Raw genomic sequence first — 72,089 nt, forward strand, 5'->3', positions numbered from 1 at the left:
TGCAGGATATAATATTCTGGGCTGGCAGTTTTTCTCTCTTAGTACCTGGACTATGTCTCCCCATTCCCTTCTAGCCTGTAGGGTTTCTGATGAGAAGTCTGCTGTGAGTCTAATTGGAGATCCTCAGAGATTAATCTGACGTTTCTCTCTTGCACCTTTTAGAATCTTTTCTTTGTGTTTCACTGTGGTGAGTTTGATTACAATGTGTCGGGTTAGGATCTCTTTTGGTCATGTTTACCAGGGGTTCTGTGAGCTTCCTGTACTAGGATGTCTCTGCCCTATTCGAAACCCAGGAAGTTCTCTGCAAGTATCTCACTAAAAAGGCCTTCTAATCCTTCTCTCTCTCCATGCCTTCAGGGACTCCTAGAACCCGAATGTCGGGTTTTTTAGTAGTATCCTGTAGATTCCCAACAATATTTTTTAGATTTCTAATTTCCTCTTCTTTTCTTTGGTTTCACTATGTACTTTCCTGTGCTCTCTCTTCTAAGTTTGATATTCTCTCTTCTGCTTCACTGACTCTGTTTTTAAGGCTCTCTAATGTGTTTGTCATTTGATCTATTGAGTTCTTCATTTCATTTTGATTTCTCTTCACTATCACACTTTCCTTTTCTACTAGTTTCTGCGTTTCATTTTGAATCCTCCTTAGGATTTCATTTTCTCAAAGGAGATTTTCTATCCTGTCCAGTAAGGAATTCCGTAGCTCAAGCATTTGTTTTTGAACACTTCTAATTGTTCTTATCATAAATTTTTTGAAATCCATATCTTGCATTTCTTCCATCTCATCATCTTCATAATCTTGGCTTGGGGTGTCTTGTTCATTTGGGGGTGTCATAATGTCTTCCTTGTTCTTGTTACCTTGTTTTCTGCGTTTGTGGCTTGGCATTGTAGAGATATTCTTTGGATTCTCCTTCCCTCGCTGTGGTGTTTTTTTCTTGTTATAATATGACTGTATTAAGTGGACTCTCTGCTTTTGATGGAGCCTTAGAGGCTTGAGATGGGTGTGACCTGAGAGCACTGTTTGTTCCTCAGGGTTAAGGGTGTATCAAAGGTGACACACCCAGGTGAGGCATGGTAAATATCTCTCTCTCTCTCTCTCTCTCTCTCTGTTTTTCATTCAGAAGGGAAGTAATTCCGCACAGCTGAGCTGAATTGAAGGTAGTTAGCAGGCAAATGATATACCCACAGGAGCGCCATCTTCCACTGCTTTCCCAGATGCATTAACAGGGAGCTGGGGCAGAAATGGAGGAACTCAAATTGGAGACCATATGGGATGCCAGTACTGAAGGTGGAGGCCTAATCTTCTAAGCTACAACACCAGCCCTTTAATATTATATTTTACATCATCATCAGTAAATATAAAATTTATAATTTTTCCAAGCTATATTTTTCTAATTTAGAATCCTTACAACAGAGCTACCAGATCTTAAAAAGTAAGTTAGAGCACAGAATCAGAAACAAAATAGATGAGCTGGAAGAGATACTTGATGGCAAAAACAAGGGAGGGGGTACAAATTTAGATAGAGTCAGGCATAGGATTGGCTCTGGTTCTACTAAAAGTATGTGAGTATTCATGCACCACTGGTACCACCATAAACAGATTCACATTCTACCTCTAACCTGCATGACTTTTTCAGTTTCTAGTTCACATGTCATGGATCTGTGACTGTGAGACATCTAAAAGCAGATGTCAAAAGAAAAACTCAGGCATTTGAATCACACACAAACCCTTCTGATTTCTCTACCTAATACTATTTTCAGTGTCTCCTGATTACTGACTATTCCAGGCATTTATCATCTTCCTTTCCCTCCACATCACATGCACACACCTGAACTCTGGTCATGCTTAATAACACAAGGGTAAGTCCACCCTCCCCAGAAGCTCACATTAAGAACTGCTAGCTTCCTTAACCATTTCACCTCCACGGATTCTTACACAAATTCCCATCTAAAGCTCTCCCAAAGTTTCAATATAGGTCTTCATCATGTAGAGACCCAAGGGAAGGTCCTATATTCCCTTCTAAATAGAGACATTGCTCTTAGAATCTGTCATTCCACAAATGTATAAAAAGGGGGGAGTAGAAATGAACACCAGGCCCTAGAACAGGAAGCACAGAATGAGAAACACAAAGAGAGGAGGCTGAAGGCCCTCACCTGGTTGCAAACAGGTTTATACTTGAGCCCTGGCTTGTTCAGGATCATCTCCAGCTGCCTGCGGTTGAAGTTAGACACCCCAATGGACTTAGCCAGCCCTGCATCCTTACATTTCTCCATGGCCTGTAAAAGTGAAGAAGGATTGAAGAGGTTTTACAAATGCGAAGTGTTGTTAATAAGAACATTGTTAAATGTTGACAAGATAACTAAATTGAACATCCTGAAGAGAAAACTAATAAAAAAAAAAAAGGGAGAGGGAGGAACAAGATGAGCAGTGTAAGAAAAATATTAGTATGTCCTCCTTATAAAACTGAGAGAAGTTGTGGCCGCTGCTGTGGTGCAGTGAGTTAACGCCCTGGCCTGAAGCGCCAGCATCCCATATGAGCACTGGGTTGACATCCGGCTGCTCCACTTCTCATCCAGCTCTCTGCTATGGCCTGGGATAGCAGTAGAAAATGGCCCAAGTCCTTGAGCAGCTGCAGCCACATGGAAGACCCGGAAGAAGCTCCTGGCTTCTGGCTTTGGATCAGCTCAGCACCGGCTGTTGCGGCCACTGGGGAGTGAACCATCGGATGGAAGACCTCTCTTGCTCTCTGCCTCACCTCTCTCTGTGTAACTCTGACTTTCAAATAAATAAATAAATCTTTAAAAAAAACTGAGAGAAGTGCAGATGGAGGAAAACATATGCTTAATCCTGATTTCCATTTCTTACTATTATATCACAGTAGTGTATTCCTTGCCAACACACAGCAAATCATCCACTTTCAAAATCAGGAATTTCATTTGACAGGCAGAGTGGATAGTGAGAGAGAGAGAGATAGAGAGAAAAGTCTTCCTTTTTGCCGTTGGTTCACCCTCCAATGGCCGCTGCGGCCAGCGCATAGTGCTGATCCGAAGCTAGGAGCCAGGTGCTTCTCCTGGTCTCCCATGCGGGTGCAGGGCTCAAGGACTTTGGCCATCTTCCACTACCTTCCCGTGCCACAGCAGAGAGCTGGCCTGGAAGAGGGGCAACTGGGATAGAATCTGGCGCCCCAACCGGGACTAGAACCCGGTGTGCCGGCGCCGCAAGGCGGAGGATTAGCCTGTTAAGCCATGGCGCCGGCCATCAAAATCAGGAATTTCTTTTCCAGAATTGTGGATATCATTCAAAAGGTGGAAGATGACCTGACTCTCCTTCCCCAGCATTCTCTTCTGTGTATCTCCTCAAACTCACCTCCCATGTGGCACAGAGATCCACAGTGTCATACATTACTTTTCCATTTTCATCTTTTGGAATTCGCTCTTTACTTGGCTGGAATAGAAGCAGTCGTTAAAGTGATGGTTAAAAACACAAGTTTCCACCCACAAAATGTTCCTAGGTATGCCTAGGATGAGACACTAAACCTTGTAAAGTAGATGCAACAACATCCCCTACAGACACATTGAAAATATTTTAATGTCTTTTGATGACAGATTTCCTCTATTCTCTCAGAAGTGTGTGTGTGTGTGTGTGTGTATACAGTTTCCTAGAGCCTAATAATGTCTCCTGGCTGACTTGTTACTTTGCTTATTTCTATAGTTCATCTCAGGAACTGTGTCTCTCTCACTAGGAAATAAGTTACATAGCCTTGATCTTCATTTATTCCAAGGACAAGTACATGACAAAACCACGGTCAATGAAGGTGCCATAAAAGATTAATTTTGATGCCGTAAGATTTAGAGAAGCTACCAAGAACCAATGTCCATGAGCCTTGAATGTCTCAATGCCAAATTTTCCATCAATTTAAAAGACTTTGTCACTCTTGTAGTAATGCAGAAGCAAGGAATTGATATAAACAAAGTCATTTCTGAAGACTACTTCAAACCATGGTTTGGACTCAATATTTACAAAAATCCAGTAAGCTCTTTTAATGGGATGTCTTGAGTAGTTTCTGTAAATTACATGAATTAAGCTCTCACACATTTATATCATTTTAATTTAATCATCGCTAAAAATGAGGGCTCATTACTGATAACTATCCATGCCAATAGCTGAAGTGCAATAGATTTATTTATTCAAATTGCCTACCTTCAAAGCCATTGGGAAATGAATAATGTAGAGGTCCACATAGTCCAGTTGAACTTTTCTCAATGTTTCTTCCAAGCTTTGCTGAACTAGCTCTGGTCGATGGAAAGTACACCAAAGCTGCAAAGGTTAATGTTTGAAAGCCGTGCTGGATTAATACATTAATTAAATTTATTTTTCACTTCACCTGATATTGGGACATGAATCTATTAGTTAGAGACTGACCAGCACAGTGAAAAATACTCTCTTCTGTATTGAATATCCTTTTATCTGACCTATTCAAGTGACATTACAGTGCATACATTTGATTATTAATGATCAACGGAATAATTACTGAACAGATAAAATATTTCACGAGGTAATACAATGTCCATTTTCAAAAAATGTTGGATAGAATTTACAAAGTTATTAAATAGTTTTGCTCTTCCTTCTTTTTTACTATTTGGCAAAGAATTATTGTCAATATTAGTTACACGACTGAGGGGGAAAATGGTTTGAAGATTTAAACATGTGTTAAACACAATTACAAAGCACTTAGCAAAATCATGTTTAAATCTCAAAGAATTCTCTGATAGTGCTTGCTTTTATTGATACAGATGAAAATTTGCGTTCAGAATAATGAATTGAGGAAAGAAGATAAGGAGAGTCATAATCTGATGTTAGCTCTCTTATTCTGTGGACCTTTGTTAAATCATACTGCTATGAAGTAAGGCTCAGAAAAATAAGGGGACATCACTTTAAAGATTCAAAACTGCGCACATCTCTTATCAAACTGGATGTTATGTTATTATGTATGAATGAATTTATGTGAGATTTAATTAAAACATTAATTACTACACACTTGAACAGCATATACAAAATATACCTTTGAAGTGTAGAATATGTCTTTTCTTTCCACAATGCCCTCTGCAATCTTGCTCCTGATGGCCTGTCCTATCTCTTCTTCATTATGGTACACAGAAGCAGAATCAAAATGGCGGTACCCAGCATCAATAGCTAATCTGGTGGCCTCTAGACCCTCACTTTTAGGAACCTAGGGAGAAACAAAAAATAGTATGTGGCTATCCAGGCATGAGAAGTGCCTCAATCAGACAGTGGTGAGGACTTCTCTAAGAAGCAGTTTTTCTCAAACTTTGAATTATTTCTACAATTGGGGTCAGTAATCCACTTCAGTTTGTCTGGATCTTTTGTCCTTTTTTTAAAAAAAATATTTATTTATTTATTTGAAACGCAGAGTTACAGAGAGGCAGAGGCAGAGAGAAAGAGATCTTCCATCCACTAGTTCACTCCCCAGTTGACTACAATGGCCCAGAGCTGCACTGATTCAAAGCCAGGAGCCAGGAGCTTCTTCTGGGTCTCCCACACTGGTGCAGGGGCCCAAGGACTTGGGCCATCTTCCACTGCTTTCCCAGGCCATAGCAGAGAGCTGGATTGGAAGTGGAGCTTGAACCAGCACACATATGGGATGCTAGCACAGCAGGCGTTGGCTGTATCCACTATGCCACAGCACTGGCCCATCTTTTGTCCTAATAGAAAGAGCTGGTCAACCCAGGAAACTTATCAGATTCAGGCAATACCTGACTGATAACTTATATCTCAGGTTTGCAGATTTGCTGGAAGAACTCAGAGAATTTTCATGTCGTTACTATTTACATGGTGAGATTACAAAGTAAAATTAGCACAGCAAAAATGCATATGGAAGGAAGTACAGAAGAACCATGGTACAAGCTTCTATGAGCTCCCTTACAGTGTAGTCGTACAAAACACCACATTCCTCCACCACGAAATTATGACAACACATAAGGATTGCTGCTTCAATGAGGTCTTGAGATTTAACTTAATTATTCACTGGAGACAGGTTATGTAGGCCTCTGAACCAACCAAAATACCACTCTCCCACGGGAAAGCACAGCAACCAAAGTACCACTCTCCCACGGGAAAGCAGTTACACTTAAAACTCATTTCTCAAAGGAGTTCTGGTGCAACAACAACCTTATCAGTTAAGGAATGGGGTAAACTATGTCCACTAATCCTACCCAGGAACCACTATGATAATAATCAATTCAAGAGACAACAGTCATTTACGTTAAATATTTTCTACACAGACACTCCGTTTGCATGAAAACACTAAACATTAAGCATTATGCATAATCCTATCCTATACATTTATGTGTAAGAACTTAGCCATATCACACAAGAGTTGTTTAAACTAGGTGTCAGTCTTCAAATAAAAGGCACTTGTTTTAGGGTAGCTATAATTAGGACAAAATCAAAAAAATTTGGTTACATCTACAAAATTTCAATAAGGATTTGACAGTGTATTGGTTAAAGATCAGAAATGAAATCAGGCTTCATACCATTTGCTGTAAGAATTTGAGAAATTAATTACTTTTAATGAAATCCTAATGAACTAGATACTGGATGCCACTGTTCTCTCCTGACACCAATCCGGTGCTGACCTGGGGTTAGGGCAAAGAAATGAACTAAGGCTAAAGGTCTACTGGTGTCCTTCCTTATCCGCGCCCTTCATGACACATTGCCCTGAAAATAACCAAGTCTTGTCACATGTCTCCAAAATGGCCCCTTTAAGATTTCCTTTTATCAAAGACATGAGAAAATGGGGACTTCAATTCTGAAGTAATTGGTCCTTTGTTACACAATTTCAGGACCTAGGGATAATATTAGTGCTAAAAAATTCTCCTCAGTCTAATAAATTATCTGCTATACTGACTTTCATTTAGGAGAGCCCCAGATACCATTTTCTTAAAAAGAGCATACATTAATCAGGACCAGTAATTTAGACATACTCTTATTATGTTCCAATTATCCTCTAACACATTATCTTTTTCCTTTCTAGTATCTTCCCAGGTAAGACAGTAGTACTACATGAGAAAATCTGCTTAACCCCTGTCCGCTATTTACAGCGTGATTCTCAGGGTTGCCCCAGAGCAGTTGAGCCGGACTCTATCAGTGTTCATGCCCTCTATCCCAGTAGTTTATCCACAGAAATGTCCATCTATGTAGTCTACTTGGAAGGAGAAAAAAATTCTTCAGCCATGAAATGGAAAAGAAACCACTCCCATGGCTGTCAACCTTTAAAAAGACAGCTTCTTGACTTGACTTTCATCTTTTCTGCCAAACTGGGAAAGATTAAAAAGGGGGGAATCCAGTACTGGTGAGAAAAATCAATAGGTGATCAAGAGATCAGAACCCGATGCAGAACTATGTCTAAGTACTCTCTGTCTTGTGCTCCAGGCTGGTGAAACTTAGAACAAACCATCCCCCACCCCTGCTCAGAGACACTGGAAAACAGGTCTTTAAATGCAGAACTAAGTAACTCCAATACTGACGTTGGTTTCCACTAATATACATTCTATTTCATTTTTACATTCAATCCTAAGAACACTATGTTTACCTCTATAGGTGCAGCAGTGCCAAATCCCAGTAGAGGTATGATGTTACCATCATTTAATTCCATAACGTAACGTCTGGGATCCATTGTCTCCTCTCGGTGACTGCACAGTTCCTTCTGTCTTCTCAGTGTAGCCAGTCACGCGTCTTGACTTCTTAGGCCTTCAGAAGATGGTACCAGTAAGTGAATGACCTAATACTTGTGCAATCATTAACCAATGGCATGTGGACGGAATGGAGCTAAAACAAATTCAACACTGTGGACAGTATTTCAATGAGTTAGTGTTTTTTTTTTTTTAAATAGAAGAAGGTTTTTTCTTAAATGAACTACATGGAAATAAGGGAAACACACATTTTCAATGAAATTTCTGTTTATAATATCATACCTAGTATTGAAAATAATTAATAGTTTTAATAATTGCAGGCTATTGATTATACTAGAAAATTCTGGATATGTGTTCTCCTTTTTATTTATTAAACTTTTATTTAATGAATATAAATTTCCAAAGTATAGCTTATGGGTTACAATGGCTTCCCCCCTCCCATAACTTCCCTCCCGCCCACAACCCTCCCCTTTCCTGCTCCCTTTCCCCTTCCATTCATGTAAAGATTCATTTTCAATTCTCTTTGTATACAGAAGATCAGTTTAGTATATATTAGGTAAAGATTTCAACATTTTGCCCATATAGCAACATAAAGTGAAAAAACTACCATTGGATTACTAATTATAGCATTAAATAGCAATGTACAGCACATTAAAGACAGAGATCCTACATAATTTTTTTTCAAATTAATTAATTTTCTATGCCATTTCCATTTTAACACCAGGTTGTTTTTTTTTTCATTTCCAATTCTCTTTATATACAGAAGATCACTTCAGTATATAATTAGTAAAGACCTCATCAGTTTGTGCCCACACAGAAATGCAAAGTATAAAAATACTGTTTCAGTACTAGTTATAGCATTTTTTTAAAAAAAGATTTAATTTATTTACTTGAGAGGCAGAGTTACAAACAAAAGAAGGGAGAGGAAGAGAAAGGTCTTCCATCATCTGGTTCACTCCCCAAATGGCCTCAATGACCAGAGCTGGCAATCTAAAGCCAGGAGCCAGGTGCTTCTTCAGGGTCTGCCATGTGGTTGCAGAGGCCCAAGTCCTCAGGTCATCTTCTGCTTTCCTAGGTCATAAGCAGGAAGCTGGGTCAGAAGAGGAGCAGAAGGGACACAAGCTGGCATCCATGTGTGATGCCTGAGCTGCCAAGTGGAGCCTTGTCCTACTATACCATAGTGCCGGCCCCTCTCCTTTTGTTTTGATACTCTTAATTTTTCCATAAATATCATATTACCTAAAACATTCAGTTGGATATCTAACACCACGTACACACACACATGCACAGAAACAAACACATAAACACAATTAGAATTAGGAAAATGACTAAAGAGATCATTTTCAAATTTTCATCCTCAACTTTAAAATTTCCTGTGTTTTGAAGTCTTGTAGAATTATGTTTATTGTTGTTGCGTATTACGAAGATGTTTCCTTATAAAATAACAGAGAAAAGCTCTCCCTTGACAATCTGCATAGATTGGAATTTTCAAGCATGCACTCAATAAGCTAAACCCTGTTTCAGTACTAGGCTTTTGACTCAACAGCTAAGACATTCCTAGGGTACTCACCTCTCATATTGAGGACCTTATTCTAGTCCTGGCTCATCCATTTCTAACCCTATGAACTAGCACGTAGACGATATCTCTATCTCTAGATCTCTGTGTATATGTCACATTTTTTCTGTGTTTCTTTTAATAAAATGAAAACAAATTAAATAAATATTAAACATGTCTTCAGTCACAGCCAAATTCCTCACTTAGAATCTCTCATCATGCAGTTTAGAGAATGATAATATAATCTATAATGTGCATAATTTTCCCGGTATTTCTTGCATTTCAATTTGCTGTTGCCTAAATTATGATACTTTTATGTCTTTGGTGGGATTCTAATAATTTTCATGACTTCACCTTTTAATTAGGTGTCTTGCACAGATCGGGCAATGGAACGCTAATCTTTTGTACTTGAAAATGACAGCCTTAACTGCTCCTGTTCGTCACAAATCTAGGATGTGCTGTCTTGTTGTATGTGAACTTTTCACAGATTTTTAAAAATATGAGCATCGGGGCCAGCCCTGTGAAGCAGTGGGTTAATGCCCTGGCCTGAAGCACCAGCATCCCATATGGGTGCTGGTTCAAGACCTGGCTGCACCGCTTCTGATCCAGCTCTATGTTATGGCCTAGGAAAGCAGTAGAAGATGGCCCAAGTCCTTGGCCCCTGCACCCATGTGGGAGATCCAGAGTAAGCTCCTGGCTCCTGACTTCTGTTGCAGCCAGTTGGGAAGTGAGCCACAGGATGGAAGACCTCTCTCTCTCTTCTCTGCCTCTCCTCTTTCTGTGTAATGCTGACTTTCAAATAGATGAATAAATCTTAAAAAAAAATATAAGCATCATCTTCCCTTGAAGAGTGGATTGTACTGGATAACCAGTCTGGAACTTTCTCCATGAACTGCTCATTAGATATATTTTTTCTCCCATGCGGTGGTGGTTCCCATTAATTATTATGACCTTAAAGTGCTCAAATGGAATATTACATGGAACTTTCCCATTTAAATTGATCTGATGTTTTAAATAGAATTGAAATAAATGTATACATTAGTCAATCAACGTATTAGCTAAGTTTTCCAACACATGGTGAAGATAGCAAAGTATTATATATTTCCAACTTGCCTTTGGAGATTTGATGTGATTTTTTTTTCAATTTCACATATCTGAAACTCTTCATAAATACACAACCGATCAAAAAGACAGGGTATGTGTCAAAGAGATTTCACAAATAAGACCAGTGTAAGCAAATAATGAAGGAGAGAATTAAGAAGGAGAGAATGATCCTGTGGGGAAAGCAGGGCACACAGCAGACTCATAGAATGGCAAACGCCCAAAACAGCACTCCTGCCTCAGAATCAACCCTTGGGACATTCGGATCTGGCTAAAAGGTCCATGAGAGTCTCACAGGCATGGAAAGTCATGACACGGTGGCAAAAAACAATCTAAATGAAAGATCCTGGTGAACAAGACCCCAGCAGAAGGAACAGGCCAACAAGCATTAATTGATGCCACCTTTGATTCTTGGCTGGGCCTCTGTTTCCTCATCTTTAAAAGTGGGAGGAACAACATGATTTCCAGTGTTTCCCATTTATCAACTCTTAGGGTTTTCTTCCTTCTTATTCACTATAATCATTATTGGACATTAGCCTTTTGGTTTCACATTCTTTTTTTTTTAACTTTTATTTAATGAATATAAATTTCCAGTGTACAGCTTATGGATTACAATGGCTTCCCCTTCCCATAACTTCCCTCCCACCCGCAACCCTCCCCTCTCCCGCGCCATCTCCCCTTCTATTCATATCAAGATTCATTTTCAATTCTCTTTATATACAGAAGATCAATTTAGTATAAAGATTTCAACAGTTTGCACCCACATAGAAACACAAAGTGAAACATACTGTTTGAGTACTAGTTACAGCATTAAATCAAAATGTACAGCACATTAAGGACAGAGATCCCACATGAGGAGCAAGTGCACAGTGGCTCCTGTTGTTGACCCAACAAATTGACACTCTAGTTTATGGCGCCAGAAACCATCCTAGGCTGTCGTCATGAGTTGCCAAGGCTATGGAAGCCTTCCAAGTTTACCAACTCTGATCATATTTAGACAAGGTCATAAAAGACAGAGTGAAGATAGTAACCAATGATCCTAAGAGTGGCATTTACAAGGTTTGAACAATTATACAGCATTAAGTGGGGAAGATGACTATCAGTATAAACAGGTTGGGAGTAGAGCCATTGGTGGTAGAGTAGAGGTTATGATTACAAAGGAATGAGGCCCAAGTGGACTAGACAGGGTCTAGAACAAAGGACAGAGTCATTATTAGAGGAGCTAAGAAAGGTGCTGTCTAAGCTACAATTAAGTTTTCTGATTGAGAGGCAAATAGAACCTGATAGAAGGGGCTTGATAATAATCTGGTGGGCTTTAGGCCTTGTAAATTCAGAGGCCCAGACCTATCTATCTCTTCACATGAGGTATATCCTAAGGGAGGTGTGAACCTCCTAGGGGAAGGCATTCTGTTGACTTTCATTACTTGGCTGGCCTTGGAGGAGAGCTGGCCAGGTAAAGGCAGGGGGCATCTCTAACAAGAAATTTACAGTTCTGCCTGCAATGTTGCTGACCCTACTTGACCATCCCCTCAGCTGCAGTGGTCACTTTGGAAGTTGGGCTGAGTGAAGGGCTTTTCAGCTTAGAGCCAATAAGATCTGTGGCTCTGACCTGGGCATCCTTCGACTCCAGGGCAGGTCCATTTCCAGTGATCCAACTCTTGGCAGAGCTGCCAGGGCTCTTCACAAGCTGACTTCTGCTGAAGCCCAGGCTTACCACATTGAAAGCCACTGCAGTGGACTGGCCTGTTGGGTCTCCTTGAGGCAGATCACTGTACAGATCAGCCATTAATAGGCCTGCCACCCATTGCTTCTGATGCCGAGCTTTCTTTTCCTCCTGGTTTGTGTTAAAGCAGACCAGAGGATGCAAGTCAAGGGAGTGCCCAAGTCCCATCTCTAATCTTCGGTGGCCTGAACTACAAGTCTATAGTCACAGGCATGTTCTGTAGTAGTTTTTCTAAGGTAGACAATGCCCATGAGGAAAATTATATTCTCACTTTAAAACTTTCTTTCCCTTTGGTCTGAAAGGGAGGTTTTTTCTACTTACTGTATACTTCGCTGATGGCGAAGTGAATCTAGCTATGAGATTATTATTTAAGTTCTTATTTTGGCTATGCTATTACAGAAAAATGTTAGCCATCGCTTTTATAAGGTCTAAAGATTAAATTGTGCATCCTCAGATTCCTTCATAATAGAATTAGTTTCCTACCTTGAAGAGAATAGAGAAATGAAAGAACAAGTTGGGCTTAGAATAGAGAAATGAGGGAGCAAGTCCTAGATCGCTTGCTGACAATAGCAATATCACATGAATACTTAGCAAACCGTTTCAACCATTAGATAACAACTTAAGAAAACATTTACCAGAAGGTCCAATGCCTTCTATAAATTTTAAGAATCATGTATTTGAAAACACCTCTTAAATATCTAACATGGTGTAGTTTGTTTAACCAGTAAACTTAAGCACATACATATAAAATGTTTTTAGTTTCTTTCTGCCAACACGTTTAAAACATATGATACACAGATTCAGGTCACTCAAATTAAAATGTATCTGATTGATTTTAGCAGCTTAAATTTATGGACAATCTTATCTATAAGCCATTTAAAATAAAATTCTCAATAAAATTTTCCCATGTGGACATACAATATGTACACACATATAATATAGCATAATAGACCAATATAGCAATTTTAATAATAGCTTTTAAAATCTTTAACTCTTTTTGTAGATTGCCAATTGATTTGAATTGCTTTTTCTTTTTAGTAACTTCAGTTAACCATACTTTATCTCTGTTGGTACTGTTAATACATTATTGGCTTCATCTGTTTACAGAGCCATCCCAAAGTACTGAATACAATAAAAGTGGCTGGAAAAAGTCCATAGGAACCTATAGGAGGACAGCTAAACACAGAACCAACAACGCTTTAGTTTTATGAGCAGCACATCATATATAACTGTGGATGACAAAAGACGTTAAGTCGCCATGTTTAAAATTATAAACTCATCAACCAACAAGAGGCACTTGCTTACTTCACAGTATTTTTGAAAGCACCTGTAGGATTTTACAAGTATTTAACCCTTTAGGCCTCTGGGGTTTTCTCATTAAGATAAGTATCATGTCTAGTAACACAAGATCATTAGACTTTTTAATTCTCAAACATTTGTATTAATAGCATTTTCCATTATAGAAACTTAAAGTCTGGTACCACATCACATCTTGACAGTCCTTCTAATATAATCCAAATAGACTGATTAGTTGGTGTCTCTATAAGATGAGAGACATAGTTCCTTCGATTTTTTCAGTTGGGCCCAAACTGGAAAAACCAAAGTCCAGGATTTACTGGAAATATTAGAGACCAGATTGTTTGAAACTTTGATTTTTTGAATGCCTGTCATGAATGCCAAGAAGGCTCAAAATCCAAAATATCTGGTTGAAATACGATTCCTTAAAATCATGACATAACATAGACCAAATTTGATCATTGTTACAAGGTGATTATTCAAATTTTAAAAAAGCACATATTTAAATAACCCATAGCTCTTAATAAAAATTCAGCTGTTTTTGAACAATTAGAATTTAACAGACATCAAGAGAACATAATAGATTACTTTAACACATTGCTTTAACAGAGCATCAGAGTTTAATTCTATGTCAAAGAGAAATTGAGCTTCCTGTGATCTTTTGCTGTGAGGTTTCCTTCCTTTACCTTCTTTCATATTGGTGACCATGTTTCTGTGTTTCTGTGTGTAACACATCTTTAAGCATCTTTTGCAGGGCAGGATGAGTGGCAACAAATTCTTTCAGTTTCTGTTTGCTATGAAAAGTCTTAATTTCACCTTCATTCACAAATGAGAGCTTTGCAGGATATAGTATTCTGGGCTGGCCGTTTTTCTCTCTTAGTACCTGGGCTATGTCTCGCCATTCCCTTCTAGCTTGTAGGGTTTCTGATGAGAAGTCTGCTGTGAGTCTAATTGGAGATCCTCTGAGAGTAATTTGACGTTTCTCTCTTGCACATTTTAGGATCTTTTCTTTATGTTTCACTGTGGTGAGTTTGATTACAACATGTCGTGGTGAGGATCTCTTTTGGTCATGTTTATTAGGGGTTCTATAAGCTTCCTGTACTAAGATGCCTCTGTCCTTCTCCAAACCTGGGAAATTTTCTGCTAGTATCTCACTGAAAATGCCTTCTAATCCTTTCTCCCTCTTCATGCCTTCAGGAACTCCTAGAACCCGAATATTAGGTTTTTTAATAGTATCCTGTAGATTCCTGACAATATTTTTTAGATTTCTAATTTCTTCTTCTTTTCTTTGGTTTGCCTGTTTCCTTTCCTGTTCTCTGTCTTCTAAGTCTGATATTCTCTCTTCTGCTTCACCCATTCTGTTTTTAAGGCTCTCTAATGTGTTTGTCATTTGATCTATTGAATTCTTCATTTCATTATGATTTCTCATCACTATCACAGTTTCTTGTTCCACTAGTTGTTTCATTTCATTTTGATTCCTCCTTAATATTTCACTTTCACGAGAGAGATTTTCTATCTTGTCCATTAAGGATTTCTGTAGTTCAAGAATTTGTTTTTGAGAACTTCTTAATGTTCTTATCAATTTTTTGAGATCCGCTTCTTGCATTTCTTCGATCTCATCATCTTCGTAATCTTGAATTGGGGTGTGTTTTTTATTTGGGGGCGTCATAGTGTCTTCCTTGTTCTTGTTACCTCGGTTTTTGCGTTTGTTGTTTGGCATGTTGGAGATATTTGGTTTCTTCACTGTGGTGTTTTTTCTTGTTGCACTATGGCTCTATATTAAGTGGACTGTCGGCTTTCAGTGGAGCCTTGGAGGCTTGAGATGAGTGTGGACTGAGAGCTGTGTTTGGTTCCTCAGGGTTGAGGGTGTGTCAAGGATGACACTCCCAGGTTAGGTGTGGTAAATCTCTCTTTCTTTTTTTGATTCAAAAGGGAAGTAATTCCGCACAGCTGAACGTAATTGGAGGTAGTTAGCAGGCAAATGATATACCCACAGGAGCCAGAGATCAGAAGCTCTTTCCCAAGGACCACACAGGGAATCTCTGCTGCCCTCAGTGTGGGCTCCAATTCTCCTGCAGTCTCCCACTGGGTTGCCAAGTTAGATGCTAATCTCCTGTTATTTCACCCCTCCCCCCAGAGTCAGGTTTTTCTGCTAGGCTGAGGGCTGGTGCAGACCTGAGGTCGCCCTGCTTATGACGTATGTCCAAAATGGCGCCTGCTCTGTCTTGCTCGCCTTTGAGAGGTGAGCGGAGAGAGAGAAACTTGTGTCTGTATCAGTCACTGTTTTTATTTTTTTCCTCTCTCTCTTCTAGTTAGCCTGGTGAACTTTTCCCCACGGAGTTTCAAGCCTGGTTCCCTCTAGTCTCCTCTTTCCGCTTGCCCACTGGTGTCTCGGGCTATTGAGGTTCGGCTCACCTCACGTTCCAGCGCTGGTGTGTTGAGTCTGCCGCTGGTGTCCCGAACTTGGGCTCCCACGCTCTCCACGCAGGTCCACTGTGAATCACTAGTTCCAGAAGAGTTTCCTCTGCTGTTTCATCCCCTACTCTTCCTTGACCCTGCAGTATCTCCACTTATATTAAACTTTCTCTCCCCCCGGACTAATAGTGTGCTCCCTGCCTATTCCGCCATCTTGCCGCTCCAGTTTCACATTCTTGAGTTGGTAAAAATCATATATTTTATCATCAGGACCCGAAAATATTTGTATCATCTGAACCTGAGGTGCCTTAGGTACTTTATTGATCATGATGGGCTCTCAAGTTTCCCAACAATTATTAAAAGCATTTTAATTGCTTTGGTTCTTTGTTACTGCTGTTTTTGTAAAATCCTTCTGGCCACATAACTAAAAACCAAGGATTTGTTTTCTTTAGAAGCAGGTTGAACAGAAATTGCTTTATTTTCAGAAGCATGTCTTCATTAAAAACTTAGATTTCAAGAGAAACTCAAACGATCCACTGACACGATTATTTCAAACTAGTGAACCTAGGAAATAAAATACTTCAAAAATACTTTATTGATTTAATTTTGCTAGGGAACACAAACACATTGCATCAAATAAGGTCATTCATGAATTAACTAAAAATGTGTTTAAGTTGTGTTGCATTAGAATTTTATAATTTTTAAAAATTTTTCTGGGATCTGTGAAATCTTACAGAATTAATTGCTCCCTTATACTCTTATTCTATTCCTACGGCTTCATTGTAGGTTAGTGCATATTGAATTATCATGTGTCCAATAAGCACAGGTTGAATTAATTCTCTTTGTTAATAATCATCTTAGTTAATTTACCGCAAATCGCTTTCATTTGACTTTTTAAGTATTACTTTTCAATATCAAATTAAATACTGTTTTTGGTTGTTACTTTTAAGTAATTGTTACTTTACTATGTCCCTTCTTAACACATGGTTACAAATAAAATAATATGCATAGCTCAAAAATGCATCAATCTTCTTTTTTTATTTCCGCATCCACAATGAAACTCTACCAATTTGATATTATGAGACAGATATTTAAGTCCTTGTGTACCTTGGCTTAACCTGGTTTGTGTTTCCAGGGCATTATATCCTTCTCTCAACTCTCCTGAGCTCATGATTTTTGGTTAATCCTTGTATTATGGATTAAATCCTTGTATTATGGTCTTCTACGTTGTCTACCTTCATATGGTATAGTATGTCTAAATATCTATTGAAATGCCATGCACACAGATTAGAAGGCTTTTGCTACACACACAAGCCTCATAGGTCAGTGTTTTACCACAACAACCTTTCCTATTGAACTCTGATTTCCTACTCTCCTCTTTATTATTTAACTCAAGTTTTCTATAGATACAAGAAAAGAAAAGACCTGGAATGATTCTCCAGATAGAATGATCGTTAGTTCCAAGTGACTGCAACTGCAGAGCCATGATCACTTCATCCACTGTCTGTAGCTATCACTCTCCTTCTATGTTTCATAAATACTAACCCTGTTATCTTTACATATAGAAGATACAAAGCCTTACAGAAAGACATTTTTTCCTATTTTGATATTATTACAGCATCAGGGTTTGAGGTGCATTGGCAGTGTGATCTCACTGTAAAGTGTTAATCAGCTGCCTGGAACAAAGAAGGCCTGGGACTGTGAACAATCCAACTGGCTCCAACATCACCTTCCTGCAATGACTCTAGCCATAAACATTCTATCACAACCATCCGGGGTGTCACTCTGGACTCTGGACTCCCAGTGGCACATTAACAGGGATCAAGTTTTCAATCCAAAACAAAGAGCAGTAAGAGATGGGAAAACATTCTCAGGGGACTTAGTAACAAGAGACTCCAGATGCGCAAAACTGAAACACAGGAATATGAACAAAGAAGGCAATGTGACTCTCAAAAAGAACACAATGATACATTAATACTGCACCATGAATAGGGGACATTAGCAATGTGTCTAATAAGGAATTCAAAACAGTGATTGTAAGGTACTCAGTAACAGTTAAAAGATATAAGGCAATCCAAACAAGGATGTCTGCAAAGAGAGATATTGAAAAAGGAGAAACAGGCGAAAGTCTTAGAAATGAAGTTTTCAATAAGTCAAACAACAACAACAACAAAGCACTACAGTGGAGAGCATTAACAATACACTTGGTGAGGCAGGAGAAAAAAATATATGATCTAGAAGATAAGTCTTTTGACATAACTTGAGCAAAAAATAAGAAAGAAAGAAAGAAAGGAAGGAAGAAAGAAAGAAAGAAAGAAAGAAAGAAAGAAAGAAAGAAAGAAAGAAAGAAAGAAAGAAAGAGAAAGAAAGAAAATTGGAAAGACTGAAAACACTGCTTGGGATCCACGGGATAAAATCAAATGAACACATATATCAATCTTAGGCCTTTTGAAAACTAAAACATAGAAAGAATATCCTAAATTTGGAACTCCTCACCTTTAAAACACCAATTAGATTTATAGCAGATTTCCCATTAGAAACCCTACATTCAGGAGAGAATGGATTGATATAGTGCAAACCCTAAAAGAAAAAGTGACAACCCAGAATACCTTATCTAGGGACACTCAGTCGTAGCTGAAGGGGGAAAAAAAGACCTTCTAAGACAAGCAAAAATTGAATTTATCACCACCTAGTAAAACTAACAAATAACACTTAAGCATGCACTACACAGAAAACAAAGCCAACAGCATCATGAAAGAATGTGAAGGCAGAAACCCCCCAGTACAATAACAAAGGAGATTCAAAAGAAATGATAGAAATATTTATGGAAAAATTGGTGACCAAGTGATTATCAATAATAACCATGAATTTAAATGAATTGAATTCTCTGATTAAAACATACAGGATGGCAAAGTAGAATGAAAAATAAAAATCTATCGATACATTGCCTACAAGAAACACACTTCACCATTAAAGTTACACATAGACTGAAAGTAAAAGGACAGAAAAAGATACTCCATGCAAATGGAAATCAAAAATAAGCAGGGCTAGCTATTCTCATATAAGACAAAATAGACTTGAAGACAAAAAACATTGAAAGAGACAAAGATGAGCATTGTGTAATGAATGAGGGATTGATCAATGCAACCAGATAATGTGACAACTGTAAATGCCTGTCCATCAATGTTAGGGCACTCGACTTTACCAGACATCAATGTATATAAAGGGAGACATAAGCTCCCATAAAAAAAGAATGGGTGATGTCAACACCACATTTTCATCAATGGACAGATCAGCTAGACAAAAAAACCAACAGAACGTAGCAAAAACAGTGTTAAGAGGAAGTTTTAAAGCAACCAACTAGCTCTTCATTTTACTGATACTTTTCATAGTTTTTTAAATTTCTGTTTTGTTCACTTCTCTAATTTTATTTCTTCTTTCATTCCAGTAATTTTAGGTTTGATTTGTTCTTATTTTTAGGTCCTTGAAATGTTTTATTCCATAATTTATTTGGTATCTTTCAATTATGTGATGTGGGCACAAATGAATAAACATGATACATCACATCAACAAAATGAAGGCTAAAACCATCTGATTACCTCAGTAAGTGCGGAGGGTATTTGATAAAATACAACATCATTTTCTGTTTTTAAAAAGAAACCTTTAAATTTGGATATAAATGGAACACACCTCAATACAATTAAGGCAATTTATGGTAAACCCACAGCTCGCATCATATTGAATGGGGAAAAGTTGGAAGCAGTTCCACTATGATCCGGACGAGAATGCCTACTCTCACCACAGTTATTGAATATAGTAATGGAAGTTTTTGACAGAGCCACTTGGCAAGAAAAATAAATCAAAGGAATAGGAATTGGAAATGAGGAAGTTAAATTATCCTTGCTTGCACATGACAGGATCCTTTACCTGTGAGCACCAAAAGATTCCACGAAGAGACTATTAGAACTCATAAGAGAATTCAGTGAAGTTGCAGGGCTAAAAATCAACAGAAAAAAATCATTATCATTCTTCTACATCAACAATGTTCTAGATGAAAAAGAATTTGTAAGCAGTCCCATTCAAACAGCTATAAAAAAGATGAAAAATAAGACATGCCGGTGAAGATGTGAAGAACAGGGAAAACTAACACGCTGTTAGTTTGATTGCAAATCAATGTAACTATTACGGAGATCCGAATGGCAGTTCCTCAAAACATGAAAAAAGATCTACCATATGACTCAGGTATCCCACTTCTGGGCAGATGTCTAAAATGCACTGTCATGTTAATTTCAGCATTATTTACAATAGTGAAGATACAGAATGAACCTAGGTGTGCACTGCTGGAGGAAACCAGAAAGTGGTGTTACTGCACATTCAGTGTGAATGAATATTACCCCAAAATAAATTCTAAAATAAAAATGCTGGTGAGGTTCTGGAGGGATTGAGGGATAGAGGGAAGTAGGGTAGAAAGTATCATTATACTCTTAAAAGTGTATTTGTTCCACCTGTGACGTCGGCATCCCATATGCGCCCCAGTTCCTGTCTCGGTTGCTCCTGTTCTGACCCAGCTTTCTGCCTATGGCCTGAGAAAGCAGTGGCCCCTGTAGCCACGTGGAGAGCCAGAAGAAGCACCTTGTTCCTGGATTCAGATCGGCCCAGCTCCGGCCATTGCAAACATTTGGAAATGAACCAGCAGATGGAAGACCTCTCCCTCTCTATCTCTTCCTATGTTTGTAACAGTGTCTCTCAAATAAATAAATAAATCTTTTAAAAAAAGAAAAAAAACTAGAAAATATATTTGCCATGTCACCCATCGACCCCGGTACTACCTGATAAGCACATGAAGATGTTGTCACAAAAAGATACATACATCAACATGTTGATAGCACGACTGTTTCCCATAGCCAAACTATAGAAACAACCATGGTGTCCATCATCAGATGGATGAATAAAGAAAATATGCTTTATGCACACAATAATTATTATTCAGCAATAAAAAATGAAATGCCATCATTTGCATCCTAATGGATGCAACTGGAGGACTTGTTGAGTGAAACAAGCCAGACAAAGAAAGACAAATATCACATGTTCTCCCTTATATATGGGGACTAAAATTTAAAAACAACGAAAGAGAAATAGAAACAGAAAGACAAAGAAAAAAAGAAAATGTCTGTATGTATCAGTATTGCTGCAAATATAGTTTTCTAAAAATTTATTGTATACCTTTGTCAAACTGCTGGTTAATAATGTTAAACTGTGGCCTGCCTTGTGGTGTACCAGTAAAGCTGCCACCTACAATGCTGGCATCTCATATGGGCATCTCATATGTATCCAGGATATTCCATTTCTGATTCAGCTCCCTGTTAATGGCCTGGGAAAAACAGCAGCAGATGACCCAAGTGCTTGGGCCCCTGATACCCACGTGGGAGACCTGGGAGAAGCTCCTGGCTCCTGGCTTCTGCCTGACCCAGCCCTGGCAGTTGCAACCATCTGGAGAGTGAACCATGAAATGGAAAATATTCTCTCTCTCTCTCTCTCTCTCTCTCGCTCTCTCCCTCTCACTCTTTCCCTTTCTCGCTCTCTCTCTCTTTCTCTCTCACCCTGTAGCTTTCCTTCTCTATAACTCTTTCAAATAAATAAATAAATAAATCTTTTTTTAAAAAAGTATGTTACACTACTACAGTTTTAATGATCTGTGATTACTTGAAAATTTACTCTATATGAGTGAAATGGTAATTTTTCCAGTCAATTAACATTTATAGTCATTGCCTATATTCCCTCTAAATTAGGGTCTTTATTCTTTTTACTTGTTAAACTTCTTATTTGGAGAAGCATAAACCCTTGTTACTGTAATATAAATTTAAAATGTTAATTAAAATGCAAAAGGAAAAAAAAGAAAGGATGAAAAATGAAAGAAATAAAATGAAGAGGGGTGGAGGAAGAGAGACTAAGGGAGGGCAGGATGGGTCATCACTGTCTTCTTAAATTTGTATCTACAAATTATTTTGAATCTTAAAAACTAGGTTTTAATAAAACCTAGTTTAGGTTTTAATAAAACCTAGTTTAGGTTTTAATAAAACCTAAAAGAAAAAACTGAAATTGAAAATATTGTCTTATATTACTTGCACACTTTCCAAAAGACTTTTAGAAATCTGTACAGCCTGGTTCATTCTATGTATTATTCAGTAATCTAATATACTTGACAATTTAATGCCTTTAGGATGTTTTATGTATTTTAGTTTGCTTAATTTGGTGTTTATGGCTTCTAAAGGGATAAAAGGAAAGACTTCATATTTATTTTAAATCCTAAAATATTGAGAAATGTGGAGTGGATATCCGGGGCATCTTAATATTTGAGGATTTCTTTAATATTCAATGTTTTTTTTTTACTTAAGGTAAACAAATGTTATGTAGTTCATTTGTACAAATTTGAGGACATAAGTTAATTTCCACTGGACCCTCCCTCCCGTCTTGCCTCCACCCTTCCTCCTTCCTTTCTTATTCTCTCTCTGATATTCTATACCAGTACATCCCCAGGAATTTAACATTTTTCTAGGGAAACTCATGTAGTCAACGTCTAAAATAGGTGGAAACTTACCTTCTCTTTGAAGATATTGTTAATAAAAGACCTGCCAATATTTCCAGGCAGAGATGTGCTCGATTTCCTTTTTCTCCATCTTCCTCATACCTGACTCATCATGACTTTTCCTCTCAACCCCTACCCTGCGCCTAACCCTAGCCCAAGGATCCCAAATGCCCACATGTGCTCTGTAGCTCTGATCCACAACTGATGCAGGGGCACCCCTGAACCATCGGTCACCCTTGCACTATCGCCTCACCTCTGTGCTCTGTGCAGTGAGTTTCTTTCTCTCCGGAATGCACTGAATAAACAACCACTGAAAACCTTTGCTAAACTGTCCTACAGGCTGACAATTCTTCACCTCATTCCCAGGTGCATCTATGGACTAGCTGCTATCATATCTCACCCTAGGTCTCCAAACTTCTAAGAAAATCACTGTAAGTACTAAGGAGTCAGAAGGAAACAAACCATGGAAGTAATAGAGTCAGTGGTGAATAAGAATCTTTAATAAAACAACATTAAAAATTGTGTTTGAAAATGGTAAAAGTTTGCTGTCCATGCTTCATGCCCTGTGGATGTAGCTGTAGCTAAGGGTGCATTGCTGAGCAGAAGAGACGTGCCAATCACCAGCATCTGAGACATCTCCTGTATCACATCCACACGCAGGAGATTTTTTAGAATTCATGAAAAAGTCCTCCATGTTAATATTCATCAGAAAATGGGTAATTTGGGTGTCCAGCCGCACTAAAATGAGAAAAACGTACAACTTAAAATCAATAAACACATTTCTAGTGTATTGAAAGGATTGCTGTGAAGCAACCATGTTAGTAAAAATTAATATTCTTTCCTTTCTAGTTTCCAAATGTAACCTGTACGTATGAGTAATAATTTACTGTAAATAGAGTCATACTCAGTGTTTTTTTTCCAAATTATAGACCTTAACCTGGAGCTTAATATGCAGAACATGCAAAATAAGCAATTCAAACATATTACTCTGGCTTAACTATGTCTTTCAATAATGCAAGGTGATACCCAGTGCTGTCTTATAGAAGATTCTCAAGGAAAAGAGAAATGTATTTTGTCTGTTTTTGAACAAGGACACAGCAGAACACTGTTTAATACTAATATATTTCAAGGGGCATAGACTACTCCTAGGAAGTTGACAACATTTTTCTTAACTCTTTAATTGTTTACTCACTGACCCTCATGCATAGCACTGTATATTAAATTATGAAGTGAAAAGAATGTCATTGATAGAACAGGCTTCAATGTCTAAAGGCTTTTTGTATAGTTCACACATTTGCATATCTTCTGAACTACTGACAATACAAAGAGAGAACAATCAATGTTCATTAGAATATTTAAAGGCAGGAAGAATTATAAACTGACACTCTGTAACCTCGCATTATTTCCCTTGTGTATTCTTCATTTTTCTCCATACCAAGATAACATTACCAATTATAACATATTGGCTAATTTTGAGTATATGCCATTTTACAATATACTAATCTCTTTCATATATTATCACAATTATTTCTTTGTTTTAATGATTTATTTATTTATTTCAGAGTCAAGGCTGTAGACAGAGTGGGAGAGAAACAGCGAGGTAATCCATCTGCAGGTTCACTATCAAATGGCCACCACAGCCGGAGCTGGGCCGGTCCAAAGCAAGGAGCTTCTTCTGGGTCTCTCACGTGGGCACAGGAGCCCAAGCAATTGAGCCAACATTACTGCTCAGAATCAGCCCTTAAGGCATTCGGATCTGGCTAAAAAGCCCTTGAGAGTTTCTCAGGAGTAGAAAGCCAAGACACTGCAACAAAAAATGACTAAATGAAAGATCTCTGGCAGACGCCATGGCTCATTAGGCTAATCCTCCACCTGCGGCGCTGGCACACCGGGTTCTAGTCCCGGTCTGGGCGCCGTATTCTGTCCCAGTCACTCCTCTTCCAGGCCAGCTTTCTGCTATGGCCCGGGAGTGCAGTGGAGGATGGCCCAAGTGCTTGGGCCCTGCACCCACATGGGAGACCAGGAGAAGCATCTGGCTCCTGGCTTCGGATCAGCCCAGTGCACCAGCCGCAGCGCGCTGGCCATGGAGGCCATTGGAGGGTGAACCAACGGAAAAGGAAAACCTTTCTCTCTCTCTCCCTCTCTCTCTCTCACTGTCCACTCTGCCTGTCAAAAAATAAAAAAAATATATATAAAAAGGAAATATCTCTGTGAATGAGATCCCAGTGGAAAGAATGGGCCATCAAAGAAGGAGGTATCTTTCTCTGAAGGGAGGAGAGAACTTCCACTTTGCTATGGCCTTGTCTAAATAAGGTCGGAGTGTGTGAACTCAAAGGCTTCCATAGCCTTGGTAGCTCATGACAAGAGCCTCGGGTGATCACTGACATCATAAATAAGAGTGTCAATTGTTAAATCAACAAAAGAAGTCACTGTGCACTTACTCCCCATGTAGGATCTATGTCCTTAATGTGTTATACTATGAGAATTAACGGTGCAACTGGTCTTCAGACAGTACTTTATACTTTGTGTGTCTGTGTGGGTGTGGTCTGTTGAAATCTTTACGTAGTATATACAAAGTTGATCTTCTGTATATAATGGTAATTGAGTCTGGCGGCTTAGGCTGCTCGGCCATCCTGACGACTATAATGATAATTGAAAATGAATCTTGATGTGAATGGGATGGGAGAGGGAGAGGGAGATGGGATGGTTTGCAGATGGGAAGGAGTTTATGGGGGAAAAACTGCTATAATCCAAAAATTGTATTTCAAAATTTATATTTATTAAATAACAGTTTTCTAAATAATAAAAATAAAGATAATCACATACACAGGTTGAAAAAAAAAAAGATGTATACTGGATATACATTCTCTCCCCTTGTGTGCTTTTGACTCCATTCTTATTCTTTTCCTTTCAATCTAACTTTAAGATTACATTCTCTGCATCAATGTCGCCATACTTCAGAAAATCATAACAAAGTGTTTCTATTGACCTTTAAGGCCAAACTCCCTCAAGAGAAATGCAGTGTTTGAATCCTTAGCAAATGCAGTGAAAAGGAAGGGAGAGATTTCAAACTACTAAAACATTAGTTGCAAGTATCTCAGGGGAAATTCCATAGGGAGGGTGAAGTCTTTCTGCCTATGTAAGTCCCAAGCTGACTTATTTTGTACTTCTTTTAATAATAGCACTTATGTGGCAGGTATATATTACTTTCATACTTATTATTAGGGAGATATCTATGCTTTACAGACTAGGAGTGTTGCCAAAAGTATTCTGCAAACAAAGTACTGTCTCAAGTAAAGTGTGTTTTGATCTATTCCTGAAGTGATATTTATAATGAACAGCGTAAATACTTGTGGACCATTGGGTATTTGTCTTAGCATACCCAAAGCCATAAGAGTGTCACTGGGTTAGTTTTCCTTATGATTTCTTTATTAATGATTGTGTATCAAAATTCACCAAATAAATTTCACATTATGATAACACTCATTTATCCATCTTCTTTCCCTAAGAAAATATACTTATAAATAAACTTTCAAGACCTCTGAAAATAGTATTTATTTCCTTTAAAATGCAGATGAAACTTCTTTCTCTAGCTGTTAAGTACTTAAATAAGTAATTTTGATTAAATAGGCCACTACCATAAATAAAAGGCAATTCACGGGACTGATGCTGTGGCATAGTAGATGAAACCTCCACCTGCATTGTCAGCAGCCCATATGGGTGCCGGTTTTTAGTCCCAGCTTCTCCTCTTCCAATCCGCCTTTGGATCAGCACAGTTCTGGCCATGGCAGCCTTTTGGGAATGAACCAGTGGATGGAAGACCTTCTCTAAATGCTACCTCTTAAATAAATGAATACATATTTTAAAAAAAGAAAAAAGAAGGCAATTCACATGATGAACATTATAAGCTAAAGTTTTCCAAATTCTCAAAGTTTCAAGACTTTTTTGCTTAGAAAATATACCAAAAATAAGTCAGTCTTTTACAAAAGTCCAGATTTGATTTGCGCATTACGGTTCATTCAAATTTTAGTTTGTAAATTCTTGGAAGGTAAATATTCTTCTTGGCTTATGAAATAAACCAATATTCAAATTAAAAAGATTTCTGCCTATGACCACAGATTTGTTGGAAATACCTTCAATCTGATAAGAATTGAGAAGGTTTGTGGAAAGAGGAAGTAGTCATCCTTTTGCAGACATTTAATTAAGCGACACAGGGGTTCCCAGAGTTCATGCCTACAGAGAGTTGGAGAATAGAAGCTAATACCCATCCTACATGCCTCTTCAGGAACTAAATGAAGGCAATGCCTTTACCAAAAACTTACAATTCAACATTAGCATATCGAAGATTTCGGTTCAGACCATCTAGAACGTCCATGTCCTCTGAAGATAAATGAAACTGAAAAACCTATTAGAGAGTAGAAATTATTAGTATTTTTATACTGATAATCTGAAAAACCCTGAAATGTTTCTCAGCAATTCAAGATTTCACAAAAACAGTAATCAAAAACACTGGCCTAACATCTTTCCTCTTTTTATTAATATTACATTAAAATGAAACAATATAATATGACAAACAATAGAAATTAAAAGGGAATGAAAAGATAAATAGTGATGAAAATAAAATATGTGTTATTAGATTATTGATGCTGTACAATCCTAAAGGTAGAGGACAGCTCAAATTTGTAGTGGGAAAACAAAGCTGACATTATTTAAAAATGACCGGGCCATGTGCTTGCAAGATATAGAAGAATTTATAGCAAGGTTTGAAATATATGAGATAAATCAGTAGCATTCCTTAACACAGTTGGATTTGTATATTCCATAAATGAAGAAAGAACAAAAAAGAAAAGTTGACAACTTGATTGTTTAAAAGGTCTTATTTTTTAGTAGAATAACGGCTGTTCTCAAAATGTCAATTTTAGGCAAGGCCATAGTCAAAGTGGAGGTTCTTCTCCCTTCAGAGAAAGGTACCAACTTCTCTGATGGCCCATTCTTTCTGCTGGGATCTCACTCACTGAGATCTTTCATTTAAATCAACAACAGGAATCACTGTGCACCTGTTCCCCATGTAGGATCTCTGTCCTTAATGTGTTGTACTATGCAAATTAACGGTAAAACTACTACTCAAATAGCACTCTCTACTTTGTGTGTGTCTGTGTGGGTGCAGTCTGCTGAAATCTTCACTTAGTATTTACTAACCTGATCTTCTGTATATAAAGATAATTGAAAACGAATCTTGATGAAGAATGGGATGGGAGGAGTGGGGGATGGGATGGTTGTGGGTGGGAGGGAGGTTATGAGGGGAAAATCTGCTATACTCCAAATCCAAAAGCTGTACTTTGGAATTTATGTTTATTAAATAAAACTTGAAAAAAGTCAATTTTAGTAATTTACATTACATTTTTTGTACTCTGTATATTAGTTACCACAAACCAGAGAAAATGCAATATTGGTGAATCATTATGGAAGACAGAGTGGAGATTCCTAAGAAATCTGAAAGTAGATCTACCGTATGACCTGGGAATTTACCCAAAAGAAATTAAGTCAGCATATGAAAGTTGTCTGTACTCCCATGTTTATAGCAGCTCAGCTCACAATGGCCACCATATGGAATTCACACAGATGTCCACCATCTGATGACTGGGTAAAAAAATTGTGGTATTTATGTACATTGTGGAATACTATTCACGCAGGACTGTGGCTCAAATCCAAGCATTTGAATATGGGCAATGGGCATCCCCAGCAAAGTCCCAAATTCCTTTCCTTGATATTATTTCTTTTTTGACAGGCAGAGTGGACAGTGAGAGAGAGAGACAGAGAGAAAGGTCTTCCTTTTCCATTGGTTCACCCCTCAATGGCTGCTGCAGCCGGCGCACTGCGCTGATCCAAAGCCAGGAGCCAGGTGCTTCTCCTGGTCTTCCATGCGGTTGCAGGGCCAAAGCACTTGTACACATCAGGTCAGTGGATTCTTATATGTATTTCAAACACTACTTAATAAATATTAGTTGAATTGATAGCCTAATTTAGAAAGAAAAACGATAACATTTTTATAGATAGTGTAGTGGAATATTATTTTGTTCTCCCTTTATTAAAACACATGACACGTAAGTCACAGACAAATAAAGATTTAACTACACAAAAGTCGTAATTTTTGATCATGAAAATATACCAAGAAGAGAAGAAAAACTATAACCTACACTTCTTTCCCAGGCACTTTTACCAGGGAGCAGGATTAAAAGTGAAGCAACTGGGACTCAAATCAGCTCTCCTATGGGGTGCGGGAATTGCAGGCAAAGGCTTAACTTGCTTCACCACAATGTAAGACCCAAGAACACATTTTAACAACTGCATCTCATACAAAGGTAAAGTTCAGAATACACAAATATGAACATGATAGAGTGGTCAGAGAAATATCTCCCAGTATTTCATTAGGGTAGGCTCCATACCCTTTGGAACCATTGCCTATTACCCCATAACTTCATTGTGGGTAGGCCTACGGATTGGTAGCTGGATCTCCCCAGGATAATAGGTTCCCAATTCTCAGGTAAAAATAATACTTTCACATAATCTTCTCTGTGGAAGCTGTATGTTTTACAAATATAATAGCTAAGGGTATAATAGGAGTCTCTTAATTAAAACAGAGACATGATCTATTTAAACAAAGACTTGAATACCTGCTTTACAAGACAGGAAAACATAACTAAAAATATATAGGTATTAAACTATATGAATTCTGAGAAATTAAAAATAAAATGATCATAATTTAAAAACCAAAAATTACGTAGTCTGATGCGCTAAGTTCAGAAAAGGAAACAAGATGCCTCTTTGCAATTGACTGCAGAGTATACTGTCAATTTAATGCTGCAACACTATTCTCCGCTTTCTGTTTTACCATTAATCTACTTAGCCCTGATGTGTCAGAAATATATACAAATCTCAAATGCATCATCAAAACCAGAGAAATAGACTTGGCCTAAAGATGTCTCGACATCTTGCTAAGAAGCTCACAGTGAAAGATACTGTGTAGGATCCATGGTGCCTACAGCCCCCCATGTTCATCACCTGCATGTTCTCTTTGATCCGCTTCTCAGTGAAACTCTTGGCCAGGACCACAACCCCACGCTGCAGCTGGTAGCGGAGGGCAATCTGGGCTGGAGTTCGCTTGTGCTTTTTTGCCAAGTCACAAACGACTGGATCTTCCAAGAGAACTGGAGCACTCTGGTCCACCCTGGAAGGAGAGGTAGAAAAGCTCACTTCTGAGGCTAAGTTTTCAGACTGTCAGAGGCATCAAAAAACAGATTAGGGGACCCATTCTGAACAAGTGTTTCTCAAACGTGGTCCTTGGCCACCAAAATAATATCATCTGACCCTGCTTGAAATGCAAATTCTGCCACCCCCCTGAGCCAGTTGACAGGTAACTCTGCAAAACTAGTAATATTTCATCAACAATGATATTTTAAATAAACTTGCCTGTTTTTCCCTTACCATTTAGGGTCTCTATGTGATCCCAGAGCACTGTAGGCAACCAGGACAATGTCTTTGGACTTGCAGAATTCCAGCAGTTTGCTCTGGTTGAGATAGAGATGACATTCCACCTGTGGGTAGGCAGATTGACAAGTATGACTACATAAAAGGTTATTATTAATTTTAAGGGAAATTTTAAAAGTAAATGTAGTTGAACTTAACAATGTAACATGAAATTTAGACTGGAAATATCAATGAGTAACAATTTTTAAATTTTGTTTTAAATATTAATCTATTTTATTAGAAAGGGAGAGAGAGAGATTGAAGTTGAGACCTTCCAACTGCTAGTTCACTCCCAACAGCAATCACAACATTGAGGGCTGGGCCAAGCTGAAGCCTGGAGAATACATCTAATATGTGGGGGAAAGGCCCAAGTTCTACAGTGTCTAGTACATTTCCAGACACATTAGCAGGAAGCTGGATTGTGAATGGAGCCCCTGGGAATATAACTCTAATATGGGATTCAGGTGTCACAAGCTTAGGCTCAACATCCAGCACAACGCTGGCCCCCAAGTAAAAATTTTTCAAGCAAATAAATTAATATTTTCTCCTGTGGAATTGAATTCCTGAAAAGAAGCACTTACGTGCTCAGTTCTTGGGTGGCTAATAATCATTTCCGTGTTAAGCTGACAATCAGCACTTCTGGGACAAGATTATCATTCTTTGAGCTTAAGCATTGAATATGCCACAAAGCAAGCATTTTTCAAAGCCTCATTAGGGCATCTCCGATGGACTAACATATCAATATGGTAGGAATTGTATTTATTACATTTGGATAGATTTCAGCATCCAAAAAATAATGAGTAAAAATATTTCTAACACACAGAGTACATAAAAATCCTTGATTCCATAATTATCAATATATAAAATAGAAGAGAGAAGGAGAAAATATAAAAATTTGCCCCTAGTGACAGTGATTATCACATTAACTTCTTTTTAACTAAAGGGAAATTATTAATGCTACTCCTAACTTACAGGAACAATTACGGTTTATACTGATTTAAGGTGCAAATGTTAAGTAATAAAAGCAAAAAGTGTACTTTAAATGCAATTAATTATTTACAAATAGCAGTGCAATCATCAGTTAAGATAAAGTCAGCAATGGCTACTTATCCATTGTGTAAAAATCGGTTAAGGAATATTTCATTCTTTGTTGAATATTATCACCTAATTGACTACTGTTGATTGCAATGAAATTATTTTCAAAAAATAAGAAGTCTTAATAAAATAAAGCATTCAAATCTAATTTCTCATTTATGGAAAGTTAAAATAAAGAAATATTACTCTAAGGCAACAATCTATCTAGATATTACAGGAAGAAAAGATTGCTGACCATTCTAGGAAAAAAACAAGCATGACAAACATAACAAATTCTATTTGTGAACTATAATTTTACTGCACTATTGAAAGACATTTGTGGACAACAAAGAAAAATTACAATATGGAAAATGTTAAATGATATGAAGAAGAAATTGAAAAATAATTTAGACCCAATTGTGAAACTGTAACTATGTAGTATGGTGTCTTCTATCCCAGGAGATATTTTCTGAGGTCTGTGTGGAAGAATAGTCCTTTTCACCAAAGAGTTTCAAGAGGATCAGCAAAATGTTGTACATATGTATAAAGACATACTGCTATATGCCTATTAACATTAAACACATGAAAAAATGTCTTCAATTTTGGGTTTGGAGATAAATATGGAATATCTGCATTATCAAATATCCTGAAAGTTTGAAATTTCAAATAAAAATTTTGGGAGTTGGGGCTAGTGCCGTGGCTCATTTGGGTAATCCTCCGCTTGCGGCACCAGCATTACATATGGGTGCCAGGATCTAGTCCCACTTGCTCCTCTTCCAGTCCAGCTCTCTGCTGTGACCCGGGAAAAGCAGTGGAGGATGGCCCAAGTGCTTGGGGCCCTGCACTCGCACAGGAGACCAGGAGGAAGCACCTGGCTCCTGGCTTCAGATCAGCGTAGCTCTGGCCGTAGTGGCCATTTGAGGGGTGAACCTATGGGAGGAAGACCTTTCTCTTTGTCTCTCTCTCACTGTCTAACTCTATCTGTCAAAAATAAAATTTTGGAGTAAAATTAATATTGAAAGACATATTAATTTTACAATATTTTTTGCTGAGAATCAGTGTGCTTCATCATTATATGAATTATAATCAGATTTTGCAGTGAAAGGTCTTTACTGTGTGATTATAGGTTGTTAGATACAAAGTTAGATCATGGAACCAGACACAGAATAGATGTGTAAAACAGCTGATTGCTGGCAAAAAAGAGAGGCAATGCAGACTAAAATGTGCTCAGGGATAAGATCACTTAAGTTTTGCTAAAATTTTCAGAGCACTGGTGCAGCCGACAATACTATCACCATCAATAGCTAACTTCCAACTTCTTCCTCAGATTATACTCAGTTATTTTTTTTTCCTCTATCTAAGTCTCTGTTCAAAAAATCTGAAGGAAAAGATACCCACTGGAAGGGTTCAGGTCTTTCAACACCAAACAAACCATCACCACCTAGTTTACATTCACTCTGTCTTTATTTACTAAGGATCAGATATCTTCACGGAGTTCTTTCCTATATAGAGTTCTTTCAACATCATCTTCAGCAGTCAGTGCATCTGGTCATCCTCCAGGGTATCATTCATTGACCTGGGAAGGATTAATCTTCCCACTGAGGTTTCATTACTGACTGCTGCCTTTCTTGCTCATTGCTACCTCTCACACCTGCTCCATGTTCTTATGCATATTTCAGCATAACATCTCCTTGCCTTTTCACTAAGACAAGGACAAACACAGAAACAACTGAGGGCACTTCCTCCCCTTGCTTACAGAGGCTCTGCCTGCAGAATCTTCCGTTTCACACAATAAGTTGACAGAAGTGGCAAACATGGACAACTACCAGAAGCACAAGGAGCAGGGAATGAAAAACAGAAGGAGAGAATGTGTGTTGTCACCTGGTTGCAGACAGGCTTGTACTTGAGCCCTGGCTTGTTCAGAATCATCTCCAACTGCCTGCGGTTGAAGTTGGACACCCCGATGGACTTGGCCAATCCTGCATCCTTGCACTTTTCCATGGCCTGGGAGGAAAGATTGTGAAGAAATATTTTCACAGTTGGGTAGAATAATACAAAGGCATTTAGCACAGTTAAGAGGAACATTATCAAGAGATTGTAATGAAGGTAAGGGGCACTGACAGACACCAAAGAGAAAAACTAATAAAGAGCATAAGGGAAGCCACTGACAACAAGACAAAGAATTCTGTGTTCTTCTTAGGAAACCAGAGGAATTACTGTACTTACACACAAAAGGAAGCCTGCTCTCAATTCCACTAATTCTCCTTTACCTTTCTGTTTCTCCCCAGTATTGTCTTCCTCCCCCATGCTTCAGTACATCAACCTTTGTGCATCCATGAATGAATATCTCATTCGTTAAATATTAATTGTGACCCGATTTTCCCTTTCCCTGCTTCCCCTGTACTCACTCCATCAAGTACTCACCTCCCAAGTGGCACAGAGATCCACCATGTCTAACATGACTTTTCCATTTTCATCAGTTGGAAAAATCTCTTCCCCAGGCTAGAAAAGAGCAGTTGTTTCACTATACCACCAAATTCAGCTACCCAGACAACAGCAAGGCATCCATTGTATTTAGTGTTGGAACACAAACTTCCAAAAAATATGTGGAGCAACATTTTTTGCTCCACAGCATATGCAATGTGCACTGCATATGGACTAGTGGATAATGTCATTAGGCTACACTCCCCCTCTAACTGCTATTATGTGTATTAATAATTAGTATTTTTCCAGCACCTAATACGGTCCTGTGGATTTACATTACTCATGTTCTCCTGTTCTTTACTCTAGAGAAATTTCTGTTTTATTCTGAAAATCAGTTGTTACCTGACCTTCATCTCCACTGATAATGGATTCTAGTCTTGACCCAGGCGAAACTATCAGTGCTCTTTATTTTCCTGAAAACGAGTTCACCCAACAGCAGGCACTAGTACCACAGAACGTGGATCAAAGTTCTATTCTTTAATAATTTTGGTACTAGAAGATGCAGCAAAGCTATCAAACATAAATGAGCATGACTTGAGCTTCCCATTTAGTTAATCCAGTAAACTATGTAGCTTTAACTACCGTGAGCAGTTTCTATAAGTTATCTAAATTATCATTCTGTAAATGTATCAGCATTGTTCACTCATCCATGATAATGATAGCCATTCTGACTACTGTAATGAAATAAATTTGATATGAACTGCTTACCTTCATAGATACTGGTAAATGAATAATATAGAGATCAACATAGTCCAGTTGAAGGTTTTTCAGTGACTTTTCCAAGCTTGGTCGGACCAGCTCTGGTCGATGGAAAGTTGACCAAAGCTGCGGGGTTTAAACAGCAGAAGTGATACAACAATAAATACATTAGTTAAAATACTTGATTTCCTTTATTAATATTAAGATTTTTTTTTACTAGTAAAAATGTAATGAACATGGAAGGACCATGATGCCTTCTTTTCGGGTTTCCTGTGTCCTGACCTAGCTGTAAGTACTCTGTCATTTTTGGGTATCACTCTTAAACATCCTAATCCAAGGTGAATATTACACCAGCGATACAGACTTTATCAGCTAACTACAATGACAATGGTTTAGATTATATTTGACAGAATTTAGAAAGTGAAGACCTAGAGGTATTGGAAAGGAACCAAACAAAAATATCAGAAATGAAGACCTCAATAAAGCAAATGATATTTCAGTTGAAAACTTTAACAGCAAATGTGAGAGACAGAGGAAAGACAAATGATCTAGAAGACAGGTCTTTTCAAATATCTCAGACCAAACAAAGTAAAGAAAATAATTAAAACTAACGACAATAATGTCTTAGATCACTGGGATACCATTAATCTACTCGAGGCATGAGTTTTGGAAAGTCATGGAGTAATGCAAAAATGAACAGCTAACAGAATCTAGACAAGGAAATAATAGGCAGAAACTTCCCTATTCAGAGAAAAGGATGCAAACATAGACAGTTCATAGAATCCCAAATAGGCATGACCAGAAAGCAGTCTCACTATGGCACATTTTAGTCAAACTTTGAAAAAGAAAACATAAAGAGAAGATTCTAAAATTGATAAGAGAACAGCAGTATTAGCTTTTGAAATAAATTTCACAAGTTGACAAATTACTCAACAGAAACTCCACAAGACACTAGAAAATGAAGAGATACAGTCCAAGTTCTGAAAGAAAAATTGCCAACCGAAAATACTTTACCCAGAGAAGCACTCATTCATAAATAAAGATGAAATAATGACCATCCAAGACAAGAAGTCATTAACAGAATTTATCACCATCCAGTAAGCATTACAAGTGATACTTAAGAATGCACTGGCCGGTGCTGTGGCTCAATAGGCTAATCCTCTGCCTGTGGCACCGGCACCCTGGGTTCTAGAACCTGGTCGGGGCACCGGATTCTGTCCTGGTCTCTCCTCTTCCTGTCCAGCTCTCTGCTGTGGCCCGGGAATGCAGTGGAGGATGCCCCAAGTCCTCGGGCCCTGCACTCACATGGGAGACCAGGAGAAAAACCTGGCTCCTGGCTTCAGATCAGCGTGGTTTGCCAGCAGCAGCACACCAGCCGCTGTGGCCATTGAGGAGTGAAGCAATGGGAAAGGAAGACCTTTCTCTCTGTCTCTCTCTCACACTGTCCACTCTGCCTGTCAAAAAACAAACAAACAAAAAAAGAATGCACTAAATATAGAACAGAGAAAGATAATCAGCATCATGAAAGAGTGAAGTTAACAAATATACTAGTGAAAGAACAATGGATATTCAAAACAAACTGAATTTTTATGGAAAAAAGGCAAGATCAAGTAATTATTTGCCAATAATAAACTTGAATTTAAATGGCTAACAAAATTCCCCATTAAAAGACACAGACTGACTAAATGGATAAGAAAACAGTGCTCCACTATACGCTGAATACAAGGTACACACTTCACCACCAAGGACACACAAACTGAAACTGGGAGGATGGAGAAAGATATAGATGGAAAAATCAAATAGAGTGAGAGTAGCTATACTTATTTCAGACAAAATAGATTGTAAGGGAAAAACTGCTAAAAAAAAAAATAAGGCCATTGTGGAATGATCAAGTGATCTAGTCACCAGAAGATATGACTATTGCAGATATATATGTACCTGTAGCTAGGACAACCAGTTTAATCCATATAGAGAAACACATAAGCTCCAAAACAATAGCACTGGGGATCATTAACACACAGCATACATCTATAGACAGATGAAATAAACAATAAATCAACAAACAGAAAGCAGAGCTGTTCTGTACTCTATAGGTAGAACTATTAGAAACCTATAGAACATTCCATCCCACAGCTGCAGAATATACATTATTTTTAACAACACGTAGAACATTCTCTACAATAGATGATACTATTTGAGAACACCAAACTACCTCCAACAGATTTTAAAAATCAGAATCATACCTTGTATATTTTATTTTTAAATTTTCATATTTAATTCGATTTTTCTTGAAAAGAGATATCAATACCACAACATGAGAGATTTGTGACAATAATAATAGCATCATGAAAGGTGCATGTTTTTTATATGTTATGATTCAATGAAGCACTATTTATAATTACCAAATGACATTAATAGCCATATAATTTGTATACTCTTTACTAACTTCCACATATAAGAGAAAACTTGTCATGTTTGCTAACTCACTTACCATAATAACCTCCACATCCATTCATTTTATTGCAAATGTCCAGATTTTGTTTTTTATGGTTGATTAGAATTCCACTGTGTTATATATGCTATAGTCCCTTTATCAAATCACCAGTTTGTGGACAACTTGGTTGAGTGAAAACCTAGACGTCCGTCATACATCATATATCTTCCATCCTTTTGTTCAAACCCAAATGGCCACAACAGCTAAGGCTGCTTCAGGTTGAAGCCAGGAACTTCATTTTGGTCTCCCACATGGGTGGCAGGGAATCAAACACTTGGGCCATCATCCTCTGCTTTTCTCATGTCATTAAAATGGAGCTGGATTAGAATTGGAGCAAGTAGGACGTGCACTGGCACCCACATGAGATGCTGATGTTGCGACCTGTGGCTTTACCTGCTACACCACAACCTGTACCCTTCATCGTGTATCATTAATAACAACATGAAATGAAGTTGGAAATTCACAACAAAAGAAATTCTGGAAATTATGCAACTACATGGAGACTTAACAACATGCTCTTAATGGAACACTGGAGTAAAGAAGTCAAAAAGAACATTAAAAAATTCCTTGATGCTACTGAAAATGAAAGATGGACACACAGCCTATCGAATCTAAGGCATACAGCTAAAGCAGTATTAAGAGGAATGTTTACAAAAATAAGTACCTACATGAAAAAAATGGAAATGTATCTAACAAATAATTGAACAATGCACCTAGCAGACCTGGAAAAAGAAGGAAAAAATAAACAAAACCAAACTTAGTGGAGAGGAGGGAATACTAAAACTTTGAGACGAGATAAACAAAATAGAAATTAAAAACAATAAATATGATCAATGAAATGAAGAACAGTTTTTTTCTGGGAAAAAAATTTAAAAACTGATATATCATTAGTGAGACTAACCAAAAAAGAAGAAGATACAAATCAATAAAATAAAAAAAGAAGATGTTACATGTGATAACACAGAAATACAAAAAGTTGTTAAAAATGATTATAAACTATAGGCAAGAAATTGAACAATCTAGAGGAAAGAGCTAGTAAGCTCACTAGTAAGTGGACACAGAATTCACCAAAATTAATGCCCAAAGACAGGCATCCTGAGTAGATCAATAACCAAGAGTGAAGTTTAACCAGTATAAAAAGTCTCCCAACAAAGGAAAGTCCAGGACCAGATGACTTAATTGCTGAATTCTACCAAAATTTAAAAAGAACTACTACCAATTCTTGTCAGACTATTCAGAGTAATGAAAGTCAGGTAATCCTTCTAAGCTCATTCTATGAGGACAGTATTACCTTAATTCCAAAACCAGACAAAAGTACTGAAGAAAAGAACTATAGGCCTATATCCCTCATGAACTGAGGTGTAGAAATATTCTAAAGTAGAGCAGTAAATTGAATCCAACTACACATCAAAATCATTAGCCACCCTGAGCAAGTATACTATACCCTAGGTATCTGAGGACGGATACATATATGCAAATCAACAAACAAACACAGCATGTCACCTTAAAGAAAGATATAAACCATATGGAAATTTCTCAAAAAATAAAAATGGACCCACCATATAACCCAGTTGTCTCACTTCTGGATTTATATTTTAAAACATGACATCAGCATATAAAAGAGATATCTACAGTCCCATGTTTATAGCAGTACAATTAACAACAACAAAAATAAGAGTCAACCTATATGTTTATCAAATGATGACTGAAGAAAGTAAATGAGTGTATATAAATGATGAACTATAACTTGGTCATAAAAAAGAAAAAGTAATCTGTAGGAGTGAAAATGGCACTTTGAAATGCAATGATATTGAACAGCTCTTGTCTTGGCTGTCATGGACCAATGTTTTTCTTGCACATTTGTCTGCGTTCTTTTTTTTTTTTTTTTTAAAGGCAGGGTTAGACAGTGAGAGAGAGAGAGAGAGAAAGAGCGAAGGGTCATCCTTCCATTGGTTCACCCCCAAATGTCTGTTATGGCCAGCGCGCTGCACTAATCCGAAGCCAGGAGCCAGGTGCTTCTCCTGGACTCCCATACGGGTGGAGGGCCCAAGCACTTGGGCATCCTCCAATACCCTCCTGGGCCACAGCAGAGAGCTGGACTGGAAGAGGAGCAACCGGGACAGAATCAGGCGCCTAGGGAGCCCAGTGAGCCTAGCGGGTCTAGTGAGTCTAGTGAGCCATGGCGCCAGCCCTGTGTGTGTTCTTCTTTCTTCTTACCACACAGTGAACTCTCTACTTAGTCTTCAGTTAATCTTATGAGTATAAAATTAAATTAAAACTGACCTCTGTAAAAAATAAGAATGGGAAAGGGAGAGGGAGAAAGAAAAAACGGTGGAAGTATGAGTGGGAAGGAGATAGGACGGGGGAGAATCTCCATGTTCCAAAATTTGTATATATTAAATGCATGAAATTTGTATTCCTTAAATAAAATTTTACAAAAATAAAAAGAATGAAATCCTAACATCTGCAAAAAAGTTGATGAAATAGAAGATCATTATGTTAAGTCAATAGGCCAGACACAAAAAGACAAATGCCACATCTTCCTCTTATTTGTAGAGGTTAATATATATTGATAAAGCATAAAAAAATGTGTGAATGCCATAAATGTTTGTACATAGGTGGCGAAAACATTGTCTTCACTGCCATCCACAGGACAATATACCTTTATTTCCTTACTCTATGGTCATTGTCATGAATTTCACGTTTTGTGGTAATTTCATAAAAAAGTAGTATATATATATGTATTAATATATCTATATATGAAAGCAAATAAGGCAAAATATCAAAACTGTTAAATCTTAAATTAAAACATATGAAAAGGAATAAAAATACAATGCATAGTTAAAGTGTGCCAATAAGAAAAATTTCTCAACTACTACTGACTAATGTAATTATCATTTGCACACATCACTTTTTATTAATTTACACCCCAACACATCAAGCACGCTATACCTTTGAAGTGTAGAATATGTCTTCTCTCTTCACAGTGCCATCTGCAATCTTGCTTCTGATGGCCAAACCTACTTCCACTTCATTTTGGTACACGTAAGCAGCATCAATATGGCGATATCCAGCATCTATAGCTATTTTGGTGGCCTCCCCAGCCTTACTCTTAGGAACCTAAAGAAGCAGTCAAAAGTATTATCTACTGACCAAATGATTAGAGTTAGTTCAGGCATCATCAGTGATCTTCACAATAATCATTTTTTTCTAATGATTTAGAATAAATCTGCATTTTTAGTGGATCAATATATTAAAATTTGCCTGGATCTTCCTCAGTTATTAGCAAAAAATAAACAGCTGAGGAACCTCCCTACAATGGGCAACTATATTAATCACTACTGGTAAAATTCTTCAGGAACTACACCAGTTTTATTGATTTAATGGAAGGATTCAAATGACACAGCGAAAAAGTTAGTATCATGGTTATTATTTATATCGTGAGTTCACAAAGGAAAGTTAACATAAGTGATAACATCTTAATGGAAGATGTTGATTTACAGTCTCCATTCCTGAGCTTTTCATGGGGTTTGGTTACATACATCCCTTCTACTAGGCCAAACATATGTTCCAGTTCCTCAGTGAAAAGTAGTGTTACATAGCTCACTTGTTTGTACATGCAGTTTAGCTACAGCCAACATCCTAAAAGTTAGGGAAAGCAGAAGAATATTGCTTCAACATGGCCAAGATTGTAGATATGCAGTTCAGTGGACAGCAAGATAGCATGTTAATTCTTGTCTACAGAGCCATTCTATATGCCCTCTGCCACCCAAAACTAAAATTGATACTTAAGAAATATGTATTTTTACATGAGAAATTAACTGCATTATGTAAGGGATTATTATTATTGTCATCCCTTAAAAATGGGCCAAAAGTATTTGACAAGCTATAAAACATAGAGCAAAATTTTAAATTATTGGCTTTCTAAAACTGGATAAAGATTTGAAAGTATTTGTTAAAACACAAACAGGTAACGGCCAGCGCCGCAGCTTAATTGGCTAATACTCTGCCTGCTGCACATGCACCCCAGGTTCTAGTCCCGGTTGGGGTGCCGGATTCTGTCCCGGTTGCCCCTCTTCCAGTCCAGCTCTCTGCTGTGGCCCTGGAAGGCAGTGGAGGATGGCCCAAGTGCTTGGGCGCTGCACCTGCATGGGTGAACAGGAGGAAGCATCTGGCTCCTGGCTTCGGATTGGCGCAGCGTGCCGGCCATAGTGGCCATTTTGGAGGTGAACCATTGGAAGGAAGACCTTTATCTCTGTCTGTCTCTTTCTCTCTCACTGTCTAACTCTGCCTGTAAAGAAAAAAATTAAAAACATAAACGGTTAAATGAAGCAGCTTTCCATTTATTTGGAGAATTAGAGAGGCTGTCTTTAATCAATGAACGAAATACTAGACCCCACTGCCCATGCCTGGTAGCGGCCTCTAATTCCTAAAAGTTGAGTGTACTCAGTTTTATCAGGGCTGAATCTTGGTCTGGTGTCCTTTTCCTTCATGCCACATCAGTCTGAAAAGTAACAACGTCTGGCATGTGTCTTTGAAATGCTCTTCTGTGATTTCCTTAACTCATACATGACAATAAAATAGAAGTTTAAATCTGAGGTAAAGAGTCCCATTTCATACAATTATGTAATCAGAGGACAATCTCTTCATACAAAACTCCCTTCATGGTGCTCACTTTCATTTGAGGAAATCATACACCATATTCCTTTAACTCCAACTTGTTAACAAAATCATATAAATGATTATTAACATAATTTCACTCCTTAAAATAGCAATTTTATTTTTGGTAATATATACACAATTAAATTTAAAATTATTAGCTTTTAAAAATTGTGTAAAGATTTGAAAGTATTTGGTAAAGGATAAACAGATAAATGGAACAAAAACTTTTCCATTTACTTGAAGAATTTGAGAGGATCCCTTTATTCAATGAAATAACAATGAAGAACATAGTAGGTCCTACTACCCTCTGCTGATACCAGCATTCTACTTCTCATAGATGTAAGGACACTCACTCATTTACCATGACCAAGAGTTTATCTGGTGTCCTTGATCTTTTACTCTCCTTCATGTTACTCCACTTTGAAAAATTAGTATGGGGCTGGCACTGAAGCATAGTGGATAAAGCCATTACCTGTGATGCCAGCATCCCATATGGACACCACTTTCCATTCCAGGTCCCTGCTAATGGTCTAGGAAAAGCAGAAGATGGCCTAAGGGTTTGAGCCCCTGCCACATATGCGGCAGATCTGGATGGCTACTGGGGCCATCTAGGGGCTGAACCAGAGTATGGAAAGTCAGTCTCTGTCTCTTTCTTCTCTCTCTTCTCTCTCACTTTCAAAATAAATAGACAAAACTTCTAAAAAAAGAAAAGTTAGTTTGTCTTGGCACGAGTCTTCCAAAAGCACTTCAGTTATTTCCTTATGTCTTACAAAAGAATAAAATAGGGGTTCAAATTTGTAGTAAACAGTTAAATGCCATACAACTATGTAATCAGAAGATGATAGTATGCCAAATTGCCTCAATAGTGTTCACATTTTCTAATACTTTATTTTTTATGTTAATGTAGTATTAATACAAAGAGAACAGATTCAATATAGTCCATAGATAAAATTACAGGAATATAATGATGTACCCATCCTCACACACTTCGGTGCTTGATTTTATTTAATGAATGCATTTTTTATAGGTACAACTTTAGGAATATAGTGGTTCTTCCCCGCATAACCACCCTCCCACCTGACTCTCATCCTACCTCCCACTCCCTCTCCCATCCCCTTCTTCATTATGCTTCATTTTTAGTTTGCTTTTATATACAGAGGACGAACTCTGTGTTAAGTACAGATTTAAACAGTTTGCACCACACACACACATACACACACACATACAACATGTAGAGTACAATTTGAAGACAAGATTTGCAGTTTATTCTCATAGTCGAACTCATTAAGGACAGAAGTCCTACGTGGGGAGTAAGTCATGGTGACTTCTTTTATTTCATAGGCTCACACATACACTATTTTCCAAGTCCAACACTTGGTAACAACAATGAACAATTTAGCCTTGTTCTCATCTCATTGGATTCCCATTTTCCCCTAATATGATACTATATTTTCTTTCAAGAGAGTTTGTCAGAGGTAGGAGTAGTATAATGGAATATCTACAGATTCAGGTCTAGTGATTATGCTATAGTGCTCAAGGTTAACCCACAGCAGAACAGCATGAACCCTTTTCATGTTCTATGCATTTTCTTTCTGCATAGCGACAAAAAATTCTCTGTGTAATCCTTTTTGGAAGGAGGAAATATTTCTTGAATGTTAAAAAAAAACAAAGAATCAACTCCAACTGCAAAGAAATACCAGGCAAGTGAACTAATGAGCAGTATTGTTGAGAGTGGGGTTACTTCCCTTAAGCAAAGCAAGAAGTAAATGGAAACAAAAAGCAGCATCAGCATCCTGTTCATCAGCAGAGCACCACAGGACCTGACTGTAAGGAAGAATAAACTGTGACTAAGTTCAATTTTCTGCATGAAATAGCTCTAGCTTGGGGAAATGGAGAATTAAGTGAGTCCTGCAGTCACACAGGAGCGGGCTGACTTCACATTCATGTCATGCTGCACCCTTCCTAGTCAACTCTCTTTTGTCCCCTCAACCACAGAACAACAGCTAGGCTTACCTCTGCAGGTGCATAGGTGCCAAGTCCAAGTACAGGAATGAAGTGACCATCATTTAATGCCATACGCTGATGCTTGGGATCCATGGCCTTTCCCTCCTCGGGCCAAGCACACTCTGCTTATTACTTCTGCCTTCAGAGGGATAACAGGAAGTCAACGCCCCACTGCCTATATAAATATCTATGACATATGGGAGGAGTGAAGTTAAAGCAGTACTCCACATTTAAGTAGAGACTTGGAACCAGTTTAATAATTTATATGAAGCTAAACATTTAATCACTGATAAATAAACCATTACATTTAGTAAAGATTTCCTTCATAATCTCTTACATGTTGTAAAGTATTGCAAAACATTGATCAAGCAACTATTGACTTTAGACTACAAACATCCAGGAACCTACTATTCTGTTTGATTTATTTTTGTCTTGATGAAATCCCTTCTAATCACATATCTTTTGAAGCAATTAGCTTTCTTATACCACACACACACACACACACACACACAAAGACTCACATACAGAGAATTAAACGATTACTGAGCAATTTTTCCAACATAGGCTGTCAAGGAAAGACCACAAGTTAAAGCTGAGGAGTTCACAGCAAAACGGTTGCTGAGTAAGAGGCCCCAGTGATTGTCTCCCCAGAGACATGGTTTGAATAGCTATTCACTCACAAACCCACCCCAACAAGAGCTAAGGAAGCCAGTAGTGCACTGACAGAACAGCACAGAGACTCCTCAATCCAGCAGAGATAGAAGACATAAACACAATCTTGGCCACTGGCACCAGCAGATACAGGCCTTACCTCACCTCCTTTTGTCTGCAAATGCCATATTAAATGGAAAAAGGGTAAAGAGGTGTTTCAACTCCCGCCAGCAATGCAGACCAGCAGCCCTGATGTGGGAAAATTCCACAGTCAGTTCTCACTGGTTTTAAGTCCAGCCCAGAAACACATGCCTGCATTCTCACTGGGCAAACTGAGCTCTAAGGTTCCTGCAGGGCACCAGCAATCACAAAGCCCAGGACCATGCATGGCTTGCCACTGTCACAGAAGGGGAACAGAGCAGCTTGGAAACACAGCTCCTAGGAAGCTGAAAATAATTAGAACTGGGGATCATACTCTTCCCCAAGGCCTCCCCTCCTTCCCCAGTCACTTGAAAAACTGCAGATTGTGGCTTTGTTCCTGTGCACCCATCCAGCCTGACTATAGATGCACAGAGCTCACTACACATTGGGGACGAATCTCACAGAAGACTGGAGGAGCACAATACAGTCTTACATCTGGGTGGGTGAAGGGACTCAGAACCACCAGGCAGCTCCAGCATCCCCTGCCTCCACTGATAGCAGCTGGAGTTACTCCATGACTTCTGTATCAGATACCCCTCTGAACTGTTGCTCCACCCATGAACTCAGCTGGATATCCCTGGTCCTACCTTGACACATCTGATAGGAACTCCCAAGGATGCCCTTTGTTCTGAGCCTAAACTACACACAGAGAGTAACTCAAGGCAGCTTATTTCTGTTATAAAGCCAAAGTCACTCTCAAGTAAATAGCCATTCCCTTGGACAGGATCTGTGGGTCGCACAACTTGCACTCAGTATTACGGTGACCCTTGGAGCTCTGGAAACACCTAAATTGAACATCTGAGCCTTGATGTTGTCTCTCAACAAAAATTTCTGGAAATTTGCCTTTTATCTGCAGATATTGTTATAAATAATCTGTTGAGGGACGGAGTTGTGGCATAGTCGGTTAGGCTGCAGCCTACTATGCCAGATCCTATATGGAAATGCTGGTTGAATCCCAGAAGCTCTACTTTCAATCCAGCTCCCTGCTGATATTTCTGGCAAAGTAGTGTAGAATGGCCTGGGTGCTTGGGACCCTTCACCCACATGGGAGGCAGTGAAGAATTCCTGGCTCCTGACTTTGGCCTGGCCCAGCCCCAAAAATCATGGCCATTTAGAGAGTGAACCATCAGATGGAAGATATCTGTGTGTGTGTATGTGTGTGGTGTGTGTGTCTGTCTGTCTGACTCTGTCTCATCCTGTCTCTCTCTCTTTCCAATAAATAAAATAAATCTTGAAAAAAGAAGACCTTGCTTATATTCCTAAGAGAAGATGCGCTCAAATTCTTTTCCTCTGTCTCCCTCATACTTGACTCCTCAGACATCTTCCTGCCTCAAACCCCTCAATATCCCAATTCCTGTGATTCAACTTCCTCCAAGGAGATATAATAGCCTAAGCTCTTAGCCAGCATTGCTTGAAGGGAGTGCCTGCACTGTTGGTCTTCCTTGGGTATTGCCTTGCCTCCTGGGTCCATGCAGTGAATCTTCTGTTGCTGGGAGCACTGGAGAAACAACGACAGAAAAATCTTTTCCTACTGTCCTCCAGGCTGTCAACTCTTCCCAGCCATTGCCAACCACACACAAACATGTAGAATTAGAAATTCAAACATACTCCTCTCACTTAGCTGCATCTTTCCATAATGCAAAGTGCTATCATATATGAAATTCTCAAAGAAAGTAGAAATGTGTTTTGTCAGTTTTTGAACAATGACACGTCGTTATACTATTCGATACTAAAACAGCATATAGGTTACTTCAAGTCATTTGATATGATTTTTTAATCCTTTAATTATTAACCCATGACACAGCAAAATATATCCGATTAGGAAATGGAGAGAATGTCACTGATAAATAGAGTTCATTGTCCAAAGATTTCTTGCATAATTTGTGTAGCTCCATATTTCATAACTACAGAAAATATAAAGTGATAACAATGAATATTTACTAAAATATTTAAAGACAGTAGGAATTATTTGTTGCTTGGTTCTCTATCTGCATTGTGTCTCTGCTGAATTCTGCATTTTCCTCTATACTAATTAAACATTAGCAATTATAGCCTATCAGTTTGAATAATGTATATATTTATATTATACTAATCTTTAATACATTAATAAATCATGCTTTAAAATTCAGAAAAGCTATCAAATGTTAATATCCATGAGTTTATAATTGCCTCACAGTCATAAACACCATCAATGAAAAGGCTCTGGCAAGAACTAGGTAAATTTTTGGTAGTATTGTAAAAATTACTGAGAAAAACAAAGATATTTCCTTACATTATTTCATTATTGTTCTTACTGGACATATTATCCAATATACTTGAATTCTTTCATCTAATACTGAGATTTTTTTTAATAATTAAAAATGATGAATCTGATGAGGCCAGCACTGTGGTTTAGTAGGCTAAGCCTCCAGCTGTGTTGTCATTTATCCCATATGGGTGCCTGTTTGACCCAGATGCTCCTCTTCCAATGCAGCATGTTACTTATGGCTTGGTAAAGCAGTGGAAGATGACCTAAGGGCTTGGGCCCCTGTAACCACATGGGAGACCCAGAAGAAGCTCCTGGATCCTGGCTCCTCACTTCTGATCACTCAGCTCTGGCCATTGAGGCCATTTAAGGAATGAACTATTGGATTGAAGACCTTTCCCTCCGCCTCTCTCTCTTTCTCTCTCTCTCTCTCTCTCTCTCTCTCTCTTTCTGTAACTCTACCTCTCAGATAAATAAATACACTTTTAAAAATGATGAAACTTATCCCCCTTTTTGGATTTCCTATGTCTTGAGATATCACCAGAACTTTTATAATTTATTTGGTTATTATTTATAAACACACAAATCCATGGTGGATAATACATCAGAGGTGAATATGCCATCAAGTAATGATAATGACTATTTCTTGGATTGTGTTTGACAGGGTTTACAAAGGAAATAGATAGAGATACTGAAAAAGGCTTAACTCCATTTTTTCTTGTACTGGGATACATTAATACCCAACATTCATGAATGGACAGATGAACTAGAAAAAAAAATCAACAAAAAAATAATAGAGATAACCTACACTGTAGATCAAATGGATATAACAAACAGCTACAGAGTATCCCATATCATGGCTGCACAATACACATTATTTTCAACAGGACACAGAACATTCCCTAATGTAGAACATATACTAGTCGTAAAATAGATCTCAATAAATTCGTAAAAATCATAAACTGTATCTTCTGTTTATCTTTTATAATTTCATATTTTTAATTTAATTTTATGAAAACAGAGATATAATATCACAAAGTGAGGGATTTATGACAATTTTTACAGAATGGGGCAAGAAGAATATATTGTCTCTTACATGGTATGATTTAATTAATGACTTTTTATAATTATATGGGAAATGATAAGATGTACACAGTTTTATGCTCTCTACTAACTTACAAAAAAGATAATGCATGTAGTGTTTTTCTTTTTCAGATTGGATTATTTTACTCAACATAATGATCTCCAGATATGGAGGTCTGGATTTCCTTCATTTTTATGACTGAGCAATCTTCCAATGCTTTACCCGATCATCAACTGACAGACATACAGATTGAGATTAATTCCAGATAGCTTTCAAAGAGCTTTATGACGACAATGAACAAAACTGAAAATTTGCAACAAAAGAAATTATGAAAATAACTAATGATTGAACAACATGTTTCTGAATGATCATTAGTCATAGAAGAAGTCAAAAGGGACATTAAAACATTGTTGGTGCTTATGAAGATCAAAATTCAGCATATCAAAATGCATAGAATACAGATAACATAGTGTTAAGAGGAGGGTTTTTTACAATGATAAGTGCCTCCATAAAAAATGAAAATGTATGAAATAAATAATCTAGCAATGCATCTTAATGACCTAGAAAAAACAAGAACAAAGCAAAACCAACATAAATCAAAGGAAATAAATGATAACATTTAGAGAAGAGATAAAGAAAATAAAAATTAAAAAATAATACAAAGGATTAAAGAAATGAAGAATGGATTTTCTGGCAAAATGAAAGAAAATTGAGAAACCACTACCAGGCCAATCAAAAAAGAGAAAAGACTCAAATCAATAAAATTAGAGGTGAAAAAGGAAATGTTACATGCAATGCCACAGAAACTCAAATTATCATTAGAAATGTTTAGGAAAAACTATCTGCAATAAATTGGAAAACTTGGAAGAAGAAATGGATAGATTTCTGGACACATATTTTACCAAAATTCAAGCAAAAACATAGGGGAAACCTAAACAGCCCAATAACCAAGATGGAGATAGAATCAGAAACAAAAGGCCTCCCAAAGACAAAAGCTCAGGATGAGATGGATCCACTACTGAATTCTACTAACCTTCCAAGGAAAAGCTACCATCAATACTTCTCAAAATATCCCAAACAATGAAAAGATAGTGAACCCACTCAAACTCATTCTATGAGACCAGCATTCCCTAAATACCAAAATCAAGGAAATGATACAAATAAAAGAACCATAGATCAATATTATTGATGACCAGAGATGAAAATATTCTGAAAAAAATAGCTGGAAATCAAATCCAATAATGTATGAAAAAGATCATCCACCCTGACCAAGAGGAGGTTATCTCTAAAACACAGGAATGGTTCAACTTTTGCAAATCAATAAATAGGATGCAGTACATAAACAAAAAGAGGCATAAAAACCACATGAATATCTCAATAGGTGCCAGAAAGCATTGATAAAATACAACACCTTTCATGATAAAATCCTTTTAAAAATGTGGGTATAGAATGATCGCCCATCAACACATTAAAGGGCCATATGAAAAGCCCACATCAATATTATACTGAACAGAGAAAAACTGAAAGCATTTACAGTAAGATCTAGAACAAGACAGGAATGTCAACTCCTATCACTTTTATTCACTAGAGCTCTGGAAGATTTAACTCAAGCCATTGTGGGAGGAAAAAAAAAAAAAAACCAAGGGGATACAAACTGGAAAAGAGGAAGTCAAATTATCATTTTTGTAGATCATCTGCTTCTCTATATAGGGGAGTCAACAGTCTACCAAGAGACAAATGCAATTGATAAGAATATTCAGCAATGTTGCTGGTACAAGATTAACCACAATGATCAATAGCATTTATATATAAACCGAAAACAGTCTAATTGAGAAAGATCTTAAAAAATTAAACCAGTCACAAGTTATAAAACTTTTTAAATATTTGGGAAAAAATTCAACAAAGATATGAAAGACATGTGCAATGAAAATTAGAAAACATTAAAAGGAAAAAATAGGAGACACATATACAAAATGGAAAAATCTTCCAGGTTCACAGATTGGAAGAATAAATAGTGAGATGGCGGAATAGAGAGGGAGCACACTGATGGTCCGGGAAGGGAAGGTTCAAAGCGGAATGAGAATTTGTAGTTTTGGGGAAAGGGAAGCTCTTCCGAAACGGGAGACAGGGTGGACCTGCGAGGAGGACACGGACGCCTGAAGAGCAGGACACCAGCAGGAGTTTGTACACACCAGCGCTGGAAGCCGAGGTGAGACGGGGCGCTCACCCAGCACCACTGTAACAGCCGCTGCCGCCCCTCCCCAACCCACCCTGGGACGGACACTGAGACACGTACGACTGAGTGGGGGAGGAATTAGAAAATGGAACAGAGTGAGTAGCACCTGCAGAAAGAGTGCGCGATTCAGGGGGACTCATTGAGGGACTAAACAATCCAGGATCCTTCCCCCAAATCGGCGCTGCAGCAGGCGGGAAGCAGCCATCTTGTTTGTTTACATTCGGGCTTAAAGGAGAACTGCATCTGCCTCCAAACTTTGGGCTGAGCCCAAAGGTGGAGTGGAGCCACAGGACACCCCTTGTGCAGGGGCGGGCAGCTAGGGAGGGCAGCTCAAAGCCCTGACACCAGTCAACTCAAGTTACCAGATTTAAAAAAAAAAAAAATTGAATAGTGCCCGCGGAAAGAGGGCAGGAACCAGGGGGACAAACTGAGGGTTCCAAAACGCCGGGATCCTTAGGAGCCACCCAACCCACAATCAGAGCTGCAGTGGGCAGAGTGCAGCCATCCTGTTTGTTTACATTCCGGCTTAAAGGAGGCTGGCCTCTGCTCCAAAGGGGGAAGCAGCAGGCACAGAGTCCAAAGGTGGTCTGGAGCTACTTGACACTCCTCACACAGGAGGTGCAGTGAGAGAGAGTGGCTGACCAAGGAACCCCAGGCACAGACACATAAGGGTGAACGTGTAGGAACAAGGAAACCAGCCCCCAAGGGCGGAGATTGGCACCTCAAAGCCCTGACACCAGCCCACTCAAGTTACAATAAATAAATAAATAAATAAGTAAAAAATAAACAAACAAACTCTAGAAGGCAGAGCAGCCTGCTTACACTGGATATTGGTACAGACTCACAGCAACCCATAGCAGAGGGAAATCAACCTGAAAAACCACCCAGACGGAATGCCAAAAAACAAAACAAAAACCCACAATAAGAATATAGAAGAACATATAAACTTGCCAATGGAGCAGGCTAAAACAACCATAACAGAGGCTGAAGAAGAAGAATAATTTGAAACCATGCCAGAAAAAGAATTCAGAAAATTAATAATCAGATTACTTAGAAATAATGAGAAACAATATCGAGAGCTGAACGAAAAACAAGCCCAAGGATTAGAGATCCTGAAGAGAAGCCAGAATGAAATACTGGAAATGAAAAACTCAACTGACCATATAAAAAACACTGTGGAATCCCTCAGAAATCAAACAGATGAAATAGAAGACTGAATATCAGAATTTGAAGACAAACTTCCAGAAATAATACAGTCAGTTCAAACACAGGAAAAAGAAATTTAAAAATATGGTTGGAGACCTACAAGATTCAATCAAACGGTGTAATGTTCGGGAAGTGAATCAACAGATGAAAGACACCTCTCCTTGCTCTTGCTCTCTTTATCTTTCTCTCTCTCTCCCCCTCTCTCTCTCTTCCTCTCTCTCTGTTTTCAAATAAAAAAAAAAAACACAAGAGAAACACTGTAAGACACTGGTATAGGCATGAATTTGTGAGTCAGACTCCAAAAGTACATGGAATAAAAGTGAAATAAGCAAATGGAACTTTACCTAACTTACAAACTTCTGTACAACAGATAAATGATTCACAAAGCTAAGAGAAAACTCACAGATTGGTAGAAAATTCTTGCAAACTATGCATCTGATAACAAAATCAATATCCAAAATGCATAAGTACAGGAATGAAATCAACAATAATGAAAACACTGCAGTTAAGAAATGGGCAAGGGGCCAGTGCCATGGCTTACTTGGTTAACCCTCTGCCTGTGGCGCTGGCATCCCATATGGGCGCCGGGTTCTAGTCCCTGTTGCTCCTCTTCCAGTCCAGCTCTCTGCTGTGGCCTGGGCGGGTAGTGGAGGATGGCCCAAGTGCTTGAGCCCATACACACACATGGGAGACCAGGAAGAAGAACCTGGCTCCTGGCTTCACATCAGCGCAGCGCTGGATGTAGCAGCCATTTGGGGAGTGAACTAATGGAAGGAAGACCTTTTTCTCTGTCTCTCTCTCTCACTGTCTGTAACTCTACCTAACTCTACCTGTCAAATAAATTTAAAAAAAAGAAAGAAAGAAATGGGGAAAAGACTGTGCCAGCATTGTGATGGAGCAGGTTAAGCAACTGCCTACCATGGCAGTGACCCATACATGAGCCAATTCATTTCCCAGCTGCTCTACTTTCCATCCAGTTCCCTGTTAATGGCCTATGAAAAGCAGCGGGATATAGTCCAAGTGTTTAGACCCCTGCCATCCATGTGGGAAGCCTGGATGAAACTCTTGGTTTCTGGCTTCTGCCTGGCCTAGTCCGGGCAGTCACAGCCATCTGGGTAGTGAACCAGTGGATAGAACACCTCTCTCTCTCTCTCTCTCTCTCTCTCTCTCTCTCTCTGTCATCTATCATCTATCACCTATCATCTATTTTTCTATCTCTATCTCTCTGTAATTCTCACTTTCAAACAAATAAAGATGTACTAAAAAGAAAATAAGTTGGCAAATTATATGAATAGACATTTTCCAAAGAAGAAAAAGAAATGGCCAATAGACACATGAAAATAATGCTCAGAATAACTGCATGAAAATAAAAGCTCAATGCAGTATTAACTCACCCCACTGACAATGGCCATTATCAAAACAGAATAATAAGAAATAGGAAGATTGTAGAGAAAACAGTACCCTAATGCACTGTTCTTGGGAGTGAAATTCATATAATCATCATGGAAAACATATGGAGAATTCCTCCAAAAATTACAGATGGGTCCACCATATGATGCAGTTAATGAACTTATGTTTCAGTGAGACCAGTTTTACCACATCCACAAGGAAATCACTTGTCTCTTAGCTCTCTGAATCAGCAATGTCAGGCATTCCTGAATTTCCAACTACAAATTCAGTGTGTAACATGTCAGTACAGTCTTTATTTTCTTGAAATCCATTGTTTTGGAATTATGTTAACATTGGTCATTCTTGGTAATCCTCTACCTCAAAGATAACAATCAAGGTCTTGAGTGGTACCTATGGTCCCCAGGAATCTGTTTCCACTGAAACACCCACTTCCTCAAATTGTTTGGACCATTCATGTTCACCTGTTATGCATGGGCATAATTCTACCCCAGCTCGGAAGTTGGCACAAGGCAGAACACAACCATGTCTTCAGATCTCTGTGTCTACATAAGGATATAGAAGAGCAAAAAAATTGAAACAGCATTATCATAACTGCCTGAATCAATAAGCATGAATAAAAAATGCATTTTACAATGAAAAACAAAAGACACTGCCATTATCTGACTATTGTTACTTGCCACACCCTATAAAAATTTTCATTTGACAGTGATTGGAAGATGTCACAACACAAGCATGAAAGTATTGGCTCTTTTTTTTTTAAAGATGTGTTTATTTCTTTGAAAGTCAGAGTTACAGAGTCAGAGGCTGAGACAGAGAGAGGTCTTCCACCACTGGTTCACTACCCAAGCAGCATCAGCCAGAGCTGCACCAATCCAAAGCAAGGAGCCATGAACTTCATTCTTTCTCCATCATGGGTGCCAGGGCTCAAGGACTTGGGCCATCTTCCACTACTTCCCAGGTACAATCGGAGGGAACTGAATTAGAAATGGGGCAGCCAGGACTCTACTCGTGCCCATGTGGTAGGTAGCTTTACCTGCTATGCCACATTGCCAGCCCCAGAAAACACTGGCTTTTATAACACAAAGTGGTAACGGACAGCAGTTCAGATGAACTGAAGTTTGTGTATAACTTATTTTATTTTATCATAAGCTTTTGAATTTGGTGCAGCAAAAACAGTCATCTGAATAGACCTATGACATGAATGGGATTGAATCAGTAACCAAAAATCCTAGAGCAGAAACACCGTGGACTTGTTACATTTCCTGTGGTTCTACCAAATACTTAAATAAATAATACCATTTTGCTTCATCTCATCAGAAGTGAAATAGAAGGAAAAAATGCCTAACTCTTTTTATGAGACCAAGATTAATTTGACACTAAAGTCAAAAATCTCTATCAGAAATTATTATTATTCTCTTAAAACTACATACATTAAATACATGAAATTTGGTCCCTCCACTTCAATAGAAAAGTAAAAAGAAAAGAAAAGAACTAGCTACATTTTGTGTTTCTGTGTGGGTGCAAACTGTTGAAATCTTTACTTAATATATACTAAATTGATCTTCTGTATATAAAGATAATTGAAAATGAATCTTGATGCGAATGGAATGGGAGAGGGTGCGGGAGATGGGAGGGTTGCGGGTGGGAGGGAAGTTATGGGGGAGGGGGAAGCCATTGTAATCCATAAGCTGTACTTTGGAAATTTATATTTATTAAATAAAGTTTAAAAAGAAAAGAACTGAAAACTTCAGACCATATTCTTTATGAATTAGTGATAATTCTCAAGAAAATGTTAGCTCATCAAATTCAAGAACATATTTAAAAATTATACAGAACACCAAGTTGGACTTAATTCCTGATTTCAAATGTGGTTTAATACATAAGTTCAATCCACATAATAAACCACATTAAAGAGTGATAGCAAGAAAAAATCCATATGATCATTTCAATTGATGCAGAGGAAGCATCTGACAACCTCAACATCTTTCCACAACAAAAACAATACTGAGAAAACTAGGAGAGAGTAAAAGACCATAGGTCAAATACCCACGAATAATATATTATGTACATTGCTTATTAGGGACAAATATTCTCTTCTAAGCAGACTTAATCATCTTAATGGAGAAGTTCTTCATCACTGAGGGTGCTCTGTGTATCTGTTGAACAAATGTATGTAAAAGAGCAACACAGTTCTCACCATAACCATTCCTGTGATCTAAGAGCTGTGGCCACAACTGAGAATCAGTTGACCATAACATTTTAACTACAATTTTTACACACAGATTTTTTTGTTTGACAGGTAGAATCACAGTGAGTGAGAGAGAGAGAGAGAGAGAAAGGTCTGCCTTCCGTTGGTTCACTCCTCAAATGGCCGCCACGGCCAGCACTGCACCAATCTGAAGCCAGGTGCTTCCTCCTGGTCTCCCATGTGGGTGCAGGGCCCAAGCACTTGGGCCATCCTCCACTGCCCTCCCGGGCCACAGCAGAGAGCTGGACTGTAAGAGGAGCAAACGGGACTAGAACCCGGCACCCATATGGGATGCAGAGGATCAAGCGGCTCTAGCCCCAAACACAGATTTTTTTAATCTAAATAAAACTACATGTTACTCTCATTTTATATACACTTTTTAAGATTGGCCTTGCCTGAATGCTTCTGTGCATAATCAAGCAATTGCATATACATGAACTGGGATAGGAATCAAGACCTGGTTACAATTCTAGGCATTTTAGACCATCATAGCAGTATCTTCTTTGATGACCTGTCCATCTAAAATTTTACCAATCCACACTCCCCAGTGCTACCTTAAATCCATCCTTGCTTTATTTTTTTATATCAAGGTAATGAATCATGAAATTAATAAAGTTTTACCCAACCATTTTACAGCAGAACTCGTCATTCATGGATTCTTTTAGAAGTCATGAAGTGTCTGAGTCAGCAAAGTTTATAGATAATGAAAATATCTGTAGCCAAGTTATAGTATTGTGTTATTCCTTGTGAGACAAAATCCAGAATTGGATGGGCCCAGTGGTGATTGCACATGCAGGTAGTAGAGGTTTAGCAGAAATACTTGATATCAGGCACCTAATTTTTTAAAGTTTTTTTTAAATTTTTTATTATATAAAGAGAATAGATTCATGGCTACATCCTTCCCTCCCCCTCTCACTTTCCAAAACCATCTCAGACCTTCCATTTTTTCCATTTCATTATTTTGCAAAGATGTAATTTAATCCACTGTATACTCAGTTTTAATTCACCACTAACCATACAATGAAAAATTAAAAGCAGAAAGATCACAGTGCCAAAAAGTATAAACAAGGGCCAAAAATGATAATCATATCATAAGATGTCCATTTCAACCCCATACATGTTTTGTGTTATATATTAACTGCCACAAATCAGAGAAAATATATGATATTTGTCTCTTGAGACTGGCTAATTTCACTAAGCATAATGATTTCCAGTGGTATCCATTTTGCTTCAAAAAATTTTGTTCTTTTTTATAGCTGAGTATTATTCCATGGTGTATTTATACCACCTTTGCTTTGTCGATGGACATCTGGGTGATTTCAGATCCTAGTCATGGTGAATTGAGCAGCAATAAACATGGGGCATAAGTAACTCTTCATATGCTGCTTTCATTTCTTTGAGAAAATTCCCAAGAGTGGAATGACAGGATCATATGATAGATCTATTTTCAGATCTCTGAGGAATCTCCATACTGTCTTCCATAACCATTGTGCTAGTTTACATTCCCACCAACAGTGCATTAGGGTACTTTTCTCCCATATTTTCACCAGTATGTTTATTTAATTTTTGGATGATAGCCATTCTGCCTGGAGTGAAGTGATACCACATTGTGATTTTTACTTGCATTCCCCTGATGGCTAATTATCCTGATCATTTTTTCATTTGCCTGTTAGCAATTTGTTGTTCCTATTCACGTGTTGCCTATTTTTTAACTGGACTCTAGGCATTGTGGACATCTGGGTATGAACCAATGCATGGGATCTCTTTCTCTCTCTCTCTCTTTACTCCCTCTATATCTATCATCTCTCTGATCTTTCTGACTTTAAATAAATGAACATATAAATATTTTTTTTTACTTTTATTTAATGAATATAAATTTCCAAAGTATAGCTTATGGGTTACAATGGCTTCCCCCCTCCCATAACTTCCCTCCCGCCCACAACCCTCCCCTTTCCCGCTCCCTTTCCCCTTCCATTCATGTAAAGATTCATTTTCAATTCTCTTTGTATACAGAAGATCAGTTTAGTATATATTAGGTAAAGATTTCAACATTTTGCCCATATAGCAACATAAAGTGAAAAAACTACCATTGGATTACTAATTATAGCATTAAATAGCAATGTACAGCACATTAAAGACAGAGATCCTACATAATTATTTTTCAAATTAATTAATTTTCTATGCCATTTCCATTTTAACACCAGGTTGTTTTTTTTCATTTCCAATTCTCTTTATATACAGAAGATCAATTCAGTATATAATTAGTAAAGACCTCATCAGTTTGTGCCCACACAGAAACGCAAAGTATAAAAATACTGTTTCAGTACTAGTTATAGCATCACTTCGCTTTAGACGACACATTAGGGACAGATCCCACATGGGGTGTAAGTACACAGTGACTCCTGTTGCTGATTTAACAATTTGACACTCCTGTTCATGGCGTCAGTAATCTCCCTAGGCTCTAGTCATGAGTTGCCAGGGCTATGGAAGCCTTTAGAGTATTTTTTTTAAAAAAATATTAAGCTGGTGCAGCTTTTATTTATGCCATTCAAAATGCAGTTGAGGAGTTCTTGTAAAAACTGACATCGGGGGGCGGAGCCAAGATGGCGGATAGTGAGGACGTGTGCCTTAGTTTGGGAAAATAAACTTTCATAAAAGCGGAATTACTGTAGCATCAGGAAAAAACTCAAGAAAAAAACTGCAGAGGAATCGCTTCCGGATCTTGTGGAGGAAACACAGAGGACTTACAGGGAACCCACCGCGTGGAAAACCAACCGAGACAAGCCGAGCGGCAGCGGCGGGAGAGGAGGCAGAGCCACAGAATCTCGCCAGCGCGGGAACGGAGGAGGGTAAGAAAGACAAAAGACCTGAGAAGTCCGAGACATTGGGGGGAGGGGGAACAGAGGCCTCTCCCTTCACTCACCAAGCAAAACAAAGAGCACCGCGATTTTACATATGTAAAGCTCAGCCAAACTCAGTATCTTTAGCGAAACTGGAGAACACATTGAGGGCTGCATAAACGCTGTGTATGGTCCCAGGGGTAGATCAAACGAATACTCACAGAGGCTAGATTTCAACTACCCTCAACCCCACTCCCAACTAAGTCAAAACAAAAAAAAAAAAAAAGAGAGAGAGAGAGAGAGAGAGAGAGCGTCCCAGCAAAGAGCAAATAATCTGGGAGAGTCGCTCTTTACACAGCCTTAAACCTCAAGAAACAAGCATAGCTCTCTGGCCATACCCATCACAGCCCCTAAGGCTCCAACAAAACAGACAGCTCACTTAGAGGCATAGTATAACGAGAGAAAAAAAAACAAAAACAAAAACAAAAACACCACAAATTATCTCTAACTTGCCAAGCGGGAACGGAGGAGGGTAAGAAAGACAAAAGACCTGAGAAGTCCGAGACATTGGGGGGAGGGGGAACAGAGGCCTCTCCCTTCACTCACCAAGCAAAACAAAGAGCACCGCGATTTTACATATGTAAAGCTCAGCCAAACTCAGTATCTTTAGCGAAACTGGAGAACACATTGAGGGCTGCATAAACGCTGTGTATGGTCCCAGGGGTAGATCAAACGAATACTCACAGAGGCTAGATTTCAACTACCCTCAACCCCACTCCCAACTAAGTCAAAATAAAAAAAAAAAAAAAAAAAGAGAGAGAGAGAGAGCGTCCCAGCAAGGAGCAAATAATCTGGGAGAGTCGCTCTTTACACAGCCTTAAACCTCAAGAAACAAGCATAGCCCTCTGACCACACCCATCACAGCCCCTAAGGCTCCAACAAAACAGACAGCTCACTTAGAGGCATAGTATAACGAGAGAAAAAAAAAACAAAAACAAAAACACCACAAATTATCTCTAACATGCCAAGCAAGAAACATAGAAGCGGAGCTACCAAGAACAAGGAAGGCACTATGACGCCCCCAAGTGAACAAGACATGACAATGCAAGATTATGAAGATGAAGAGATAGAGCAAATGCAAGAAGCAGATTTCAAAAAATTCACAAGAACATTAAGAAGTTCTCAAAAACAAATTCTTGAACTACAGAAATCCTTAATGGACAAGATAGAAAATCTCTCCCGTGAAAATGAAATATTAAGGAGGAATCAAAATGAAATGAAACAACTAGTGGAACAGGAAATTGCGATAGTGAAAAAAAACCTCAATGAAATGAAGAACTCAATAGATCAAATGGCAAACACATTAGAGAGCCTTAAAAACAGAATGGATGAAGCAGAGGAGAGAATATCGGAATTAGAAGACAGAGAACAGGAAAGGAAACAGTCAAATCAAAGAAAAGAAGAAGAAATCAGAAATCTAAAAAATACTGTCAGGAATCTACAGGATACTATTAAAAAACCCAACATTCGGGTTCTAGGAGTTCCTGAAGGCATGGAAAGGGAGAAAGGATTAGAAGGCCTTTTTAGTGAGATACTAGCAGAAAATTTCCCAAGTTTGGAGAAGGACAGAGACATCCTAGTACAGGAAGCTCAGAGAACCCCTAATAAACATGATCAAAAGAGATCCTCACCACGACACGTCGTAATCAAACTCACCACAGTGAAACACAAAGAAAAGATCCTAAAATGTGCAAGAGAGAAACGACAGATTACTCTCAGAGGATCTCCAATTAGACTTACAGCTGATTTCTCATCAGAAACCCTACAAGCCAGGAGAGAATGGCGAGATATAGCCCAGGTACTAAGAGAGAAAAACTGCCAGCCCAGAATATTATATCCTGCAAAGCTCTCATTTGTGAATGAAGGTGAAATTAAGACCTTTCACAGCAAACAGAAATTGAAAGAATTTGTCGCCACTCGTCCAGCCCTGCAAAAGATGCTTAAAGACGTGTTACATACAGAAACACAGAAACATGGTCACCAATATGAAAGAAGGTAAAGGAAGGAAACCTCAGAGCAAAAGATCACAGGAATCTCAAACCAGATATTAGAAAATATCTTTGGCAAATGGCAGGGCAAAGTTACTCCTTCTCAATAGTCACATTGAATGTTAATGGCTTGAATTGTCCAGTTAAAAGACACCGATTGGCTGATTGGATTAAGGAACAAAACCCATCCTTTTGCTGCTTACAAGAAACCCATCTATCCAACAATGATCCATACAAGCTGAGAGTGAAAGGCTGGAAAAAGATATACCACGCCAACAGAAATGAAAAGAGAGCGGGCGTAGCCATCTTAATATCGGACAACATAAACTTTACTACAAAAACTGTTAGGAGAGACAAAGAGGGGCACTATATAATGATTAAGGGATCCATTCAACGAGAAGATATAACGATTATCAACGTATATGCACCTAATTACAGGGCACCAGCTTATTTAAAAGACTTGTTAAGGGACTTAAAGGGAGACTTAGACCCCAATACAATAGTACTGGGGGACTTCAATACTCCACTCTCAGAGATAGACAGATCAACAGGACAGAAGATCAACAAGGAGACAGTAGATTTAAATGACACTATAGCCCAAATGGATCTAACAGACATCTACAGAACATTTCATCCTACATCTAAGGACTTTACATTCTTCTCAGCAGTACATGGAACCCTCTCTAGGATTGACCACATACTAGGCCATAAAGCAAGTCTCAGCAAATTCAAAAGAATTAGAATCATACCATGCAGCTTCTCAGACCACAAAGGAATGAAATTGGAAATTGGCAACTCAGGAATCCCTAGAGCACGTGTAAACACATGGAGATTGAACAATATGCTCCTGAATGAACAATGGGTCATAGAAGAAATTAAAAGAGAAATCAAAAATTTTCTGGAAGTAAATGAGGATAACAGCACAACATACCAAAACCTATGGGATACAACAAAAGCAGTGTTAAGAGGAAAGTTTATATCAATAGGTGCCTACATCAAGAAATTGGAAAGGCACCAAATAGATGAGCTTTCAAGTCATCTCAAGGATCTAGAAAATCTGCAGCAAACCAAACCCAAACCCAGTAGGAGAAGAGAAATAATTAAAATCAGAGAAGAAATCAACAGGATTGAATCCAAAAAAACATTACAAAAAATCAGCCAAACGAGGAGCTGGTTTTTTGAAAAAATTAACAAAATTGACACCCCATTGGCCCAACTAACTAAAAAAAGAAGAGAAAAGACCCAAATCAATAGGATCAGAGATGAAATGGGAAACGTAACAACAGACGCCACAGAAATAAAAAGAATCATCAGAAATTACTACAAGGACTTGTATGCCAGCAAACAGGGAAATCTATCAGAAATGGACAGATTCTTGGACACATACAACCTCCCTAAATTGAGCCAGGAAGACATAGAAAACCTAAACAGACCCATAACTGACACAGAAATTGAAGCAGTAATAAAGGCCCTCCCAACAAAGAAAAGCCCAGGACCAGATGGATTCACTGCTGAGTTCTACCAGACATTTAGAGAAGAACTAACTCCAATTCTTCTCAAACTATTCAGAGCAATCGAAAAAGAGGGAATCCTCCCAAATTCCTTCTATGAAGCCACCATCACCTTAATTCCTAAGCCAGAAAGAGACGCAACATTGAAAGAGAATTACAGACCAATATCCCTGATGAACATAGATGCAAAAATACTCAATAAAATTCTGGCCAATAGAATGCAACAACACATCAGAAAGATCATCCACCCAGACCAAGTGGGATTCATCCCCGGTATGCAGGGATGGTTCAACATTCGCAAAACAATCAACGTAATACACTACATTAACAGACTGCAGAAGAAAAACCATATGATTCTCTCAATAGACGCAGAGAAAGCATTTGATAAAATACAACACCCTTTCATGATGAAAACTCTAAGCAAACTGGGTATGGAAGGAACATTCCTTAATACAATCAAAGCAATATATGAAAAACCCATGGCCAACATCCTATTGAATGGGGAAAAGTTGGAAGCATTTCCACTGAAATCTGGTACCAGACAGGGATGCCCTCTCTCACCACTGCTATTCAATATAGTTCTGGAAGTTTTGGCCAGAGCTATTAGGCAAGAAAAAGAAATTAAAGGGATACAAATCGGGAAGGAAGAACTCAAACTATCCCTCTTTGCAGATGATATGATTCTTTATTTAGGGGACCCAAAGAACTCTACTAAGAGACTGCTGGAACTCATCGAAGAGTTTGGCAAAGTAGCAGGATATAAAATCAATCCACAAAAATCAACAGCCTTTGTATACACAGGCAATGCCACGGCTGAGGAAGAACTTCTAAAATCAATCCCATTCACAATAGCTACAAAAACAATCAAATACCTTGGAATAAACTTAACCAAAGACGTTAAAGATCTCTACGATGAAAACTACAAAACCTTAAAGAAAGAAATAGAAGAGGATACCAAAAAATGGAGAAATCTTCCATGCTCATGGATTGGAAGAATCAATATCATCAAAATGTCTATCCTCCCAAAAGCAATTTATACATTCAATGCAATACCCATCAAGATCCCGAAGACCTTCTTCTCAGATATAGAAAAAATGATGCTGAAATTCATATGGAGACACAGAAGACCTCGAATAGCCAAAGCAATCCTGTACAACAAAAACAAAGCCGGAGGAATCACAATACCTGATTTTAGGACATACTACAGGGCAGTTGTTATCAAAACAGCATGGTACTGGTACAGAAACAGATGGATAGACCAATGGAACAGAATAGAAACACCAGAAATCAATCCAAACACCTACAGCCAACTTATATTTGACCAAAGATCCAAATCTAATCCCTGGAATAAGGACAGTCTATTCAATAAATGGTGCTGGGAAAATTGGATTTCCACATGCAGAAGCTTGAAGCAAGACCCATACCTATCACCTTACACAAAAATTCACTCAACATGGATTAAAGACTTAAATCTACGACCCGAAACCATCAAATTCTTAGAGAGCATTGGAGAAACCCTGCAAGATATAGGCACAGGCAAAGACTTCCTGGAAAATACTCCAACAGCAAAGGCAGTCAAAACCAAAATTAACATTTGGGATTGCATCAAATTGAGAAGTTTCTGTACTTCAAAAGAAACAGTCAGGAAAGTGAAGAGGCAACCAACAGAATGGGAAAAAATATTCGCAAACTATACTACAGATAAAGGATTGATAACCAGAATCTACAAAGAAATCAAGAAAATCCACAACAACAAAACAAACAACCCACTTAAGAAATGGGCCAAGGACCTCAATAGACATTTTTCGAAAGAGGAAACCCAAATGGCCAACAGACACATGAAAAAATGTTCAAGATCACTAGCAATCAGAGAAATGCAAATCAAAACCACAATGAGGTTCCATCTCACCCCGGTGAGAATAGCTCACATTCAGAAATCTACCAACAACAGATGCTGGAGAGGATGTGGGGAAAAAGGGACACTAACCCACTGTTGGTGGGAATGCAAACTGGTTAAGCCACTATGGAAGTCTGTCTGGAGATTCCTCAGAAACCTGAACATAACCCTACCATACAACCCAGCCATCCCACTCCTTGGAATTTACCCAAAGGAATTTAATTTGACAAATAAAAAAGCCATCTGCACATTAATGTTTATTGCAGCTCAATTCACCATAGCTAAGACCTGGAACCAACCCAAATGCCCATCAACAGTAGACTGGATAAAGAAATTATGGGACATGTACTCCATAGAATACTATACAGCAGTAAGAAACAACGAAACCCAGTCATTTGCAACAAGATGGAGCAATCTGGAAAACATCATGCTGAGTGAATTAAGCCAGTCCCAAAGAGAAAAATATCATTTGTTTTCCCTGATCGATGACAACTGAGCGCCAAAGAGGAAACCTGTTAAGTGAAATGGACACTATAAGCAACAATGAACTGATCAGCTCCTGTCCTGACTTTAGATGTACAATGTAATACTTTATCCTTTTTAGTATTTGTTGTTGTTGTTGTTGTTCTAGTACTATTGGTTGAACTCAGTAATTAACACACAATTATTCTCAGGTGTTTAAATTTTAACTGAAAAGTGATCCCTGTTAAATCTAAGAATGGAAAAAGAGAGGGAGGAGATGAACAATTTGGAACATGCTCAATCGGACTGGCTGCAAATGGTGGAGTTAGAAATGTGCAGGGGATTCCAACACAATTCCATCAAGATGGCATGTACCAATGCCATCGCACTAGTCCAAGTGATCAATTTCAGCTCACAATTGATAGCTCTGATAGGTCTAAGAGTCAAAGAGATCACACAAACAAGACAAGTATCTGCTAATACTAACTGATAGAATCAAAAAGGGAGAGAAAGATCCAACATGGGAAGTGGGATACACAGCAGACTCATAGGATGGCAGATGTCCTAAACAACACTCCGGCCTCAGAATCAGCCCTCAAGGCATTCAGATCTGGCTGAAGAGCCCATGAGAGTATAGCAGGCATGGAAAGCCAAGATATAATGGGAAAAAAAAAAAAGACCTAAATGAATGATCTCTGTGAGTGAGATCCCAGTGGAAAGAACGGGGCCATCAAAGAAGGAGATACCCTTCTCCGAAGGGAGGAGAGAACCTCCACTTTGACTATGACCCTATCTGAATAAGACCAAAGTCAGCGAACTCTAAAGGCTTCCATAGCCCTGGCAACTCATGACTAGAGCCTAGGGAGATTACTGACGCCATGAACAGGAGTGTCAAATTGTTAAGTCAGCAACAGGAGTCACTGTGTACTTACACCCCATGCGGGATCTGTCCCTAATGTGTCGTCTAAAGCCAAGTGATGCTATGACTGGTACTGAAACAGTATTTTTATACTTTGCGTTTCTGTGTGGGCGCAGACTGATGAGGTCTTTGCTAATTATATACTGAAGTGATCTTCTGTATATAAAGAGAATTGGAAATGAAAAAAAAAAAAACAACCTGGTGTTAAAATGGAAATGGCATAGAAAATTAATTATTTTGAAAAAAAAAATTATGTAGGATCTCTGTCTTTAATGTGCTGTACATTGCTATTTAATGCTATAATTAGTAATCCAATGGTAGTTTTTTCACTCGATGTTGCTATATGGGCAAAATGTTGAAACCTTTACCTAATATATACTAAATTGATCTTCTGTATACAAAGAGAATTGAAAATGAATCTTTACATGGATGGAAGGGGAAAGGGAGCGGGAGGGGGGAGGGTTGCGGGCGGGAGGGAAGTTATGGGAGGGGGGAAGCCATTGTAACCCACAAGCTATACTTTGGAAATTTATATTCATTAAATAAAAGTTTAATTAAAAAATAAAAAAAAAAAACTGACATCACGCAAGTCTGCAGCTGAACTCTAGAGCTGGGCTATTTTGTATATTCCCACCTGAGTACACACAGACCTTGTGAACTAGACTTCAGTTATATCACTCTCAAACAAGTTTCTAGTTCTCTAAGAGTTTACTGTAAAAATTCCCCTTGATTCCTGAAACTGAATCCAGTCAATTTTAAATATGATCTTTAAGAAAGCAATCATAATTAGTGAAACCAGAAGATGTAATTAACCACCATCTCCCCTTGTAGTTTGGGCTAGAAAGTCAGACACTATTTTCTAAACCTTGGGCACATTTTCAAGGCTAATTGTATTCTTGATCTCTAGAATCACAGCCTCAGTAAATGTTATTCTTTGTTCTAAACAAGGTTGCTTTTTAACTCAGTATATACTGGTAAAGATCTCATGGAATTTAAGCTAATCTGCTTATAAGATTTTTAAATTTAATTTGTTATACTAGTTTCATGTATTTCATATATACATTAAGTAGAATATAGTGACACTTCCCCCCTTACCCTCCTTCCCACTCTTCCTCCTCCAGCCTCTCACATTCCCACACTTAATTTTTACAAAGGTCTCTTCTCAGGTTATGTAATGATCAGTTAGTTAACCCTACATAGAATTCATCAAATAGTATGAATAGAAAAAAATGCTGTTCCTCAACAGAAAAGACAAGGGCTGTAAACAATCATCAAATCTCAAAATGTCTACTTGACTCTAATACATTACATTTCAGGTACTCTATTAGTTACCTCGGATCAGGGAAACCATATAATGTCCATCTTTTTGGTTACTGGCATTGACCCAACCCTATATTAATGAAAACAACCATCAAAGTTAATTTTCTCTCTCTTTTCAATCTTCCCCCTTTTGAATATTTTACCTTTCCAGAAACGTTCTAAAACCCATTAAAAAATTGTGTCATCACTCAAGATCACGAGACCCAGTGCATGTAAGGGCTGATCCTAGTGTTCTGTGATAAGAAAGACAAATAATGCAGAACATCAGGGAAGTCACAAAGTGCCTCCATTGTCTCTGAGCATTTGGAGGGTACATTAAGCCACAATGTCTTCACCCAAGAATATACCCCATGAATCAAGGGTGATTGAGGTGGGTTTACTTAAAATTCCATCAGATTATAAATTTCATGTCATACCATAATTAAAATCTCTCAAGAATCCTGAGAAACATCCATGGTATTTCTCCAAAATTCCTCCCAGGGAAAAAATAGTGATTTATCTCCCACATACCCATATTTATATACCATATCTTTCTTTCCTATGACTCCTGTCATGCAGCTTATAACATCAGTCCCCTAGTTTTGTCCACTAATCTTCAGCTTGTATTAGTTTCAGGTGTTTTTTTGTTTGTTCACATAGAAAACTCAAATCAGAGAAATAAGTCAATAACTATCAATATCATCTCCTACAAGATCTTTCTATTACTGCTACTTAAATTAGTATGTTGTTGAACAGAAGTGGTAAAATGGACATTATTTGTTATTGATCATCAGGGAATAGTTTTCAGTTTTCTCTTTTTTCAACTTTTATTTAATAAATATAAATTTTCAAAGTACAACTTTTGGATTATAGTGGCTTTTCCCCCCATAACCTCACTCCCATCTGCAACCATCCCATCTCCCACTCCCTCTCCCATCCCATTCTTCATCATGATTCTTTTTTTTTTTTTGACAGGCAGAGTGGACAGAAAGAGAGAGAGAAAGGTCTTCCTTTACTGTTGGTTCACCCTCCAATGGCCGCTGCGGCCGGCTCGCTGTGGCCGGCACACAACGCTGATCCAAAGCCGGGAGCCAGGTGCTTTTTTCTCGTCTCCCGTATGGGTGCAGGGCCCAACCACTTGGGCCATCCTCCACTGTACTCCCGGACCACAGCAGAGAGCTGGCCTGGAAGAGGGGCAACCAGGATAGAATCTGGCGCTCCGACCAGGACTAGAACCCTGTGTGCCGGTGCTGCAAGGAGGAGGATTAGCCTATTGAGCCACGGCGCCAGCCATGATTCATTTTCAATTATCTTTATATACAGAAGATCAACTTAGTAAACACTAAGTAAAGATTTCAACAGACTGCACCCACACAGACACACAAAGTATAAACTATTGTTTAAGTAGTAGTTTTACCAATAATTTGCATAGTACAACACATTAAGGACAGAGATCCTACATGAGAAGTAGTTGTACAATGACTCCCATTGTTGATTTAACAATTGACACTCTTATTTATGACGTCAGTAATCACCAGACATCAACAATTATGTTAGTGGTGAGTTTGTTTGTTTATTTGTTTTTAATTTTAAGAATCATGTATTTGGAAACACCTCTTAAATATCTAACATGGTGTAGTTTGTTTAACCAGTAAACTTAAGCACAACTATATAAAATGTTTTTAGTTTTTTTCTACCAACAAGTTTAAAACATATGATGCAGAGATTCAGATCACACGAATTAAAATGTATCTTTGATTAATTTTAGCAGCTTAAATTTATGGACAATCTTATCTATAAGCCAATGAAAATAAAATTCTTAATAAAATTTTCCCATGTGGACATATAATATGTACACACATATAACATAACATGATAGACCAATATAGCAATTTTAATACTAGCTTTTAAAATCTTAAACTCTCTTTGTAGAATGCCAATTGATTTGAATTGCTTTTTGTTTTTAGTAACCTCAGTTAACCATACTTTCTCTCAGTTGGTACTGTTAATACATTATTGGCTTCATCTGTTTACAGAGCCATCCCAAAGTACTGAATACAATAGAAGTGGCTGGAAAAAGTCCATAGGAACCTATAGGAGGACAGCTAAACACAGAACCAACAACACTTTAGTATTATGAGCAGCAAATCTTCTATAACTGTGGATGACAAAAGACTTTAAGTCGCCTTGTTTAAAATTATAAACTCATCAGCCAACAAGAGGCACTTGCTTACTTCACAGTATTTTTGAAAGCACCTGTAGGATTTAACCCTTTAGGCCTCTGGGGCTTTATCATTAAGATAACTATCATGTCTAGTAACACAAGATCATTAGACTTTTTAATTCTCAAACATTTGTATTAATAGCATTTTCCATTATAGAAACTTAAAATTTAGTGCCACGTCACATCTTGACAGTACTTCTAATATAATCCAAATAGCTTGATTAGTTGGTAATCTTGAATTGGGGTGTATTTTTCATTTGGGGGCATCATAGTGTCTTCCTTGTTCTTGTTACCTCGGTTTTTGCGTTTGTTGTTTGGTATGTTGGAGATATTTGGTTTCTTCACTGTGGTGTTTTTTCTTGTTATACTATGGCTCTAGATTAAGTGGACTGTCTGCTTTCAATGGAGCCTTAGAGGCTTGAGATGAGTGTGGCCTGAGAGCTGTGTTTGGTTCCTCAGGGCTGAGGGTGTGCCAAAGGTGACACTCCCAGGTTAGGTGTGGTAAATCTCTCTTTCTTTGATTCTTTTTTTTTTTTATTCAAAAGGGAAGTAATTCCACACAGCTGAACGTAATTGGAGGTAGTTAGCAGGCAAATGATATACCCACAGGAGCAAGAGATCAGAAGCTCTTTCCCAAGGACCACACAGGGAATCTGTGCTGCCCTCAGTGTGGGCTCCAATTCTCCTGCAGTCTCCCACTGGGTTGCCAAGTTAGTTCCTAATCTCCTGTTATTTCACCCCTCCCCCCAGAGTCATGTTTTTCTGCTAGGCTGAGGGCCGGTGCAGACCTGAGGTCGCCCTGCTTATGACGTATGTCCAAAATGGCAGCTGCTCTTTGTCTTGCTCGCCTTTGTGAGGTGAGCGGAGAGAGAGAAACTCGTGTCCATATTGGTCACTTTTTTTTTTCCTCTCTCTCTTCTAGTTAGCCTGGTGAAATTTTCCCCACGGAGTTCAAGCCTCGTTCCCTCTAGTCTCCTCTTTCCACTTGCCCGCAGGTGTCTCAGGCTACTGAGGTTCGGCTCACCTTGCATTCCAGCGCTGGTGTGTTGATTCTGCCGCTGGTGTCCCAAACTTGGGCTCCCACGCTCTCCTCGCAGGTCCACTATGAATCACTAGTTCCTGAAGAGTTTCCTCTGCTGTTTCTTCCCCTACTCTTCCTTGACCCTGCAGTATCTCCACTTTTATTAAACTGTCTCTTCCTGGACTATCAGTGTGCTCCCTTCCTATTCCGCCATCTTGCTGCTCTCTTAGTGGTGAGTTTTCTAACATATGGACTTCATTCAGCTGATAAAGATTATTTTTATGTCTAGTGTGTTTCAAAGTTTTACCATGGATGTATGTTGAAGTTTTTCAAATGCTTTTTCTGCTTCAATTCAGATATTCTGAAGATTTTTCCTTCATCTTACTAATGTGTCATATTGATTGATTGATGTTTGTGCATTGGATAGCCCTTATATTGCAGGATGAATCTTATTGGGTCATGATTTACATTCTCTATCATACTATTGAATGTGGTTTTTTTATTATTTTGTAGAGAATATGTGTATTAGTAGTGACAATGAATATTTACCTAAAGTTTTCTTTCTTTGATCACATCTTTGCCCAACTTTCATATCATGTCAATGCTGGCTTCATAGAATGACTTAGAAAGTCATTCCTTTGGAATTTCAGAGGGGGGATTGAAAAGGATTGATATTAAATCTTCTTTAAATTTTTGTGGAATTTACTAGTGAAGCAAGTGGTTATGAGTTTTTCTTTGTTGGGGGTGGGGGGCATTGTGCTTTGATTCAATCTCCTTGCCAGATAGAGGTCTTTGCAAGTTTTCTATTTCTTCATTTTCAATCTTCAATACTGTATGTTTCTATAAATTTGATTGTTTGCTCTAAATTATTTAATTGTTGTTATATAATTGTTTATGATGCTCTTTTTTTCTATGTCCACATTCATTTACTACTTGTTCTAACTATTGCTGTAAGTTGAATGTTGATATTTCAAGCTAGTATTGTAGTGATCCCTTTTTCTTTTTTTCTTTTTCTTTTGGTAAAATAAAGCCTTTTTATTTTGAGATTATCTTAGAGTTACTAGTACTTGCTAGAAATAGTAGAGTCCCAGATTCCAGATAATATAAACCCTAGGAGGCAGCAGGTGGCTCAAAGTAGTTGGGTCCCTGCTACCCACATAGGAGATCTGGATTGAGTTCCCAGTTCCTGGCTTTGTCCTGGCCCAACCCTGGCTATTTTGAGTATCTGAGGAGTGAACCAGATTGAAGATCTCCACTTCTCTGCCTCTGAAAAAATTTTTAAAAAGAAGGAAGCAAACAGACAATATTGAGAGAGCCTATGTGCCATTTACCCAGTTTTCACCAATGTAGATACTTTAACTATATTTAGGATTTATATATTTAATATTTTAGTTCTTTGCAATTTACCTCATAGGTATATTTCTGTTACCACCATTATTTAAACTACAAGACAGTTCTTTTAAAAGGATCACTGGTGCTTTTTAAAGATGCAGCTGCTTCCATTACTCACCTATTCTGTAATCTCTTTTTTTCTTTTTTTTTATTTAGTAAACATAAATTTCCAAAGTACAGTTTATGGATTACAATGGCTTCCCCCGCCCCATAATTTTCTTCCCACTCCCACCCCTTCCATCTCCCACTCCCTCTCCCATTCCATTCACATCAAGATTCATTTTTAATTATCTTTATATACAGAAGATTGATTTAGTATATATTAAGTAAAGATTTCAACAGTTTGCACCCACACAGAAACACAAAGTGTAAAATACTGTTTCAGTAATAGTTATAGCATTACTTCACATTGGACAACACATTAAGGACAGATCCCACATGAGAAGTATGCACACAGTGACTCCTGTTATTGACTTAACAATTTGACACTCTTGTTTATGGCATCAGTAATCTCCCTAGGCTCTAGTCATGAGTTGCCAAGGCTATGGAAACCTTTTGAGTTCACTGACTTCGATCTTATTCCAACAGGGTCATAGTTAAAGTGGAAGTTCTCTCCTCCCTTCAGAGAAAGGTACCTCCTTCTTTGATGGCCCCGTTCTTTCCACTGGGATCTCACTCGCAGAGATCTTTCAGTTAGGTCTTCTATTTTTTTGTTTCCAGAGTGTCTTGGTTTTCCATGCCTAATATACTCTCATGGGCTCTTCAGCCAGATCCAAATGCCTTAAGGGCTGATTCTGAGGCCAGAGTGCTATTTAGAACATCTGCCATTCTGTGAGTCTGCCATGTATCTCACTTCCCATGTTGGATCGTTCTCTCCCATTTTGATTCTATCAGTTAGTATTAACAGACACTAGTCTTGTTTGTGTGATCCCTTTGACTCTTAGACCTATCAGAGCCATCGGTTGTAAACTGAAATTGATCACTTGGACTAGTGAGATGGCATTGGTACATGCCACCTTGATGGGATTGTATTGGAATTCCCTGGCACGTTTCTAACTCAACCATTTGGGGCAAGTCCGATTGATCATGTCCCAAATTGTACATCTCCTCCCTCTCTTTTTCCACTCTGAAATTTAACAGGGATCACTTTTCAGTTAAAATTTAAACACCTAAGAATAATTGTGTGTTAATTACAGAGTTCAACCAATAGTACTAGAACAAAAAAAATACTAAAATGGATAGAGTATTACATTGTACATCAATAGTCAGGACATGTACTCTATAGAATACTATACAGCAGTCGAAAACAATGAAATCCGGTCATTTGCAACAATATGGAGGAATCTAGAAAACATTATGCTGAGTAATTAAGTCAGTCCCAAAGGGATAAATATCATATGTTCTCCCTGATCAGCAACAACTAACTGAGCACCAAAGGGGAAACCTGTTGAAGTGAAATGGACACTATGAGAAACAGTGACTTGATCAGTTCTTGTCCTGACTGTGATCCCTTTTTCTTCTTGCAGTTCTCTAGATGTATACTTCATAAATTTTGGAGCTATGGTATTTGTTGCATGTGTGTTTTTACTTAGCTACATGTATCTCAATGGATTGACTAATTTCTCAACATTTAAGGCTTTTATTTCTTATCTCAGTTTTTAAATTAAATTATATTTACTTTTACATTAGACACAGTTCTCTTTTGATTACTAGTTTCACGAGCTATATATATCAGGTACAAACTATTGTGGTCCTAGATCTAAAGTGAATCTCTTAAACATCAAATAGTTGAATCCTACTGCTGTCAACTCACTCTGTTGTTTTTTCTTTTGATTTATAAATTAAATTCACTTACAATTAAAGTA

The 72,089-nt window shown here is 38.2% G+C and overlaps 3 protein-coding genes across 4 annotated transcripts in view; all 3 read right to left on the bottom strand.

Annotated features, from left to right (window-relative positions):
- Positions 1-7,781, bottom strand: part of LOC133773589 (prostaglandin-E(2) 9-reductase-like) — a 14,242-nt gene extending 6,461 nt beyond the window's left edge. The window contains exons 1-5 of the mRNA XM_062211016.1: positions 7,611-7,781; positions 5,061-5,228; positions 4,199-4,315; positions 3,365-3,442; positions 2,152-2,274 (exon numbers count right to left, since the gene is read on the bottom strand). Of these exons, the coding sequence (XP_062067000.1) occupies positions 2,152-2,274; positions 3,365-3,442; positions 4,199-4,315; positions 5,061-5,228; positions 7,611-7,694 (570 nt within the window). The 5' untranslated portion in view covers positions 7,695-7,781. The remainder of the gene's footprint in view (positions 1-2,151; positions 2,275-3,364; positions 3,443-4,198; positions 4,316-5,060; positions 5,229-7,610) is intronic.
- A 15,083-nt stretch (positions 7,782-22,864) lies between these two features.
- On the bottom strand, positions 22,865-43,570 carry LOC133773590 (prostaglandin-E(2) 9-reductase-like). Of its 2 annotated transcripts, XM_062211017.1 has the most exons (9): positions 43,340-43,570; positions 39,617-39,784; positions 34,180-34,296; positions 33,412-33,489; positions 32,869-32,991; positions 29,872-29,981; positions 29,449-29,614; positions 26,709-26,791; positions 22,865-23,124 (listed from the first exon to the last, which is right to left on the bottom strand). In XM_062211017.1, the coding sequence occupies exons 1-9, from the start codon at positions 43,421-43,423 to the stop codon at positions 23,082-23,084; spliced, it is 972 nt and encodes a 323-aa protein (XP_062067001.1). In that variant the 5' UTR covers positions 43,424-43,570; the 3' UTR covers positions 22,865-23,081. The 2 variants fall into 2 exon arrangements, with proteins under 2 accessions (XP_062067001.1, XP_062067002.1); XM_062211018.1 differs by lacking the exon at positions 26,709-26,791 and having other exon boundaries at positions 43,340-43,569.
- A 26,905-nt stretch (positions 43,571-70,475) lies between these two features.
- LOC133773591 (prostaglandin-E(2) 9-reductase-like) overlaps positions 70,476-72,089 on the bottom strand; it is a 21,877-nt gene continuing 20,263 nt past the window's right edge. The window contains 1 exon segment of the mRNA XM_062211019.1: positions 70,476-72,089. This exon segment is cut by the window's right edge and continues 1,981 nt beyond it. The gene's annotated coding sequence lies outside the window, so the exon portion shown is untranslated.

The sequence above is a fragment of the Lepus europaeus genome, chromosome 14, assembly GCF_033115175.1.
Source record: "Lepus europaeus isolate LE1 chromosome 14, mLepTim1.pri, whole genome shotgun sequence".
Lineage (NCBI taxonomy): Eukaryota > Metazoa > Chordata > Mammalia > Lagomorpha > Leporidae > Lepus > Lepus europaeus.

What these genes read in the sequence shown, in the direction of transcription:
- LOC133773590 (XM_062211017.1), bottom strand. Translation starts at nt 43,423, where the DNA reads ATGGATCCCAAGCATCAGCGTATGGCATTAAATGATGGTCACTTCATT. An exon ending in ATCTCTGTGCCACTTGGGAG is followed by an intron (nt 32,992 to 33,411) that starts GTGAGTACTTGA and finishes CTTTCCTCCCAG; the next exon opens with GCCATGGAAAAGTGCAAGGA. An exon ending in CGATATGCTAATGTTGAATT is followed by an intron (nt 23,125 to 26,708) that starts GTAAGTTTTTGG and finishes TTCTCATTTTAG; the next exon opens with TGCGGCTGGACACCCAAATT.